This window comes from Ahaetulla prasina, chromosome 1 (assembly GCF_028640845.1).
Source record: "Ahaetulla prasina isolate Xishuangbanna chromosome 1, ASM2864084v1, whole genome shotgun sequence".
Taxonomy (NCBI): Eukaryota; Metazoa; Chordata; class Lepidosauria; order Squamata; family Colubridae; genus Ahaetulla; species Ahaetulla prasina.
In genome coordinates, this window is record NC_080539.1 from 340,062,858 (window position 1) to 340,134,946 (window position 72,089).

At 39.8% G+C, this 72,089-nt stretch overlaps 1 protein-coding gene across 2 annotated transcripts; it reads left to right on the top strand.

The window, feature by feature from the left end:
• Nucleotides 1-353: 353 nt before the first annotated feature.
• Nucleotides 354-54,424, top strand: TRMT61A (tRNA methyltransferase 61A). Of its 2 annotated transcripts, XM_058162809.1 has the most exons (5): nt 354-581; nt 3,421-3,573; nt 6,754-7,118; nt 28,001-28,267; nt 52,478-54,424. In XM_058162809.1, exons 3-5 carry the CDS (start codon nt 6,788-6,790, stop codon nt 52,804-52,806), a joined length of 927 nt encoding a protein of 308 aa, XP_058018792.1. In that variant the 5' UTR covers nt 354-581; nt 3,421-3,573; nt 6,754-6,787; the 3' UTR covers nt 52,807-54,424. The 2 variants fall into 2 exon arrangements, with proteins under 2 accessions (XP_058018792.1, XP_058018791.1); XM_058162808.1 differs by lacking the exon at nt 3,421-3,573 and having other exon boundaries at nt 356-581.
• Nucleotides 54,425-72,089: the final 17,665 nt, after the last annotated feature.

The following is a 72,089-nucleotide window of genomic DNA, read 5'->3' on the forward strand; positions in this document are numbered from 1 at the left end:
TTACCGGGAAGGTAAAGGAGAAATGAAGTGCCAGCTTTAATCAGTGCAAGCTTTCCTTGACAGAGCTGATCTTGCAGAAATAATACCGTGGCTCGCAGTGTATTCACGAAAGGAACCTATTTTATTAGCGCAATCCTACACGCTACTCAGAAGTCCTTTTCAATTCAAAGGGAAGTTTAGTCTCAGATACCGTAAGCGGGGATGGAGCCGTCGCCTGAACCCGACAAGGAGACGGTCGTGTAAGAGTGAATTTGCGACTCTGGTTATTTAAAACAGTAACAGCAAATACCACTCAGCGATGCACCGATTGCACCACACAACTAATGGGAAGCCAGGGACAGAGGAGACAAGATGCGGATTGCATCACCGCAAAAGGAAGGCAAAGCGTTCTCCGAAACGGGGAAGAACTTCCTCCCACTCAAGACCGGCTATGCCAGGGCGAGGGAGGGGAAGACCAACGTCACCGGCTGCGACGAGCAAAGCGAGAGGAAGTGCTGGGAACACGTGTCTGCACTGGCCAAGGCTGTGCTCTGGGCTCGATCTGATGCTGCTTGCCTGAATGCAAGTAGGGCGTCGGAAAGGTAAGAGTGAAGTGAGATGAAAGCAAACGGCTGTTTTAAGGAGCCAGGGCGGAGAAACGACACCAAGAGCTGCCCTTTGGTCGCCTCTTTTGCAAAGAGAAGCCACTCCATTCGCCACTCTTTTGAGTAGACGTGCTTTAAACTTTACAAAGGGGAAAGTTTACTAATCTCCAAAACTGTCCGAAGGAATGCAGGGCTCCTGCGATTTTATTAATTTTAAAGAACGGGAAGTCAGCAGGGGGTAAAATCGTGAGCGCAAACGATGGTCTGATACAACACAGAAGTAGTATCTTGTGCCTATTCTCCCCCCAGCCCCCTTCAGAAGCATCTCTTATAGAAAAGATAAATAGGGACAAGTCGTTTGTAGGTCACAAGTGCAAAACAGGGTGAAAAATAGAACATGAAACGTGAAAGTGCAGGATTAAAAAAAAAAGGTGGATAAAATATGAAAATCCCATGCTTTCTTTCAGACTGGGGTTTTAAAATGTGTCTTTAGTTTTTAAAACTTTTATATATTAATTGCATATTAAAAGTGCACATGTAGAATGTTGTACCTGATCTGTTGAAAATATTTACAGACCCCTCACATCCTGGACATAAACTGTTTCAACTCCTACCCTCAAAATGACGCTCTAGAGCACTGCACATCAGAACAACTAGACACCAGAACAGTTTCTTCCCGAACGCCATCACTCTGCTAAACAAATAATTCCCTCAACACTGTCAAACTAGTTACTATGTCTGCATTACTATTAATCCTCTCATTGTTCCTATCACCCATCTCTTCCCACTTATGATTGTATGACTGTAACCTTGCTGCTGGTATCCTTATATTGACTGTTTCCCTATGACTATCATTAAGTGTTGTATCTTATGATTCTTGACGAATGTACCTTTTCTTTTATGTACTCTGAGAGCGTATGCACCAAGACAAATTCCTTGTTGATTGTCCAATCACACTTGGCCAATAAAGGATTCTATTCTATTCTATTCTTTCTTGAAACTCACAACGTATGTTCTAGTTGCTTCTATCTAACACCTGGTTGTCCAAACTTTTGGCTTTCATGGGCCATACTGAGTGAAGAGGAATTGTCTTGGGCTGCATATAAATATATATAATATAATTAATGCATATAAATAGCATTTGTTTTTAGTTTTTAAAAAAATTATTATCTTGAGGGGCTGCCTGCGCGTTATGGGTTGTGGGCTGGACATACCTGATCTAACAGTTGCTCCTTAAAAAGCCCAGTTTATTGGTATCCCAAAATAAATCATGTTCCAATATAGCAATTGGTTTCAAACAAATACTCCTCAGAGTTCAGTCTGGAAAGTTAGCAAAGCAGTTTTTCCAGTTGTCTTAGAGACATTGAAAGAACTCTTATAATGGGGGGAAAAAGTTCTGATGACTTCAGGAATTATTACTGCACAATCATTGTGGACTGCCATCTGGTTCATCAGATGCACAGAGTATAGTGCTGAAATAGGACTATTATATATGGACACAGCAGAAGAAGACAAATGCCAGACAATTTTATGCATGGCTTAGCCACTGCTAATGCTATAAAGATGAGTCTAGCTATTTCATCTGCTATATATGGTATGTTCTCTCTTGGAGAACAAAAAGGAGAAAACGGCTCTTTAGCAAGGTTAATTGACTGATTGATTATGTACCATCAAGTTGGTGTTGACTCTTAGGGACAACATAAATAGATTTTCTCTATGACTATCTGTTCCTAACTTGGTCCTTCAAGTCTTTCAGCAGTGTAACTGATTCCGTCCACCTTCTCTTAGATGCCCTCTTTTCTTTCCTTCCACCTTTCCTAGCATTATTAACCTTTTCCATAGAGCTAGGCCTTTACATAATGTTTCTAAAGTAAGATCATTTGAGCCTGGTCATTTGGGCTTCAAGTGAGAACTGTGATTTATTTTTATGATCCATTGTTTGTTTTCGTAATTTTATTCTTAGGTGCTTTCTCCACCACAAAAGATCATAAGTGCAAATACTCTTTCTATCCTGTTTCTTCCAAGTCCAACTTTTTGTTCTATAATGTGTCATTATAGACACATTATAGACACCATTGCTTGCACAATTTTGGTCTTTGTACATACAGTATAGACACATCATGGCATTTAAATATATTTTGCAAAACCTTCAAAAACTGCTCTAGGAAGTACTGGTCTGTAGTATATTTCTTTGCTGCTTGTTCCTTTAGTGTAGAATAGGCTTGTCAAACTGGCAGTGGCCGGATACGTCAAACTGGCTGGATACATCAAGCGCAGGCCACACTCAACCTGGCTCCACAAAGGCAAAAAACATTGCGATACATCATGATCCGACCTGTGACGTGATCATGTTTGGCACCCGTTGTGTAGAAGGTTGATCCTAAAAGGCAGAAGCTGTGTACCACTTCAAAATCTTCACTGTCAAATCTAAAGCCTATTTTTATTAGGTTGGCCTTTTATATGTAATCTTAGTCCCATCAGCATAACATAGACCTGGTGTTTCTTCCTCCATTTTCAAAACTGTGTTTATCTTTTTCCAGTCCAGCTTCCCTTTATATATATTCAGCAAACTATTGTACAATGTCCTTAATTTCTAACAGTTTGGCTCCTTTACTTCTACAGTGATCAAGGGGAAAGTTGGATTGGTTGGTTGGTTGGTTGGTTGGTTGGTTTCTGCATTTTGCCTCATTCTAAGCTTCTAATTTTGTCTCTTGATGATAAAATGGTCTATAATTCCAAGGGTGTGCACCAGGAGAAATTTGAAAGAAATTGATGTCTTAAATTTTTTAAAACATTGTTTTATTTTATTAGACTAATGGAATTCTTTTTCTGACAGTTTTTTGTTTAGAATAATAGAGTTGGAAGGGACCTTGGAAGTCTTCTAGTCCAACCCCCTGCCTAGGCAGGAAACCCTACACTACTTCAGACAAATGGTTATCCAACATCTTCTTAAAAACTTCCAGTGTTGGAGCATTAACAACTTCTGCAGGCAAGTTGTTCCACTTATTGATTGTTCTGTCAGGAAATTTCTTCTTAGTTCTAAGTGACTTCTCTCCTTGATTAGTTTCCACCCATTGCTTCTTGTTCTATCCTCAGGTGCTTTGGAGAATAGTTTGACTCCCTCTTCTTTGTGGCAACCCCTGACATATTGGAACATTGTTATCATGTCTTCCCTAGTCCTTCTTTTCATTAAACTAGACATATCCAGTTCCTGCAACCATTCTTCACATGTTTTAGCCTCCAGTCCCCCAATCATCTTTTTTGCTCTTCTCTGCACTCTTTCTAGAGTCTCAGCATCTTTTTTACATCGTGGCGACCAAAACTGAATGCAATATTCCAAGTGTGGCCTTGCCAAGGCATTATAAGGTGATATTAACACTTCACGTGATCTTGATTCTAGCCCTCTGTTTATGCAGCCCAGTACTGTGTTGGCTTTTTTCGCAGCTGCTGCACACTGCTGGCTTATATCTAAATGGTTGTCCACTAGGACTCCAAGATCTCTCTCACAGTTACTACTATTGAGCAAAGTTCCACATATCCGGTACCGGTGCATTTTGTTTTTTTGGCCTAAATGTAGAACCTTACTTTTTTCACTGTTGAATTTCATTTTGTTAGATAGCGCCCAATGTTCAAGTCTGTCAAGATCCTTCTGTATCTTGAGCTATCTTCTGAGGTGTTGGCTCTTCCTGCCACCTTGGTGTCATCTGCAAATTTGATGAGTTCCCATCTGTCCCCTTGTCCAAGTCATTGATGAAGATGTTGAAGAGTACTGGGCCTAAAACAGAGCCTTGGGGTACTCCACTGCATACTTCCCTCCATGTAGATGCAGTTCCATTGAGGACTACATGTTGAGTGTGGTTGGTCAGCCAGTTACAAATCCATCTGGTGGTGATGCTGTCTAACCCACATTTTTCTACTTTATCTAGTAATAGGTTATGGTCTACTTTATCAAATGGTTTACTAAAGTCGCAAGTAAATTATATTGACAGTATTCCTCTTGTCCATTAATTTTGTCACTTTGTCAAAGAATGCAATAAGATTAGTCTGGCATGATCTGTTTTTGACAAACCCATGTTGGCTTTTGGTTATTACTTTGTTTGCTTCTAGGTGTTCGGTGATTCGTTGCTTGATTATCTTTTCCAGAATCTTCCCTGGTATTGAGGTCAGGCTGATAGAACTGTAGTTTCCTGGATCTGTTTTTTTTTCTCCTTTTTTGAAGATGGGAACTCCATCAGCTCTTTTCCAGTCCTCTGGCAGTTCCCCTGTGCTCCAGGACCTTTCTTTCTCGGCACTGTAGAACCTTTAGCAAGAGGAAATAATCCAGGAATCACTGTTATATTTATATTATTTTTTAAGATACTGCAAGGTACATTATATCCTAGTGTTGCCATTTTCTCTTTCTCTTTAAAAACAAAAAAATGTCCTTGTTCCTGTTGTTTAGTAGCTAGCAAATTACCTTTTTCCTCCCACTTGTTTCAATGCCAAGAAAAGCTTCCATTTACTTTATAGCTGTGGTCAAGAAGTTCTTAGTAGTATAACAACAAAGCTTTTTAAAAATTGGCAATCCTTTAATACTCTAGCAGAATCTCCTCATTCAAAGAATGCTTTCATGTTACCTATCAATTAGTCTTGTCTTATTGTTTACTTTTTTCTCATTTTCTAAAAATTTCCATTAGCATGTAAAATAAGAACATAAGCTTAATAAAGTCAGAATGCAGATTCATAGTCTTGCATTAGCTTTCCAACTCTAAACTGCATTTGGCTGTAATTCTGATTAGTCTTGTGTTAGAAATACAACTGTACATATGAGATTACTCCTGTCCCTATCTACAAAGATGAAATACATGGCGAGTGTTATTTAATGATTACTAGATAAAGCATAGGAGCCTCATGAAATTATGACTTAATTTTGGTGGTCAGCAGTTAGGTGCTGAGATAAAAGATCGAATGGTGATGCTTGCACAAGAGCTCAAAGGACTTTTTGTCAAGTAATTGCAATGCTCTAAACCCTTTGGAATAGACATGGTGATTTGCAAGGTACAATGTCCAGTCAGGCATAACACTCTTGCATTATTAATCCTTCTCCTCCTCCTCCTATTAAAATTATATAACAGTGTCATGTGGCCTTAGATATTTAACATGTAAATGATTAAATAAACACAAATAATTTTTTGCTATATCCCATTGTAAGCTTTTTAAAAAGCTTGTTAATATTCAGAATGTACTCTTCTCCAATTTTCACATGTATCTGAAGGAGCAGCTTCTCCTTATCTACCCAATCAGAGTAGGTAACTTGAGATAGTGTTCCCCCCTCCGCACCCTGCTTATGTGACTTTCTTAACCATTTTTTGCTACATTTGCAGCCACTTTCATTTGCAGCCATTGCAAATCGGTTGCATTCTAACCAACTGGAGGTGGGAAATATGCTTCAATGAAAAAAGAAAAAAAAAAGGGAAAATTACTTTCCCAGCAAAGTAAATTCAGATTCTGCCACATTATGTTTGGTATGGTCCCATTCGCTCTTGAGTACAGTTCTTGTCCCTCCTTCTCCCAAATGTTAAATCAGCTTCCTGTATAAATGTATGCTGGGTGTCAAGTATCTTGTTCAGACCTTGCAGATAGTTGAAAGCTTTCTGTTCAAGTCTCTTCCTAGGAATTTGCTATTTTAGGGAACCAGTTCATGAGGTGTTAAACTGGAGAATATGTGCTTTTGTAGGACAATTATCTAAAATTGCTATTTCATGGGAACCTGACTCACATGTGAAAAAGAACTGGGATTTAAATATGCAATCCACAGACTTTAGACTCCCTGAATATTATATAAGTATCAATATTAAATAGCCTGCTAGAGACTGCTGCATCCTGTGCCTAGTTCCTGCAGTGGAAAAGACTGCATTTTGGACTTCTTGATGCTATCGAACTAAACTTGAACTACTCCAGCTGTTAGTATACTGATTTCTCTTGTGAGCTGCTTGTGTTAAAAAGCCTATTTAGGATTGTAGGTCATCTTTAGATCATGACTTGGAACTCTGGAACGATGCTTTATTTGCATTGGTGATGGGGAACTTAAATGAGAAAGAGTAGTTGTGAAGAAGAAATAAGAATGATAAGCTAACATCAGGAGCAGCAAGGAGAGATTCTGAACTGTGTTTGTTTCCTTTTTCCTTAGCTGCAATTAACCTGCCAGTGGCAACATTGTCGTGATGAGTTTTATTGAATATGGAGATACGATAAAAGAAGGGGACACGGCAATTGTCTTCTTGGGACATGAATCAATGTTTCCAGTGAAGGTGCAACATGGTGGTAAAACTCAGACTAAGTATGGTGTTATTAGACACTCAACTGACCTCATTGGAAAGAAGTATGGTTCCAAGGTGACCTGCAGCAAAGGAGGCTGGGTGTACATCCTTTATCCGACCCCAGAGTTATGGACACTCAACTTACGCCACAGAACTCAAATCCTGTATTCAACGGATATCTCTTTAATCACCATGATGCTTGAGCTGAAACCAGGAAGTATAGTGTGTGAATCAGGTAATGGGACATGACTCGCTGCAATGTTGTTGCTTCTTTTTGTTCTTTTCTATCAGAGGTTTCTGCTCCAAATGACAATTGTTTATTTTTATGTATTCAATTTGGATTCTGTCCAACTACAAATGAGTTGTGGGGGGATGTCCCCCCCCAAATAAAGAGCAACATTAAAAAAATGACAACAAAGTAGATGGGAACAAAACACAAAAATAAGTACAAGAAAGCAACTCAGGCAATACTTCCAAAGGTGCTTTTCAAAAGGCAATAGGACTTTCTTGGGGTTTTTTTGCTTCAAAATATTTCACTTCTCATCTAAAAAGTTTCTTTAAGACACCAAGAAAAAGCCAAGAAACTCCAGTTGCCTTTTAAAAAGCACCCTTGGAACAACCACAATCTGGATGATTGAGAGTTTCCATAGACAAGCAACCCAGATAGCAAACCAAAACAAAAAACATAACATCACAGACAGAGAAGTCCCATGCAACCTACCTCAAAGCCTACAAAAATAGCCAGGTCTTCATGGCTTTTTGGAATGCTCTCGTGGGGGACCTCATTCCAGAGGGCAGCTCTACTACATGAAAAGTGGATCCCAAAAGAACGTGAGCAAGAGTATGCCCACTTTGTTAGATTGTCCTGGATGGGAAAGAAAGCACAAGAGATAGGCAGTCCCTCAGATAGTCAGGCCCAATCATATACAGAAACACATTGGCAACCAGTACAAATTAGAAATCGGGTGCAATATGGGCAAGCTGAGGCAAAGAGGAGTGGTAGCTACTGCCAAAAGGCTCTTTCATAGCTCCGTTTGGTGTACCAGTGTACCCTTTCCTATTATTGGTTAGCCCTCCTGTCAGTTACACCTCACTGCTCAGCTACTGTAATGTACTCCATAAAGTCCACATTCTGGATAGAGAGGACGATTGGTTTGGAAAAGGCCATTTATGTTAACACTGAGCAGCCCTCTCTGAACAGAGAGAGATAAGACACTATCTCTCTTCTGTTCTACAATGCAGTTCTTTCAGCAATTCCAAGAAGATTCTACCCCCATTTACACTTGTTACAAGTGATCCTGAGGGCACAGATTAAACCCTCCAAGTGCCCCCAAGAGCTCTCAGGGAGAATGCTAACAACTGGATGACTGCAAAGAAATATGTTTCTTTCCCAAAACCCTGCCCATCCTATCAGAACTAATATTTCCATTGCTCCCACCATCCTACCAGAACCGATGAAGCTTCTTGGATGAGAAGCAAAAAATTGTCTACTTCCTCAAGGAAAAAACAACCCAGTTGCCTTTTGAAAAAGCATCTTTTAAGATTGTGCTGGATTGATTCTGCTCTTTTTTTGAGTCCACTATGGAATGATCCACTATGGAATGATCCTCTCTATTTTAACTTTTACCTGAAACTTCTAGAAGAGATCAACCAGTGTAGGTTGCAGTATCACTAGGTTCAAGATATCCAGTTGTATTTCTGCACCTAGGGGAGGTGCAGGAGAAGTCTTGATCTAGTCTTTGAAAGATCCTGAGGTCGAGAAAAGAAGGTTGTGCTTAATCCCTGAAATAGAGAATAGCCAGCTGTTTAGAAGCTGACTGGATAAGTCCAAACTGAGCTGTGAACCTCTTGAAAAAGCAAGTTCAGAATCTGGGTTCTTCCTAGAATAATAACTGGGAACCATGACCTTGAGAGGTTTGGCTCAGCATTGGCTGCAGCAGCAGCTATAAACTCTCCCAGAATTTTGGGAGCACATAATAGCCTACATACTGTTGTCACCTCATGTCAGGACTATAATAAGTATCTCTAATCAGGCTTGAATGTCTTGAAGACCATTCAAAAGCTTCAAATGGTACAAAATGCAGCAGCTTCCTTGGATGAGCACTGTTATAGTCACATAACTACTTTTCTGGAGGAGATGCAATGATTATCAGTTTGTTTCTGGGTGCTATTCAAGATGCTAGATACAATTATAACAACCTAAATATCTTGGAATCTGGACAACTTGTAAGACACCTAGTAATTCCAGCAGAGAGACGCCCTAAGAATCCCCACGCTGGTAGATAACAATAGAAGAGACCCAGAAATGAACGTTCTTTGATAGGGTTCTTTGGATCACCTAGCTACATAAAATAGTCATAGACCTTTAAAGTTTTTTTTTTTTAAAGTAAAAATTAATTAAAACATTACTTTGTTGCAGATCTTTTGGGGGTTGAAGGATTTAATGTTTAAAGGAGGAGTTTCCCACAGGTTTTCAAGGGAGGAGAATGCTGTGTGGAATATAGCATTATTCAGCATTTATGGATGTTGCTAGTCATTATATATATATATTTACATACTTACATTCTATTAGTTTGTGTAAAGAGTTTAGATTTGTAAGACTAAAATGATTTAGAAGTCTCAGCAATAAATAAATAAAACACTGTATATAACAGTTCTTATATGAGGAAGTACTGTATATGAATGCATTTTCAAAAGATTTGAAATCATTACAAAAATTGAAAAAAATGGGATCATGCACATAGGCCTACAATACTAATATAGTCCTGGCCTGGATAAGTCAAACCAAATCCCCAAAAAAACCTCTTTCTATGATTTTGCTGTGTGCTGTAATGCCAGGGCCTACCCTAGCCAAGTCTGTACTACTGGAACTTTAATAGAAAGACACACATGAATTTTGGTTGAAAGTAATGCAATTGCATAATCTTGGCAGGCTTCTGATCTGATGGTATCTTTCTTGGACTGCGCCAGTGCCATCTGTAGCTGTGCTTCCTTATTTGGCAGGATGTTTCTTTTTCTCTCCCCCACTCTGTGGGAAACTTTATGACTGGTAAACAGTTTCTGGATTGAATACCCTCTGATATGCTAACTTTGAAACTAGGAAACCCTATGAAATTTTGCCATGCTTGTTTCATTAGTTTCTCTGCCCGAGGTTAGGGTTGAGAAATTCAAGATGGCAGATTTAATCTCATGTCTTGAAAGTAGCTACTTTATTAACACTGGAATAAATAAAGATTCCATTTAGAGAAGCAAACAGGAAGCATCTGTGAGTGGAAAGGGGAATTGTTTCTTTTGCCATGTGTCACAAGAACTTACTACATTAGGGCTCTACCGGCCCTCCTAAGTAAAGCACTTTTCTGTATCTACAGCAAAAGCAGTCTCAGCTTCTTCCCCTTTCCTGAGGTCTTCATAAGCATGCATATCTTTCTGTGGAGATAATTGTCCTGGTGGAAGGATTTGGAGGCATGCATATGAAACCTTATAAAATCTCAGCCTTGAAATAGATGCACTCAGCCTTGAAATGGCTGGTTCACCTTGGGAATCTAGGAAGGTGCTTTACTTATTCAAAGAATCTGCCACAGACTGAATAAGTTTCTATCTTTATATGTTTATATGTGTAGGCTAGTGCTTTTTTTTATAGACTCCATACATTTTACAGATTAATTTGCAGGCATGTTTTAGGAATTATTAACCAAAAAAAGATTTGATTTTGTTGGACCATTACTCAATTACAGACTAAAAGTATTTGGAATTGCCATCATTCTCTGGACTTTAAATAGTTCCATTCCAGCATCCTGTTGAATGATTGAAAATTGGACTCATTGCTCAATGTAGCATCTGAATGGAAATATTAATTCCAATTATGTGTTTAATATTTTCTCCTTTCCATCTCATTTTTTAAAATGATAAAAAGATTTAGAATCTTTAGCAGTCCTTGGCAACTGAATCAAAACCTTTAGTTAACTATATGAGACCCCAGGACTTCCTATTGGATTTCTCTACGCTAGGCAGTAATTGACAGGAGCTGCTTGTTGTAAAAAACGCTGGCTTTAAAATTGAAAATTAAATATCCAGGGATCACATTGAAAAATATGAATTGTATGTTGTTTCAGAATAACTATTACTAAGGTATGGAATGATATTAAACAAGATTTATTGAACAAATTTCAACTATCATTGGGTAGATTTTTAGTAATTAAGATGGATGTTTTATCTAGGATGCTGTTCTAAATTCTTAAGATGAATATACAGATGAAACCAGAGGTTTTCCATCTAGATTTGATGGATAAATAGATTGAAAAGGAATATGGGACTTTGTTTCTTTAACTGACAACATCAGTGAGATTCTTGAATCCACATAGATGGAAGGATTTACAAAGTCCCAGATTGGAAGAATAGACGCTAAAGCTAGTGGAATTGGCTAAGATGACAAAACTGATTATTCTGATTAAAGAAAAGTCTTTTGTCTATCTTGGTTTCTACTTGAAAACCACTATTGCTAGAAAATAGCAATAGCACTTAGACTTATATACCCCTCTAAGCCTTCTTTAAGCGGTTTACAGAGTTAGCATATTGCCCCCAACAATTTGGGTCCTCATTTTACCTACCTCGGAAGGATGGAAGGCTGAGTCAACCTTGAGCCTGGTGAGATTTGAATTGCCAAATTGCAGGCAGCCGGCAATCAGCAGAAGTAGCCTGCAGTACTACACTCTAACTACTGCGCCATCATTTCTATGAAGGAAATGAAAATGTAATTTTGGGGTTTGACTATTAGAACTGTTGATAATTATAGAAATACTGTACATTATTGCTGGCTTTAGAGTAAGAGGTTAAAGTATTTTACTGTATATCTGTACAGAAAAGAAGTTGGAAGTTATTTTTCTTTCCCCCCTTTTTTTCTTTCCTTTTGAACCCTTGATTTTGTTTTTTCCCCTTAATCTCTTTTCCCTAACCCCCTTTTTGCCTTTTTTTGTACTTTATCCTTTGCTGAGCCTTATTATTATTATTATTTTAAAAAAAGAGATGCTTGATGTAATTTTGTAGACTTTAGTTCAGCATTCAATACCATCATTCCAGACATTCTTCTAACTAAGCTAAACCAGCTACAGGTACCGGAACAGACTTGTAAGTGGATCACAAGCTTCCTAACAAACAGGAAGCAGCAGGTGAAGCTAAGCAAGATCACATCAAATACCTGTACAATTAGCACAGGGGCCCCCCAAGGCTGTGTGCTCTCCCCACTTCTCTTCTCTCTGTATACCAATGACTGCATCTCCAATGATCCATTTGTTAAGCTACTGAAGTTCGCAGATGACACAACAGTGATTGGTCTCATTCGAGACAATGACGAATCCGCATATAGACGAGAGGTCGAAGGACTAGCCTTGTGGTGCAACCAAAACAATCTGGAACTGAACACACTCAAAACCGTAGAAATGGTGGTAGATTTTAGGAAAAACCCTTCCATACTTCCACCTCTCACAATACTTGACAACACAGTATCAACAGTAGAAACCTTCAAATTTCTGGGTTCTATCATATCGCAAGATCTCAAATGGACAGCTAACATCAAAACATCATTAAAAAGGACAACAAAGAATGTTCTTTCTGCCAACTCAGTAAGCTCAAACTGCCCAAGGAGCTGCTGATCCAATTCTACAGAGGAATTATTGAGTCTGTCATTTGCACCTCTATAACTGTCTGGTTCGGTTCTGCAACCCAACAAGAAAACACAGACTTCAGAGGATAATTAGAACTGCAGAAAAATAATTGCTACCAACTTGCCTTCCATTGAGGACCTGTATACTGCACGAATCAAGAAGAGCCGTGAAAATATTTGCAGATCCCTCGCATCCTGGACATAAACTGTTTCAACTCCTACCCTCAAACGACGCTATAGAGCACTGCACACCAGAACAACTAGACACAAGACAGTTTTTCCGAAGGCCATCACTCTGCTAAACAAATAATTCCCTCAACACTGTCAGACTATTTACTGAATCTGCACTACTATTAATCGTTTCATAGTTCCCATCACCAATCTCTTTCCACTTATGACTGTATGACTATAACTTGTTGCTGGCAATCCTTATGATTTATATTGATATATTGATCATCAATTGTGTTGTAAATGTTGTACCTTGATGAACGTATCTTTTCTTTTATGTACACTGAGAGCATATGCACCAAGACAAATTCCTTGTGTGGCCAATCACATTTGGCCAATAAAATTCTATTCTATTCTATTCTATTCTAATTCCATTTGGAATAACTCACTATTGCAAGTATGCGTTTCTATGTTTCTGCCAAGAATTTGGGAGGTTGATTCTGACTTGAAACTACTGAGCTTAATTGACAGCTTGATGGGCAGGATTTATAATCGTATGTTATTAAGGCTTGCAGATTTTATGTTTGTTTTTGAACAGATTATGAGCAGATGAGAAAATGTGGTGTTCCAGCTGGTTGGAAGTTGGATGCTTTTTTGATTTAAAACATTCAAATCGTATCGGCTGTGAAACGGAGGCAGACAATTTGCTTGATAAAATACATCCATGTTTGGGATATGAGGAGTAACCCATTTACCGTTATTTCAGTAGGATGTAATATTTACAGTTTTGTGTGATTGGTAAATGATAATGTACAGATAAAAAGTTCTACCATTGTGTATTTTATTTTGTTATTGGTGAATTTTCAATCTTAAAAAGATTGAAGTCATCTTGAGATGGAAGTCATGGGCTAATTCCCAAGATATTTTAATAACAATGCTGTTCTGTGATACATTACTGGGAAATACTCTTGAGAGCCTGTGCTAGCCTGTGTCTTGAGGCCTTATGTAAAAGGTTGTGCAATATCTTGCACAAATGGAAATACCCCTAACTTTGTTTTCTTATGAGGCATCTTGTAGTAAGAAATGTGGGCGAACATTTCTGGATTGAACATGTAGGATTTTAACCTTGACCCTATTTCACATGAGAGAATAACTATAATCTCATGCATACATTCTAACGAGAAAATCCCACAATGTTTACAGATTTTTATTTCTTTATTGTTGTAGTTACTGACACAGCCAGCCAGATGTTTAGACTGGATTTGGCATTTATGTCTTCTTAAGGACCAGGAATAGGCAGATCTTGTTAATAATATTAAAGGTATAGTTGCTTTCTTTTGCCACATGATGTAGAATTGTATACAAATGATGGTTGTATTTGTACTAAGTACAGACTTTTATTGAAAATGAAAACAGAGGATGAGTTAAAATTGTATGATAAAATGGACAAAAGAAATTGGTTACAATATACAGTTAGACCAATGGGAGAATATCTATCTATCTATCTATCTATCTATCTATCTATCTATCTATCTATCTATCTATCATCTATCTATCTATTTGTCAACAAGTACAAGAAAACAAGTAACAGAATAGACATGGACATGGACACATGAAAAAAATCGGCACAAAAAAGGATATAAATTGGCAAAACATAGTCATAAACAAATAGAATGATTACGTATAATTGGGAACTGTAGGACGGGGACGCTAGGCATGCTGGTGCACTTATGCATACCTCCTTAGGGACCTCTTAAGAAACATGAAAGGTCCACAGTAGACAGTTTACAGTGAAAGGTATGGGGATTAGAAAGACTAACAACAGGATCAGGTAGAGTGTTCCAGACATTTACTACTCTATTGCAGATGTCATATATGTAAATACATAAATGTATTTGTAAGAAAGAGTTGAAATTGAATTATAATCTTAAAGATAATTTTTATAAAATAATGTATCACTGATATATGATACTGGATAAAGTAAAAATGCATGAGGAAATTTCAAATATTTGTTGGAAATGTAACCAAACAGAAGATTTTTTTTTCCATCTCTGGTTTGCCTCTACTGTCTGAACTACTTCTGGCAAGGTTTCAATTTCTTTGCACTGGGTAGGCCTTCGCAGTTCTTCCAATTCTACTTTTGTGAATGCTTTTATTTCATATTATAAATTGATGTCGATCTGCTAGTCTGTATTCTGAGTCCAGAATTTCTGATTCTGGATATTGTTCTTTCCAGAACCAGTGCATTTTTCCCAGATATCTCTTCTCATTGAAATTGATTTATAATAGCAAATCATTGTTTTCGTTGTTGTTGTTACATACACAACAATGTGAAATCACAGCTGCCAGTTTTTTAGCTGATGTTGGCCTTCATATCTTCTTTTTCCAAGAATCTAGGATTTTGTAATGTATCAGCGTAGTATATGTGTGGTCCCAGCAGTGTAGCCTTTTTAATTGAAAATGAAAATTTTGTCAATATGTATATTTTCTAAATGCCCAGATCTTGGGAGCTGTCCAGAAATGGTTAAAAGATAGGAAGCTGTATAAATGATTTAAATACATAAAACAAATCTTCTCAGTGTTGTCCAATATTTTTTGGTATGGCACCCAGTTTGTGGTTAACCTCTGGGATCACCACGACTGGTTTATGCCACAATCTTTCAAGTTTGATTTTCAGATCTTGTTATGTTGAGATCTTCTCCAGTTCTTTGACTTCTATTCCGGTATTTCCTGCTATTGCTATATCAGTTGTCCACACTATCCTGTTTCTCCGAAAATAAGACATCCCCTGATAATAAGCCCAATCTAAAATAAGACACCCCCCAAAAAAATAAGCCCTCCCCAAAAATATTTAATTGCATCGCAGTCGGTCCCTGCCATTTCTTTTGGTTGGGGTTAGACAGAGCTGGAAATCAGGTAAGAGGGCAAGAGGAGCCCTGTCTTGCTCCATGTGTCCCAAAAGAATAAGACCTCCCTGAAAACAAGGCCAAGTGCTTTTTTTTTTTATTTACATTTATATCCCGCCCTTCTCCGAAGACTCAGGACGGCTTACAGTGTATAAGGCAATAGTCTCATTCTATTTGTATATTTACAAAGTCAACTTATTGCCCCCCCAACAATCTGGGTCCTCATTTTACCTACCTTATAAAGGATGGAAGGCTGAGTCAACCTTGGGCCGGGCTTGAACCTGCAGTAATTGCAGGCTGCTGTGTTCAAATAACAGGCTTCTTACCAGCCCCTTATTTTGGGGTTCAAAAAAATATAAGACAGGATCTTATTTTCGAGGAAACACGGTATTTCTTTTCAACCACAGTTAAATTTGGTGTTATTTTATCAATTTGTATTAGGAAATCCTGCAATATTTTAACCTGCTCATTTTTGACTATTCAACTCTTCTCCCCAATTTTTCATTACTGGTACGTGATAATTTTAAAGATGTTCCAGTGAATCATTTTGGCAACTGTGTTATGTCGTTGTTTGTAATAAGTTTGTGCAACCTTCTTGCAAGAGCTGATTATGTGATCTATTTTTTTCTACTTCTTTGCGCAATCTGCAGTTTGAATCATAAGGTTATTTTTTTTTCCCAATTCTGGTTTTGATTGAATAGCTTGTTCTTGAGTAGTCAACATCTAGCCTTCAATTTCTATTTTGAATGTTTCAGTTTAAACAATTGTCAGGTTTTATCTTTAACCACTTTCTGCTTGATCTGCTGTAGACAGTAACCATGTAATGCTTTTCCTTACCAATATTCTATACAGGTTTTTCTTTTATTATTTCAATAATCATGTTTTTTTCCCTGTACATTCCCTGTAAATTAAAAAGTTCGACTTTTTAATTTACATCAGTGCTTCTCATGGTTGTCTTTTACATAATCAGCCAACGTATGCTTTTCTTCTTTGACAGTCAGTTTGACCAGAAATAAATCTCTGTCTCCATTTCTGCAGGGCAAGTATATAATCTATCAGTATCATTACACGGATGTAATACATCGTGAATAGTCATTAGTTCTCTTGTTTTTCAGTCCAAATTGTCCAGTTGAGCTTTTGTCTGGTTAATAATTCCAATAATAATTATAATTCCAATAGATATGACCCAGGTATGGATAGTTTTGATGATGTTTCTACAATTCAGTTGTCTTTAGCACTTTTTGCACTCTTTGGATGCATTCTTTGATAATCACATTTTTAGCTCGATCCTGCTTGATGTTATCCAATTGTAAAATGCTCAGATACTGATAGCTTTCGTCTTAATGGCTTCCAATGGTTTTGGCCATTTGGCATTTCAATTCCATAACTGTTTGTGATTTTACCCTACTTTATTGCTACTCCAGCACATTTGCCTAGGCTAAATTCAATTGCTATATCTGTGCTAAAAAATCTTATAGTGTATAAATGAAACAAACAAAATGTTAAAAAGCTATGATATTTATGTTCTTACTTACCAAGCATGTCTAAATTATAGAATAGAATAGAATTCTTTATTGGCCAAGTGTGATTGGACACACAAGGAATTTGTCTTTGGTGCATAAGCTCTTGTGTACATAAAAGCTAGGGTGATAAATCATGATCATAATCATCATAAAAATACATCCATCAATAAGCAATCAGCATAAATCATGCTAGGAAACTAAATAAAGCAATATAAATCATAAAGATGCATTAAAGTAACCAAAATTTCTTTACCATTCCCAAGGCTTGCTACAACTTTTGAGCATCCCTTCCCCAAGACATGCCACAACTTTTGAAATGTCCCTAATGTTTGCAAATTGAAAGTTGAAAAAATTGACAAGCCTAGACCCATGATGGCGAACATATGGCATGCGTGCCTGAAGTGGCACGCAGAGCCATGTCACCTGGCACACGCAGCATCGCCCATTCCTTTTCCAGGTTTCTGGCACGCATGCGCATAAGACAGTCAGCTGGCCTTTTTGCATGTGGCACTGCCAGACACTAGAAGAGCTGGTCTTCCATTTTCTTGCATGAGCATGCGCGCCAGAAACCCAGAAGAGTAGCTGATGGAAACCAGAAGTTCAGTAGCTGAAACTGAAAGTTCATTTTTGGGCGCGTGCATGCGCCCTGGGCAGCTCCTCTTCTGGGTTGCAGCCCAGACGTGCGCACACTCCCTTTTTGGCACTTGGTGCTGAAGAGATTCACCATCACTGCACTAGACTATGTCAATGACTGGATTTTGATTTCTGATTTTCCATAAAGCTTCAGATGATTCCATATGAAGCCAAAGTGAGATTTATTAGCACACTTTGCTGTTCGATAGTTAAGATTTCTTCAAAATCACTGAAGATCATGGCAATGACAAATAATAAAAATGATTATCAGTCACCTGGAAGATACCACTCCTAATGTTGACAATCTCATTTTTTTCATTTCCAATCCCCATTTCTGCTAGGTCTTCATTATTTTTTCTATAAACATTCTAATGTTTTTATTAACACCAATTGTTTCCAATCATTTAATAAACCAACTGTGGTAATGAATCAAGCACTTTTTTATAATTCCTGAAGAAAATGGGCGATTTAGAAACACAAAATAAGAATAAAATAAATAAATAATCTTGATTTTATGTAAATTGGTTTTCTGGCTTTTGCCATTCTCCAAAATATTTTATAATCAGAAGTTGATCGTTTGTATCTCTGCTTTACTTTTATTTCCTTTCTGTTCTACTGGAAGGTTATTGTTTTCTTCTAAATATTCTTGGATTTTGCCCAGTATTATGCCTATAAGTAAAAATAATAGATTTTTACTTATAAAAATCTGATTATATGCAGTTAATATAATTGCTCCCCCATGATATATTTGATTTATCTTTCAGCTGCATTAAAAACTAAAATGTGCAGCTTCTACAGCTTTTGGATGTCTCAGCTAAGGGTGTGGTAAGTCACATGTGGTCTTGGTATTGAACGTATTCAGTATTTTGATGGTCAGGCTTATTAAAAGTGCCAGGATATGCAGATTAACAATGAAAAGAAAAGAAAGAGGAGAAGGAAAGATATGAACATGTAAAGATTTTTAAAATGATCAAGAATCTGATGATGGAACGGTAGAAATAAATGGAAAATTAAAAAAGGGGGAGATATGGTAAAATATAACCAAAAGAATCTACTGGTATGCAAGGCCACAAGTTTTAGGATTTCAATAATAGGAATTAAATTGCCCACTGGTAAAAAAATGCAATAGAAGAGAAATAAACTTTATATTTCATATTTATTTTGTATAGCTCAAGCCAGTATAATATTCCTCCTCCTCTTCCTCCTCCTCTCCCCACAACAACAGCCCTGTGAAGTGGATTGGGCTAAGAGAGAGACGGTCTGGCCTGAAGACACCCGTTGCCTAAGGCAGGACTACAGGATTACAATCCCCTGGTTTCTAGTTCAGTATCTTAACTCTTGCATCAGCCTAGTGTTTATGGTCCACATAGAAAAGGAGTGAGCAGAAAGGGGAAAAGGTCGTCAGCTGAAAGTCATAAATAGAAAGTGGGGAAAAGATGTAAAAAGTGAACAACCAAAAGCCATTTTAAAAAATGCAAGAAAGGCAGGTGGAAACCAGTTGACCAGTTCAAGATTGTTCAACAGAAAGAAAAGGAACATAGATGCAAAACATAATTATGTTTATATAGGAAGACAAAGAGGTGGGGGGGGGACACCCAGAAGCAGTTGTAAAATTTCAGATAGACGTTTCTGAGTAGGTGGAATTGCTCTTCCCTGTATGGGAATGATGAATCATTCCTCACAGTTCCTGGAAAATGCAGCCAAGCCTCTGCTTTGGACATAGGCCTCAAGAGGCACAAAGCATTTCATGTAGTGCAGGTGGAATTCCTCCCGCCCTGCTGGACGATGAATCATGAATCTAAGATACAGCAATTTAATTTCCATGAGCACCACATTATAAGATTATTAAATATTTAATCTGCTGTGCTGTAGCAGAGCAGCTTATGGATATGGATGGGTCTAAAGTGTGTGTGGTCTGCAGATGGCATTTGTATGCAGTGCGGACTCCTGAAATAGGGAGGAGGCAGCTGAGGACAATCCTTAAGGACAACAGTGTGAAGCAACCTAGAATTTTGCTCCCGTTTGTACCCCAGTCACATCCATGATTAGAGTGTTCTGGTTAAGCTAAAGAATGGACAGCTGTACTTTTTAAAGAGATTGTAATCAGGGCAACTTAGCAAAGGGCTGGATTTCCTTGCCATTTTAGGAAGTGCATCTGGCACAGTGACACTAAGACTAAGAGAATCAGTGTTAGGATTTGCACTTTGCTCGCACTGAATCATGGACATCTGCTCTGTATGGTGCACCTTCTGTTTTGGATGTTGACAGTTACACTGGCCTATGTGAATAGCAAGGGACCAGGTGCATCAAGGGAAATTTTGGGACTACAAAATCTGATAAAGGCTCCTTTTTTCTGTTTGGCACAGTTCTTGCATTCTTTTTATTGATCGGGAATTACTTCTAGGTTCCCCCCCCAAAAAATATTGATTAATGCATGCAGTTGCTTAGCAATTAAAAAAAATTCTTAGATCAGCTATGCAGAGATACCGTATATACTCGAGTATAAGCCGAGTTTTTCAGCACGTTTTTTGTGCTGAAAAACGTCCCCTCGGCTTATACTCGGGTCTATACGGCTTATACTCGAGTTTTTTTTTTTTAAGCCCCTCGGCTTATACTCGAGTATATACGGCTTATACTCGAGTTTTTTTTCTTTTTCTTTTTTTCACATTTTACCGGACGGCGCGGGGAAGCCCTGCCGGTGCAGTGAGAGGGCGGGGCGGGGGAGCCGCCAGCCTTCTCAGCTGAGGGAGGGAGGGTTTCCCCAACCGGTAGGTGCCTCATTTCCCACCCGGCTTATACTCGAGTCCCCAGTTTACCCCAGTTTTTGGGGTAAAATTGGGGACCTCGGCTTATACTCGGATCGGCTTATATTCGAGTATATACGGTATATATATTAACAAGGTGCTTAAGGAACAGAAGTAGCTATATTGGAAGATTTCTTTCTGTGAAGAAAACAGATTGCTCTCCACCAAAACGAACAGGAAGCTGTCCTATTTCAAATCTTACTTTAGGTTCAGCTAGCCCAGTTACTAGTGGTCTTTTAAAAACCTGCATGGTTCAGGAGGTACTTTTCATATCGCTGGATTTTGCTGATGTTGTTTTAAAGGAAGTGCCAAGGACTGCAACGAGAGTCTTCTGCATGTAAAGCACGTGTTCTGTGAGCAAAGCTGATGCCTGCAGAGCAATCTTGCAGCATTGAGGCCTAACCTGCAGCGTAGGAGGTACATGAAGCTTGTCAAGGAACTCCCAAGTGTCTCCTCCCAAGTGTATTAACCAAGCCCACAACCTCTGTGCTTAGGAAGGTCATAAGTATATTTGTAAAACAGAACATTTGTTTTCTTTTGAGTTTTGTTTTGATAAATACATTGGATATGAAGGCATGTCCAATGTATTTGCAGTCATTCTAACTGCAAATAGAATGTAGCGTTAATTAATATAATTAAACTTACTCAGAGTAAATTTTTGTTGGATTTAATTTTCACTATCCAGAATTTCAAAGCCATTTTATATGGGCCTATTCTTTCTGTATTCTTCTGAATTTTGACAGATTCGAAGGCTGTGACAGCCTTCAGCCCAGGGAAAAATTGCACATTCCTTTCTACAGTGAGCTACAACCTTGAATAGTTTGCATGTTGTCTCCTGTCCCAATAGGATGACATATATAGTGGGAACCACCTAAGTCACCATTTGCCAAGAAACAATATACCTCTCCTCAAGCAAAAATCCCTCTTCAGGGATTCTTCACCAAACTCTTAACTTGTTGGGGGAAACGGATGCTCTTCCTGGATGATTTGTCTATTTGTTTTTATGTCTTCATTTTTGCTCTTGATTTGCTTTCTTCCAGATGTGTGAGACTTAGACAAGGCAATAGAAGAGGACACAAAGCTGGGGTGGGGGGAGAGGGTTACAGGCTCAAGATTCAAAAGGATTTTGATAAAGTTGAATGTTCGGCCCTACCAAAAGTCCTGTTTGGTCATAATAAACATACGGATTTACATTTAGGTAGGATAAATCAGATACAAAAGTTTAAGATAAGTGGTTCCTGGCTTGGCAGTACTTCTTGTTTGAATGACCTGGGAATATGGAAGATCACAGATTAAGCACACAGATCACAGATTAAGTGTAATGTGACTGCCAAATGGAGTACTGCAACCTTGGGTTGCATCAGCAGAGGTATAATATTGAGATCAGAGGAAATGATAGTTCTGCTAAGCACAGTTGCAGTTGCTAATCCCAGTTGTGGTTGTGAAATAGATCTACCTGTATATAAAATATATAAGTATGTCATTGTTAGTGAAGGTTCTCAGTCATCCAGGTAGAGTTGTCTGGAATTTGAGTGATGACAACTGGACTTCTTTTCTTGTTGGTTTGAAACTTTCACTGCTTATCCAGGTAGCTTCTTCAACCTCAGCAAATCGGTTAGGGGGACCCCATATTTGTCCTCCAGAGGGGTTTTGTTTCACACTTAATCTATTGATTTGATTGGTTGAGGGAAGAGTGGAGGAATGCATTTATGCCAAAGTGGAAAATCCTTCCCTCAATAGAAGTGGAGGCCTCAGAAACAACCTGTCTCCCATTTTTTATGCTTCTCTTTCATCAGTTCCCAGGAAGATTGAGACCATTTCATAGGTTCACCAGGGAGATCTACCTGGGATAAAGGATTTAGGAGTTGAAACATTTACATCCCAACAACTCTGCCTACTCATACATTTTGCCATGACTCAACTTCCAGGAAGCATGCCATTGTATTTATTTTGGAGATGCAAAATTGTCCATCTTTCACAGGAGGACCTTCAATTCTGAATCAACTGAATCCTGCAGAGACCAAGATGGAAGATATATTGGTCAAAGAGTATTTACATTTTCAAAGCTCATATGGCATCTGTGCATAAATAAATTGGAGTCTGGAGCTATTTTAACTGTGGAGAAAGAGGATGACATAAAGCTAACTGGTGATGCACAACAGCAACCCATCTGGCACTCTGTAGCACTTCTAAGTTTCAGTATGTCAGATGTTGTTCAGAGAATAGTGATTCGTAAAATTTGGCACACAGACTTCAGGTATTTTGTTCTCACAACAACTGTCACACTAGCAAAAATAATCCCACAGCCTGGTGACTGAGCTATTTGAAGATGTCTCCCCAAAATAAATTCTATACATTGTAATAGCACATTGTTTTCAGACTTGGCAACTTGAAGATATATGGACTTCAACTTCTAGATTTCCCCAGCCAGCATGCTGAAAAAACTTAGTTTGACTTGCTTTTATTTTACAGGGCTTTTATCAGGTATGTCACACATAAAAAACCCCAAGGGGCTCTTTGTCTTTACTGTCATGTCACACCATCTTGACTTTTTTAGAACATAGAATAATAGAGTTGGAAGGGACCTTGGAGGTCATTAGTCCAACCCTCTGCTCGAGCAAGAGACCCTATACCCATGATGGCGAACCTATGGCACGCATGCCACAGATGGCACATGGAGCCATTTTTGCGGGCACGTGAGCCATCTCCCTGAATCAACTCCACCACGCATGCACGCACGCCTCCCGCCGGCCATCTGATTTTCGGGTCTCTGGAGCACATGCAGGAGACACACATGCATACCCATGCCACCCCTCCCTTCCGAGGAGTCTCCACGCGGCCCGTTTTGATGTCAGGTAAGTATAGGGCTCACACGAAGGCTCTGGGACGGCAAAAAATGGGCCTACCGGAAGTCCGGAAATGGGCTGTTTCTGGCCTCCGGGGACTGTTTTTGCCCTCCTGGAAGCTCCAGGAAAGTTTCCGGAGCCTCCAGAGCCTGTGGAGGGCAAAAAACGGGCCTACTGGAAATCTGGAAATGGGCTGTTTCCGGCCTCTGGAGGCTTCAGGGAAGCCTCCTAGACTCAAAATGGGGCGTGGGGGGGGTCACACGCACATGCGCAGGGAGGCAGGGCAGCACCGGGGGGATTGTGTGCGCATGCACAGGGGTGGGGCATGCATGGGGGCATTGCATTAGGGGTGTGGGCATGCGTGTGTGCGCTATCACCACACACACAAATGCTTTTGCTATCCAAGGAAAAAAAGGTTAGCCATCACTCCCTATACCATTTCAGAAAAACGATTGTCCAGTCTCTTTTTGAAAGCCTCCAGTGATGCAGCACCCTTTGGAAATTTCTCCTTAGTTCTAGGTTGCTTCTCTCCTTGGTTAGTTTCTATCCATTGTTTTTTCTCTTGCCTTTTGGCGCTTTGGAAAATAGTTTGACCCCCTCTCTTGTAAGGGGTTACTGGAACATTGCTAACATGTCTCCCTTAGTCCTTCTTTTCATTAGACTAGACAAATCCAATTCCTGAAACTGTTCTTCGCCTGTTTTAGCATTCACCCCCGATCATTCTTATTGCTCTTCTCTGCACTTTGCACTCCTCCCAGAGTCTCATCACTTTTATATTGTGACCAGAACTGGATGCAGTATTCCAAGTATGGTCTTAGAATAGATTAGAATGAGTTGGAAGGGACCTTGGAGGTCTTCTACTCCAGCCCCCTGCTCAAGCAGGAGAACCTATACCATTTCAGGTAAGTGACTGTCTAACTTTGTAAAGTGGTACTAGGACTTCATGTGATCTTGATTCTATCCCTCTATTAATGCAGCCTAGGATTGCATTGGCTATTTTGGCTGCTGCAGCACACGGTTGGCTCCTATTTAAGTGATTACCAATAGGACTCCAAGATCCCACTCACAGTCACTGGCATTAAGCCAAGTTTCACCTAGTTTGTACTTTCACATTTGATTTTTCTTGCCTAAGTGTATAAAACCTTACTTTTGAGTTTTGACTATACTCTTTGGATAACCCTGGTTGTTACTGCTCCAAGCCTTGGGAAATCAAGAATGACTAATATGCTTGAACCTTTTTTTCTTTGAAATTAATTCTCTGTTCTTTTGCTACCGTCAAACTCACATGCGCACAATGATGTCCTCTCTTATTAGCTGTCTGTCGGCCATATTATTTACTAGTGTAATCAAAGAACGATTCCCAGAAACTTTGTGCTATACTCCCAAGCATTCAATATGATGTTTTGCTTTACTTCTATTTAATCTCTACATTTAGTATGCAGCAAAGTTGTAAACATACTTTTTTTTTTTAATCCTTATGAACCTGTTTCAGAGTTGCCCTCTTTTCAGGCTTCTGTTTTATTTTTCCAAGAAAATATGGTCATTGTATCTATAATGTGGCTGGATAGGGAGCAATTAAGGCAGAGAGGGTGTTTCAGCAAAAGGCAGAGTCTGTCTCCAGAGAGATCTCCAGCATGGTTGCTTGGATTTACCTCAGGGTGGTTTTGTGGGTTTTTGTTTTGCTTGGGTGAGGTTTCTGAAAAGGTTTTAAAAATTGGCAGGACCATTACCTTTCAGCAAATGTGTTCATTACTTGGCATTCATTCGAGCAGCATTTCTCAACCTTGGCAACATTAAACCGAATGGAGAATTCTGGGATTTGAAGTCCACAAATTTTAACATTGCTAAAGTTGAAAAATGCTGGATTAGTTGTCGCCTTTGTCTCTCTTGACAAAAATGGAATTTGATTTGGCAAGATGTGCCAGACTGTTCAAGTGAATCCTTCGTCCCTCCTACTTACATATTTTGAGGGATAGGGTCCTCGATTTATGACCGCAATTGAGCCCAAAGTGTCTTTGGCTAAGCTAGACAGTTGTTAAATGGGTTTTGCACCATTTTACAACCTTTCTTGCCACAGTTGTTAAGTCAAATGGTGCAGCGGTTAAGTGAGTAAATACGGTTGTTGAGTGAATCTGCCTTCCAGATCGACTTTGCTTGTCGAAAGGTTGCAAAAAGTCATCATATGACTCTGGGACAGTGCACCCATCATAAATACAAATCAGTTGCCAAGCATCTGAATTTTGATCATGTGACCATGGGGATGCTGCAATGGTCGTTAGTGTGGGAAGTGATCATGTCACTTTTTCAGTGCCGTTGTACTTTGAATGGTCACTAAATGAACTGTTGTAAGTCAAGAACTATCTGTAGAGTTAAACATGTCTGTGGAAGCCTGCTGCATGGGATAAATAAAAGGGCTCTCTAGGGCAACCATGAATAACTTTGGACTTTATAGAATTTTGTTTTTGAAAAAAAAGCTGGTTGTTTCTTAGGGTCTAAGCTAGGGTCTGCAATCTTGACTCCTTTAAGACTTGTGGACTTAACTCCCAGTTTTGCTGGCTGAGGAACTCTGGGAGTTGAAGTCTACAAGTCTTAAAGGAGCCAAGTTTGCAGACCCCTGGTCTAAACTACAATACCTTCTTCTGCTCCACCCCCTGTCCCCCACACTGTTATGTATTTCCAAGGCAGATTTTTAATGATAATTTAGCAGATTGCTACCACAGGGGATTGTTCTATTGGCAAGAACCACAAGTGCTTGGCAAAAAAATAAAATGAACCAGAAAGTACCATCAGATTCCGGATTTGGCATAAACCGGAGGTTTGATTAATCTCAAGAGCCAGGCAATCAGCCAATTTTACTGTGTGTTCTAGAAAGGAAAGGAGGACAGTATCTTCTGTGGCTCAACAGCTGATGGTAAAAGGCAGTTGATTAAAAATGTAAAAGACTGCAGTGTGGAAAACTGAGACCGGTAAACCAAGCAGCTGCCCTTTCGGCTTTCTATCCCTGCTGCTACTTCTAGGGATAAATGCAAAGAGATCCAAAGAGAGGGCAAAGGTAATTCAAGGTGGGGGCGGGGGGAATCATTACATCAGTGGGATTCACAGCTCCCTCCCAGTACAGTTGTGCCCTCTGGCAAGAGACTCAACAAAGCAGTGTTGGCCTCATGAGTTCTTGGTGCAGTATCTTTATCTGCAAAAGTAAAGTAGGATTTATGATAAAATGACAAAGAACCTGTGAACACACTGCTACAGCAAATGTGCTGAAGGCAAGAGCTTGCATTTTAGGTATGACAAGATGCTATGAGATGTTGGAAAAAGTTACCGGATAAGAAGATTTGGGCAAGGTCTTTGACAGAGTGGATAGGCCGGTATGTTTCAAACTTGGCCAGTTTAAGATGCATGGACTTCAACTTCTAGAATTTCTCAGTCAGTATTGTCTTACGCGTGATCTTAAAGTTGCCAAGTTTGAAAACACTAAAATAGACAATATGCTATTCTAAAATATATCAGAGGTGAGATGCATTCTTACAATGCTGCATATCTTGTTTTCTTTGCTAGGGAACATAGCGTGTATAAGCCAGAGCACTGAAGCTTTTGTTTCAAATATTTTATTTTATTTTTTTTGTAGAAACTTTATTCCTTTTTAGAAATTTGTGGGCACTGCCAATAGGGACGATCAAGCATGTTTTTATTTCAGTAAAAGTTAGAAACTTGATTGGGTATTTGCCATCTGAAGATCAAGAGTTGGGTTGCTCTTTTGCATATAAAAAAGTATGAAAGAATAGAGAAAAGTTTGATAGAAAGGTTAGTAAGATTTTATCAGCAGCTGATTGTGGAGAGGAAGAGGTTTAGAAGATGGTGGTGACCCAGCCTTTTCCCATTTGTATTTTTCTCAGTTCTATGGATGGCAGCTAGCATCAGCTGTAGCCAACATGCTACTAATTCAGGATGAAGGCAGTTCAGAACATGGGGAAGGCATAATTTAGAGAAAAAAATGAGATCTTCCAACCACTGGAAGGTTGGAGGATCTACTTTTGGACATAGTCTTTTCTCACTTAATCAGATAATTTTATTTTCCACATAAGAACTTGAACCTTGGAGGGAAAAAGAGAGAGAATGCCTTAAGGATTTTTTTAACCAAACAACCAATTCCATATCTGACAATTTAGTTATTGTCAAGATGCAAATAGACGTTAATTATTTGCAAATTATGTTTAGTTTCAGCATAATTATGAATGCCCAAGTGAATACTTTCCATATGTTGTGGGACTGAATTTTTGTGATTATGTGGTTGCCTGTCTAATTCAGTATCTGGCTACAGACTTTCCTTTTATACCTGATTCATGTGTGACAAGTAGTTGTTGCAACCAAAAGCTTGGTTAGCTAACTCTTTAGCAAAATGTGGCGTCTCGCTAATCATATGAGACAAACAACATCTAGAATCCTTCTCTTTCCATCTTAGCAAATTAACTAAGTTAATTTTCTCCAAATTGCATCCATGCAGTTCTGCCTTTGACTCTCTCAATAGTGGCTTGATTTTGCTTTTGTTTTAATTAATTTATTTGTTTTTCGTCTTCCCAGGAACTGGAAGTGGTTCTCTCTCTCATGCCATCATCAGGACAATTGCCCCAACAGGGCATCTGTATACAGTGGAGTTCCACCAACAGAGAGCTGAAAAAGCCATAGAGGAGTTCGAAGAGCACAAAGTGGGGCATTTGGTGACAGTCAAGACCCAGGATGTCTGCAAAAATGGCTTTGGTGTCATCAACATTGCAGATGCAGTGTTTCTGGACATTCCATCCCCATGGGAAGCTGTAGGCCATGCCAAGCTCGCATTAAAACATGAAGGTATGCATCTTTTTGAAAGCTACTTGCTGGGTAGTTATGTTACTTTCCAGATGTGTTGGATTATAACTTCTATCATGCAACTAAGCATGGCTTTCTTGCTGGATAGCTGTGACAGGAATTGCATTCCAATACATTTGGAGGACAATAGGTTGGGGAAAGACAGTCTAGGAAGGGTATCACTATGATTTGATACATGTTTTGCAATATTTGGAGTCTAGGTGATTTCAGAATTTTCCAAACTTGGCTTACCTTCAGTCAGAGGATATTCTTCCTAACCGGGGTGAAATCTACTTACCTTCCTTACCGGTTCAGAAGTGTGTGGGTGCGCAGATCTTCTGTGCATGCGCAGAAGGTAAAAAGCACATTACTTCCTGTAAGCCAGGCGTGTGGGCAGAGCTTTGCTCTGCCATTGCTACCGGATCGCCAAACTATCGGCCACAATCGCTACCGGATCGCACGATCCAGTCCGATCTAGGAGCATTTCACCCCTGTTCCTAACCCCTTCTCCAGCAGCCCCAATTGGCTGAAATTTTGTAGACAAAACGAAGGAGGGAGAAAGATTTTTCTTAGGTCACGTATTACCTTGGAAAAGAAAACTGGATCTCCATACTGTGTGCCATTTTAGGCATCTATGAGCATGAATGCTTATTTGAGTACGTAAGTGAACAAGCCCATGCTCCCTGATGTGAAAGGCAGCTTATAGACTTGCATTTTAGATATGATCCCTCCAATTTATAGTCATTTGAGGCATGCATTTCTATGTTATAGGTAAGATAAAACTGTCATAGCACTAACTTACACCTTGCTTGCAGATAGTAATGGAGAGGAAACATTTTTTTCCAAGTTGCAAATAATATCTGAATCCAGCATATGAAAGATCAAAGGATGATTTATGTTCCTGGCTTCATTTCCTGATCTGAAATGTTTTCAGAGAAGATAAATGTACTGTTATCCTTATAAAATCCAGACTGTATTTTTCTTACTCTTGTTTTGCTAATATTTTTGTACACTGGAGTAAGACCTTTTAAAATTTATATTATGGTGGTCATTGGTCATACACAGTAAAGTCTTATCAAATGTGCAGCTGCCAATTTTCAATACATAGTATATTCCCGTGATGGCAAACCTATGGCACACGTGCCAGAGGTGGCACACAGCGCTCTCTCTGGTGGCACATGAGCCGTTGCTCCAGTTCAGCTCTGCCACGCATACGTGGGGTGTATTGCATGTTCGAGGGCACCCATCGTCATGGAGAGTGTGGCGGAGTTGAACTGGAGCAATGGCTCGTGTGCCACCAGAGAGCATGGGGGCATGGCATGTGCGGGGGGCGTGTGCGAATATGCGGGGGTGGGATGCATGCAGGGGGCGGGGCGTGTGCACGGGGGCTGCGCACACATTGCATTTCGGGGGTTTGGGCGTGCACGCATGCATTCACATGCATGCGCATGTGCTTTGGGCACTTGGTCCGGAAAAGGTTAGCCATCACTGGTATATTCCATCTATTCCAGAGAGCAGAAAAAGTATCTCAAGCCTGCTTTCTCTAGCATTTCTCTTGAGTCAGCTATGAATGCTAACCATTTGTTTAATGATAAGGCTGCAATGGCATGTATAACTAAGTCTTATGAACTACAGAAGATATATCTGGCCAGACATTCATAGGATTATGCCATAGGACAGGGGTCTCCAACTTTGGTCCCTTTAAGACTTGTGGACTTCAACTCCCAGAGTCCCTCAACCAGCAAAGCTGGCTGAGGAACTCTGGGAGTTGAAGTCCACAAGTCTTAAAGGGACCAAGGTTGGAGACGCCTGCCATAGGAGACAGTGAAACCAGAAAATCATCAGCTTGTTGTGTTGGAATGATTGGTACCTGTCTGTGAGAGATCAGTTAATTTCACAAATTGGATGCCTTACTTCAGAGACTGTTAATTAATTTAAATAACCATAATAAAAATGCTTCGGGCTTTTCAACAAGCAGCAAGAGGAAGAAAACAACTTTCTCCCACTGGTTTGTCTTTGATTACCAATTGTAGCTGGCTTATGCATAATAGAAAACGCTCTTGAACTTCTGTCAAGCGTATTCTAGTTGAACTACAAGTGTGTGGGAAGAAATAGTAGCATAATTCGCTGAATGTAAATGTTCTGTGACATTTTGTTAATAGCGTTCGTATGTGTGACTTACATACATACACACACACACACAATTCCTTTCTGCTAATAATTCTGAGATTCAATGGCACTTTTGTTTCTATTTCTTATGAACCTTTATCTTTAGTCCAGATCAGGATCCAGAGCAATTTATTTATTTATTCAATTTCTGTAGCCGCCCATCTCTGTCAATGGCTCTGAGTGGCTTACAATTCATAAAATTCATTACAATTAAAAATACTAAATAAATATTTCAAAACAATAAAATGAGTAAATCACTAAAAATGTCCAGATTAAATATACATGGGAGCAAGATTATTGGCCAGTTAGCAATACAACCGGGAAACAGGATCCTTAACACATTCAGCCCACAGGCACAGGAACATAGCCAGATTTTTAGGGTTTATGAAAGGCTAACAGGGTTGGGGCCATTCTAACTTCCAAAGCGTTCTGAGGAAAAAACTTGTCATCTGGTTACTGCCAGCTGACATTCTTTGATTGATGGATCTGCAGTATGTCCGTTCTGCTCAATCTGGTTGGACAGGTAGAGACTGTTGGAAAAAGGCAATCCCTCAGCTACCCCAGTCCCAAGTGAAGTAGGGCTTTAGCACACTGGTAATCAGCGCAGCTCACACAAAAGTGGTGTTACACGTGCTGTATTTCTGGCATCGTTTACTACCTGCACAGCTGCATTCTGCATCAGTTGAAGTTTCTGAATGGCAGTCCCATGTATAGACTATATGTAGTCTAACCTAGAGATTACAAGGTCATGAGCAGGGCCTCCTGATCATGGTATGGGCACAATTGGTGCACCACCTGAAAGTCTGCAAGGATCCTCCTAGCCATCTGCTGTCATCTGCTCTTTAAGCAGAGGCTGTGAGTCCGGGAGGACTCTCAGATCTGTCTGGGGCAGCGCAACCAATCCAGAACCAAAGGTGAAAGAAGCTTGTCTCTGGGGTGTCCAAATACCCACAGCTTGCTAAAGTTGCGTCAGAGCCCATTTTACTTCATCCAATCCCCAATAGTCTCCATACGCAGTATTTAAGGGGCCTAAGCTAGATATAAAAGCTGGGTGTCATATATTGATGATATCTCATTCCAAACCGATGGATCACCTCACCCAGCAGTGTCATATATATGTTAAATAGGAGAAAGAACAGAACTATGAGGCATCCCGTAAAATAGGATTCACAGGCTGGATATCTCTCCTTTTATTAGCATTGACTGGAACTGGCCCCAGAGAAAGGGGAATCACCAGAGTACACTGCTGCCTACCCCTAGTGATCAGAAGAATACCATGATCGAAAGTATTGAATACCACTGAAAAGTCAAGAAGAGCCAGGATGTAAGAACTACCTGTATTCTACTAGAGGTCATCCATGAGGGGGATCTATGCCAACTCAGTCCCAAACCCTGGCCTGCCCCACTGAAAGGAATCTAGATAATCTGCCTCATCTAGGGTTCTCTGAAGCTGCCTTGTCACCACTTTCTCCATAACCTTCCCTAGAAAGGAGAGATTGGAAACCAAACAAAAGCTGCCGAGACTAGCTGGGTTGAGCAATGGTCCTTTGAGGAGGGGACATACCACTGGCTCTTTAAGAGCCAGGAGATGGTGGAAATAATTCCCTCTCTCAAGGAGGAGTTAACTGTTGCCCAAACCCACTCATTCATCCCCTCCCATGAAGCCTTAAATAGCCAGGAGAACCATGGATCTAAGATGCAAGTGGCCGACTTCCTCCACTTCCTCAGGTTCCATGGCCTCAAACTCTTTCCAGATCACCTTGCAAGATGTAGCCACCGCCACCTCCATTGACTGCTATAAGGCTGAAGTCCGACATAGAATGAATGTGACCAATTTAGTTTGCAGATGCTCAGCATATTCTTCATAGTGACCCTTTAGGTGGCCTTTAGCATTGTCTTCTCTGAGGATGGACTGAATGCCCAAAACAGGACCACTGGGCAATTATCAGCAGACACAATTAGGAGCGGAGAAGTAGTTATATTTCACCATGCTTATTGCCAAAAGAACCGCCTTAATAGCGGTTCTCGCTCATTGCTGATCATTTTTGTTCCTTGTCTTTTGCCAGCAACATCTCTTAGCCAATTATTATATGCACTTTATATGATCTGTTCATGGATAGTCATCTCTCCATGATAATGATCTTAAATAGCGCATGATCTACAAGCTTGAATGGATCACTAGATAAATTTTCATGCGTTGGAGCCAAAGAACTGTAAATGGAAGGAAACAGAGCCACTTGCGCTAACCTGCAAAACAATTGCATAGTTGCTTTAGAATATAAATTCTATAGTAAATTTATGTTGGCTTTCTGAATAGGTTGTACAAAGTGCACAGTAGATTATACAAAAGATTTTGCAATGTTGTTTTGTTTAGCACAATTATCAAATAGCTATCTTGTGATAGCTATTTTTACATTAAAAATGGCAGAATATTTCTTTTCTATTATTGTTCCCACATTTAGCTACCTTAAATACAAGAGAAACTAACTGATGGCTCATGCCAAATGGAGACTAAAGATTTATTATTCTCTTCTCTACCCAGTTCTCCTGATTTGAAATATTTATAAACCAGTCAGGGATAAGTGACTTTTGGGGAATTCTATAATCTTATACCTGGATATAAGTCCCTCTGTGCAGAATAAATACTGCTAATGTATTTTAAATCCTGTGTTGTTTCATAGCAGATGTCTTGGAATGCCTCCATTAGCTCTTTTTCTTTTTTCTAGAAACCACCTGATTTCCTGTGTTTACATTGTGTTGATCTTTTATTTGGAATAATTTGAGCAGAGAGTAATGTAACAAGATTTTGGAGCAATAGAAGGATGCTCCCATCATCCCATAAAGGCTAGGACATTGGATCTGTTAAAGGTCATCCATGTTTTAATTTCAAGCAAAATGCTTGAAGGTTGAATAAAATGTTCATAGCATGCTAATTAATTAATTTCTCAGTCCAAGGTTGAATAAAATGTTCATAGCATGCTAATTAATTAATTTCTCAGATCCGGCTGAATTGAATCACTTTGTTGCTTTGGGCCTGATGAGGATACTTGAGAGCTTCCACTTATACTGGATTTGTGATTTGGACATAATGTTGTTGTTTCCCTGTCCACAACATTGCATGTCCTATTCTCTGGATAGAATGTTGATTGATTGCCCCTGTTGAAGTAAATCCAGGCAGATTTTGTAATGGGAGGAGACCTATGTTAATGGTGGTATTGTAGAGGAGAAGGCTCTTTTTCCTTTCAATTCAACTTTACAGTGGAGAGTAAAGCGGCTCTAGTTCACAGATGTCAAACTTGCTGCGTCACATTGCCATCACGTGACATATCATGACGGTTTTTCCCTTCATGGAGCTGGGGAGGGTGTGGCCTGTGAGTGACGCATCTGGCCTGCAGGCCACTAATTTGACACCTCTGCTCTAGTCTTGTGGCATCAGGTCATGTCAATGTCCATGGGATCACATCATTGAGATTGCTGGGAGTTTATTTTAAGTAGATTATGTTGGCAGCTGAACATATAACCCCATTCCTATTGCCTCTTGGGTAAATAATCAATTTACACAGATTAGATCATCAAAATAAAATCCTATATCCTAATGTTTCATGCTAATGGCCTTAAGATGCAACTGCTTTCTTAGATGAGCAAATTGTACTGTGCTGAAGTATTATAGGCTGAATAATTCAGCAAATCTTGCCAACAATTTCCAAATTTAGATGCCTTTTGTTAGTTCTCAGGGGGAACAACACGAATGAGTATTTTGTACTTATTCATCAGAATTCTTAGGACCAAACTGTATGAGAAGAAGCCTTTCATGTCATTAGCAATTGTGTGGATGGATTTTAGAAAGTAAATACCAAGTCATGCTCTTATCCGTCCACCACTAATCTAGAGAGGAACAAATTGGAGAATGCTACTCTAAGCTAAATGTTAACTGTGATCTATACATAATGCCATTCTATTTGACAGAGGATGTTAATTTTTATTTTACACATTCCACAAATCCCTAATAAGGAGGTAAGGAGGAAGAATGCATTTTCCTCCACTGCTATGATTCAGTCCTGAACTCTGAAAAGCTTTGCTCATTATTTTAATAGGCTGAGAGTTAATGGTCTGTTAAGCTTACATCTTTTGCTTCTATTCCCGTCCTCAGAATGCTTTGACCTCCCTCCCAACCTATTATATTGCAAAGAGCTGGAAGAATTAGAAATAACGCTTGCCGTGCCTTTTTGCAGGTCCTTATTTTCTGCCAAGGGTGCTCTTCATTTTTGGAATTTTGGAGGAACTCAAAGATGTTGCATTGTAGATTTTGCTTCCTTGCTGAACTTGCATAGTCTTTCTGTTCCCTTCATCCCCTTTTTAGCATTTGCTGATAAATATTTTTTTCATTACATTCATTACAGAACCTTGATTTTGGTTTCAACTCAATGTTAAAAAACTTCTTTAGGCTATCAATATACAGTAGAGCAGGGGTATCAAACTCAAGGCCGTGGGCTGGATCTAGCCTGCGGGGTGCTTAGATCTGGCCCACGGAAATAGCAAAGGACCAGCCTGCAACTATATGTAGAAGATATAGACACAATGTTTGACTGAATTGTCATGGAGATTTGTTGCTATGTGTTTCATCAATGACAACCTTAGATCCATTTCTGTTCCTGATTCATTCATGTTTCCAACAAATAGATGGGATGTTGAACTGAAGTCCATGATCATTGCTTATCCCAGGCGAGATCAAGGGCCGTTTTGTTCGGAAAAACAATAGTGAGTTTTGCTGTATCTAGTAGGTGGAGCTTAAGAGTCTAATTCTGAATTTGCATTAAATACAGGATTACTCTAAATCATTGGGGAGGGGGGATGCATGCATCTGAGGTTATACCATTTTAATAATATTTAGTGATTTTTTATTGATAAGATTTCACATTATCTATTATGGTAAGAGGATTTATCAGAACTTTGTATAGTAGACCAATATTGTTATTACCTTAGAAACATACTGCTAGTAACAGTTAATACAGCAGGACAAATTGCACTTCAGTGATAGAATGTGTATTTTGCATAACTCCATATGCATTAAATAAATAACTCAGAACATTTCTAGTACAGAGATAGATTTTGATACTCAATGATCTGTTAACTGATACAGGTAGTCCTGGACTTATTGGAACTGGAAGCGATTTGATCATTAATGGAGTTGCACCCAGTTTTATGTCATTGTTGTTAAGCAAATTTGGCTTTCCTCGTTGTCAGAAGCCTCCTGAGAAATCATGATCATGTGACCCTGGAACACCAATTCTCATAAATACATGCTGGTTCCTAAGCTCCTGAATTTTGATTGTATGACTGCCGGTATGCTGTAACATTCATCACAGGGATGTCAAGGACAAGCCCGAACCCACCTTTTTCAACACTGTCATAACTTGAATGGTTATTAAAAAAATGGTTGTAAGTTGAGGACTACCTGTATAATAAGCTGGATGTACCACTGGTTTTATTTTATCCATGACAGTATCCTATAGCTGTCATCTGTCAGAATTCTATATTAGCCAGGCTCTAACTTCCTTTTGTAGAACAACACAAAAAGATCGAAAGATCAATTCTCTCAGCTGCAGTCTGAAGAAGAAGAGGACTATAGCACATGGTTTTTCTGAATAGGTCTCAGTCATTTCTAATAGATGTTTCGGGGAAGAACAGGAACAAATATATGTTGGAAAGAATTTGTGTCTTTTGGAACTAAAACAAATTCCTGAGAAGCTCAGAGACAGCTTCAGTAGTTGCCTTCCTTAGCTATATCTTGCACTTGGTTTCTCAGTAAAGCAGTAAAACACCCAAGAAAATTCCACAAGCTTGCAAAAAAATAATAATAATGCTAATAATAATAGCAAGAGTAAACCATTGCCCATCATGATTCTCTCTATAGCAGTGACGGCTAACCTTTTTGGCACCAAGTGCTGAAATTGGAGCGCGCCTGCGCCCGCTCGTGCCGGAGCACTAGAACCTGAAAGAGAGCAGCTGGCCAGGTTCCGTCGCACGCATGTGCACCAGATAACTGGTCTGCGCGAAGACCAACTGGCCAGCATGCATGTGCTTGATGGAACCTGGAAGAGAGCAGCTGGCCGGTGCACATGCGCATGACAGAACCCGGAAGAGCTGGCGATGGCGCACGTGCCCACAGAGAGGGCTCTGCATGCCACCTCTGGCATGTGTGCCATAGGATCACTATCACGGCTCTATAGCATTCTATAGAAAGATAATTGGCTTTCTGTGGTGAACCATCCTGCATGCTAGCCTTCCAGACCCGATGCCCTCCAATGTGTTGGACTTCAATTTCCATACACTCTTCCCCCTTCCAGTGAGTTCAAAATCCAGTTGGGTGGGTTAACAGAATGGAAATCTTAAAGATCACACAATTGGGGCATTGTAACTTGCTCTGGAAATATGGAATAAAATCCTGTTCAGTTTTACTCTCAATGTATCACATTCCTAGAGGGAACTTTGAGCTAAGCATCTAGGATGCCTTGCTCTATAGCAGTGCTTTTCAAGTTTGGCATCTTTAAGATGCTGGCTCAGGAACTCTGGAGTTGCAGTCTACACATCTTAACATTGCCAGGTTTGAAAAACACTGCTAAAGAGCATGCCAGATATCACTTTCATAGGACAGCATAATGAGAAATGTGATGAGAAATGTTAGATGTGCACATTTTACACACATACATATGCACGTACATCTGTCTTTCACAGTTGGTAGCTTGATAGTTTCTACATTTGAGGACAAGTGTACCCTCTTTCTCTCTCTCATAATAAGTCTGTCTAACAAATGGGAAGCGATTGGGCGGTTTTTATGATAAATAAATACTGGTAACCAGGTCAGGTTTTTTCTGTACTAAAATATCTAGGTGTTGTGTTAGAATAAGCTATGCACATTTTAATCTGTACAGTGTTCTGACTGCAGCATTAAAAGTCTTGAATAATTAACAATTGCTTTGCACTGAGAAAGAAGGCAGAGGATAAAGCAGAAGAAGAGACAAACAGCCAGGAAGGAACAGCATTAGAAAGTAAATTAAACAAATGTGAGGATGTACATCTCCCATCAGATGAATATATGTGAAAAACTTCATAAATCTTTTCTCTCTCTCTCCCAAAAACTGCATAGAACAGTGCTTCTTGACAAAGAACAGGAATTTTAAGATAAGAATTATTGGCACCTTCTCAATGTAATGGATGTATACCTATGGAAATACTGTCCATATTTGTACAACAATGAATACCAGAAGCTCATTTTATTTTGTTAAAGGACGAATGATTTTAAAAGCAATGCAATACCATTCACCGTTGACTTAAATGCTACCTTGCATCCTATTGCTTGGGCAAAAGGAAGGGTGATCTACTGTTTGTTTCCCCCAGAAAAGCTAACCTGTCCATCGTATTTAATATTGGCAATATTAATCATAATAACCTTGTTGATAATGAATGCAGATAATGAATCAAGAGCAAGTACAGTCACCTGCGTGTGAATGCACACACACACACACACACACACACACACACACACATCCAACACACAGAGTTTCCTCTGCGAGCTAAATCCTGCACTTTTCCTTGTCAGCAAAATGTCAGTTTGCCCACATACTTTCTCACTTAAAGGACATTCTGTCCCCTCTTTGCCAAGGCAGTATTTTTAGTGCTCTAAACATTGAGCAAATGTGGATAGGATGTTGTCGGATACTGCTGCCTCACTCCCACAAACCATCAGTGCTTCCCACCCCCACCCCCACGTTGAGATCCTAGTAATTTACTGTTGTGGTTGTGATGTTGCAATGACATTTTGAAGCATACTGAATTCCCTGAAGGAAAATCCAGAGGGTTGCCCACTCTTAATATTTCGGAAAATTAATATGAAAGTAAAATATAAAAAACACAAGAAATTGCCATATGCTGCATTGTATGTATTCCAGCTGACTTATAACTCAGTTTTGCCTACTCACAAAGGGCAGGCAACTTTCCATGTGTTTTGCTCCCACAATTTCTTACTTTGCTAGCTGGACCTGATGGGAACTGAATTCATCCCAGTTGAAAAATGTCAAATCTTTATCCTTGCTCCATATCAATAGACATTGGTTCCCCAGAGTGGATAGTTCCCAGCACAACTCAGAAATAAGAATTAAAATTTAGAAGTTATCTCATGTAGCTCTTCTAGAAAATTTACTTGGAATGGGAAAATTTATTTGTCCGCTGAAGACAATATCCAGTTATATCTGTTGAGATAGTCTTGTTAGCATGAAATCCTTAACAAAAGATCTTAACTTTCTTTGGGAATGAAAGCACTTCATGCTTTCAAACTCCTGAATCTGATGATTTTCTGTGAGTTCCATAAACCAATTATAAAAGCCCTCCTTGGTAGCAAAGGTCTAGAGCAGTGGTTCTCAACCTTTATAGTGCTGCGACCCCTTTAATACAATTCCCCATGATGTGGCGACCCCAACCGTAAAATTATTTTCGCAGCGATCTCAGTGCGCCTCAGCAGCCGCAGAAGGGGGAAAAAAGTGGCAAACTGTTTTTTTGAATTTATCACACCTGAAGCCATATTGGCTAGCGATCTGAACTGCTTGCAATTGCCTTGAGGACGGAGGCATTAAAGCGGAGACTCCTCCCATATTAAGTCGACTCGCAAGTATACTTCCCATATTTCCGATGGTCTTAGGCGACCCCTGGAAAATTGTCATTCGACCCACAAAGGGGTCGCGACCCACAGGGTGAGAACCGCTGGTCTAGAGTCTAAACAATGGATGACAACCACACAAAACAAACATGCGAGGTGCTGAAGGCCACTCTTGAAAATAGGGTGAGATGATCTCCTGGAGCATTGCCCATGAGGTTCATATTCTTGAAATAGGATCCTAGGCCTTGTATAAGGTATATGGTGATACTTTTGTTGTTAGTTGCGAAGTCGTGTCCGACCCATCGCGACCCCATGGACAACATTCCTCCAGGCCTTCCTGTCCTCTACCATCCTCTGGAGTCCATTTAAACTCATGCCTACTGCTTCAGTGACTCCATCCAGCCACCTCCTTCTTCTTTTGCCCTCAATCTTTCCCAGCATTAGGCTCTTCTCCAGTGAGTCCTTCTTTCTCATTAGGTGACCAAAGTATTTCAGTTTCATCTTCAGGATCTGGCCTTCTAAAGAGCAGTCAAGGTTGATTTCCTCTAGAACTGACTTGTTTGTTCGCCTTGCAGTCCAAGGGTCTCACAGGAGTCTTCTCCAGCACCAGAGTTCAAAGGCCTCAATTCTTTGGCGCTCAGCCTTTCTTATGGTCCAACCTTCACAGCCATACAGTGCAACTGGGAAAACCATAGCTTTGACTATACACACTTTTGGTGATCCTAGATATGTGTTTATTGTTCCTCCTGAAATCTTTGTACAATTTCAAGAAAAAGTGACATTTCTGTCTGAACATATCCAAAAGCCAAATATATTGTACAAGCAGTCCTTGACTTACAACAGTTCATTTAGTGAACATTCAAAGTTACAACGACACTGAAGAAAAGTGACTTACGACCATTTTTCGCACTTATGACTATTGTAGCATTTCTATGGTCAAGTGATCAAAATTTGGATACTTGGCAACTGGTATGTAGTTATGAAGCTTGCAGTGTCCAGGATCATGTAATCACCTTCTATGACCTTTTTACAAGCACAGTCCATGGGGAAACCAAATTCACTTAACGACCATGTTACTAATTTAACAACTGAAATGATTCACATAACAATTGTGGAAAGAAAGATAATAAATGGGGCAAAACTCACTTAACAACTGTCTTGCTTAGCAACAGAAATTTTGGGCTCAATTGTGATCATAAGTCAAGACTCCCTATATATGTTCCTTTCTTTCAACCTCACCAGGTAAATATTTAACCATGTTTCATTCCAAGTTGTGAGTTTTTGAAAAACTGGAAAGCAAACCCCCAGACTCACAAAAATGAAGAGGAAAAGAGTTTTTTAAAACTATATTCAGTAAATACTTACTAAATATAAAATGATAAATATTTTCAGAAGTCCAGTTGGTTTTTTCTTCTCGTGATAGAAGTGTTGAAGTCAGACTTCAATAGTACAATAGCGCAACCATAGCAATTTCAATTTCAATTGTTATTGAATTTCGACTGGCGACACCCAGGGGAAGGGCCTTTTCTGTGGGGGCTCCCACCCTCTGGAACGAGCTTTCCCCAGGACTTCGCCAACTTCCTGACCTTCGAACCTTCTGCTGCGAGCTTAAGACACATCTATTTATTTGCGCAGGACTGGACTAGAATTTTTAATTTTAAATTTGGTTTTAATGGGGTTTTATTATTTATATTTCTATTTTAAATATTCGGCCTATTGAATAAGTTTTTTAAATTAATGTTTTATTCTGTATATACTTATGTTTTTATGTGGTTGTAAACCGCCCTGAGTCCCTAGGGAGATAGGGCGGTATAAAAGTATGAACAAATAAATAAATAAATAAATAAATAAATAAAACTTCTATCCCGAGAAGGAAAAAAAAACCTGGACTTCTGAAAAGATTTATCATTTTATGTTTAATAAGTATTTATTGAATATAGTTTTAAAAACAGCATTCTCTTTGCTTTGTGAAAGAAACAATGAGCGTATGGGAATTCATGAATTACCAAGAGACTGATACAGTTTTTATATATAGCAAACTATCCAAACGGATAATCTTTTTCTTGTGCCGCTTCCTCTTTCTTCACCTTCTTGGTTCTCTGCTTTGATCTGCGTAAACTCAAAATCAAAATGTCTGCTGGCCTCCTGCCTAAGCTCTTTCTCCAGCCTAAGGAATAGGAAGCTTGACAGTTTAGTCATTTCCATCAAAACAATTTGCCCCCTGCATTGAATGGATGTGGGACGGAAGAATTTCTTCAGACTGTCTTATTGTTCTTCCTGTCTTTCCATCACAACAGTTCTAGATGGAGCATTTATTCTTAAAGGCAGCTCCCTCAGATCAAAAGGCTCACGCAGCTTCCAATGTGAGCAGGACTAATCTGCGATAATTACTATATCAACTTGGGCTGACATACAGATCTCATTAAACAAATTGCGTGGTGGTAGCTTTTAGGGAAGGGAGGGAAAAACACTCAAAGGAGCCACTTGAGGAAAAGGTAGGTTGGCATTCACACAGCACACAGAGCTCTCCTTAGGCATTTGTTCCCATGATAGGATTCCCTAGGGAATCTCTCTTGTGGAAATTAGTCCTGCAGGAACTGTACACCAACATTCTCAAGGACAGAAATTTTCCTTGACCGAAAATGTTAGTGGAATTTTTTTTTCTTTTAAGCAGAAAGTAGATTTATGCTCCATATTTTTTGTTGATTTTGCTTATAGCCCTCCTATTCAAATAACTTAAGGGCTTACCCATAATATAGACTAAGCATTTGTTTTTGTTTCTGTTCCAGAGCTCAAATTTTAAGACTTAGAGGGAGATAAATATCGATAGAGCTTTAGGAGATACTTCTTGTTGATTAGAACAGTTTAGGATTTAAATTAATTAATTAGAAGGAGGATGGATTTTTCCCCTGTTTGGAAACTGAAATAAAAGGTTGGCTAGATATTTGTTGGGTATTTTGAATTCTTAATTTTTGGCAAGAAATAGTGTTGTTGTAGATGTTTCATTCTCACTATTCATTATTTTAGAACCTTTTATGATTATATTAGCGCCCTGTTAAATATAGATATGTAATGTAATGTTGAAAATTATTGGGAAATATCATCGAAGAACAAGTAGTTGTTATTATTAATAATACATAATGATAAAAGTTTAAATTCACAAATCCTTAAGCATATTTTATATTAATATTAAATATTAATATTAACAATATTAAAATATCCATTTATTTCTATTTTAATAACAATACATATGCAAACTAAATTCCTCTGATTTTTTTACTTGAGAACTCTGTGGCATGTGATTCAGAAATGAAAGCTACAGGTCTTTTTCAGAGATTGCTTAGTACTGTTAACAAATCAGTTCCCAGCTGGGAAATCCGTTAGCTATAGTGACATACAAGGTTTTGTAGATTCACCAAATATTTCTTTTTAAAAAACAACCCTATGGTGATACAGATGATTCCTGCAGCCTAGCCTAGGAAGAGCATCTCAACAACTAACGGATGTTTTTCTTTCTTTTGAAAGATTAGAAATGTCTTATGTTTTCCTTATCTAGAGTGTGGCATATATCACCAGACACCATTTTATGTTCATCAGTGCATTGCATTCTAGGATAAACCATTGAACACAAAACGCTTTAAAAGCCTGTTGGAAACAATTGTCAGTTGCTCTCATGTCTCCCTAGCTCTTTCTCTGAGCACAAAGCCTTTATTGTGAGGTGACATTTCACAATGCTTCCCCCCCCTTCCATAAATGCCAAGAATTGGAGCATCTCCTTCTCCCCGCCCCTTGCTTTTTACAGCTTCTGCTTTAAAAGCAACCACCACCATTAGTTTGTGAGCAAATCTCCTGAATATATTATCTGTTAGCTGTGGTTTGTTAATTAGATCCCTGACCTTCTGTGTTCATTTAAAATGCACCGGGCATCATAGAAACACAAACAGTTTGGGTTGGCAAGAAATATCTGTTCCAGATGTTCAGTGATTTTAATGACTGTAGTCAATGACATGCATCCTATTTTCAGGATATAAAAATTTAACCAACGGCTCTACAGTGAATTTAGGGCAAAGGATGAAGGAGGTGGGAAACAGATTTAGCATTTAAAGGGGAAGGGGGGGCATCATTGGATATAAAAATACATGATAAATGATAAGTAGGTATTCTATGTTGCTGTCTGTTTTAATTCCTAAGTAGCTCTAAGCATTGCATATGTGGTACCGTTTATAACCAAGTGAGCAGTAATGGAATTAATTATTCAGTGACAGCTCTGTACAGGGCTGAATTCCATAATGTTTCCAATTGTCTTCTACCGATAATCTCCATTTAACAATCTCTTTTCTAGTACCTTTTCCTGATAGAACCAAGAAGTGTTTGTCTTCCTAGAATGCCTTTCTTCAGATTTAAGTGCATTTTCGTTGCATTTTTGAGTAGACATTCCTAGATATTACATAATCTGCCACATTTTATGCCATAGAATTAGGCAGTCTTCTGGGGAGGAGCATAGTTGACATTTTGCTGGTGTGATTTTTAAAAAATGGGTGCTATGTTGGGCCTGATAGGTTAAAAAAACAGTTATACCACATAGTGAGCCAGCCTTTTTGGATGTTCCTTGGTTAATTCAGTGGAATATTTAGGCAGCTCAGAGCCTTTCCCATAAACAAAATGTAATATAGAAACTGATACATTTGCATTTCCCCTTCCTATTTAATTATTTTTATTAAAAGAATACATTTTTTAAAAAAATGTCAGAAGTATCTTTGTGAGTTACAGCTCTGTTGGTAAGTTCTGCTAATATTTATAAAATTTAATCTCAAATACAAAATTTAAAGTAGCCATTTTTTAAAATTTATGTAGGTTGAATACTAGACTACCACTGGAGCCTAGAGTCAAATCCCCCGTTAGCTAAGAAGTTGTGAAGACAATGGAAGAGAAAGTACACTGTCCTCTACTTCTTAGAGAAGGGAAGGGTTAAAATTAATTAATTGTTTCATTAATTTTAACAATAATGCAGTCTCAGGAAATGTAAATGTATAATCCTTGATTTGAGGACCAAGATATAAAAGTACTATTTAGCCACACTTTTCAATAAGGCATGTTTGGTATTCTCAGAAGAATGAGTTATTGCAGTATTGATACAGAGAAATGAATTAAATGTGTTGCTTCTACATTATGGATGTCAGGTTTTTTTTAAAAAAGCAGATATTTCTATGTATATAAACACATAAACACGGGCTACATCAACACATTTTTCCTGCCTTTTATTTAATGGGCTTCCTCACATTGGCAGAACTGCATCTAATGGACTGCCTAGGAATTTTGCAAATTAAACTGTGATTCCAATGCATCTGAAGTGCAGTAGATTATAGAAAACCAAACTATTAGCCAGAATTGTTTCAGCTTGTACTCTCATTTTGTCATGCACTTTTTTTTTTTTGGTAGGGAGGATTAAAAATTCTGGGTCCCAAAATGTGCTTCTTTATGCTGCCTAATTTGTGAATCATTCTGCTTTTTCCATGGCATTTTTAGATGCAGAGCTTATCTTTCTCTTCCTGTTTCAAAGAAGGAATTAGATATAAACCAATATAGTGCCCCTATTATACTTTATTTTTAGCAGGCAGGTTGTATTATTATCTTGGATTACATAAGTCTTTTGTAAGGGATTTTGCTCCATTAGAAGCTTCAGAAGCAAGGCAGACAGTTGGGAAGGAATTCAGGGAAGCGCAGCAAAACAATGTACACCACATCCACTGTTATTTTTCTTTTAGTTTTGGGTCCCCCACCCCCATTAAAACCCATTGTGTCAAAAGGCCTGTATTGCAGAGATGTTACATCATAACCATGATCACGCCATCCTGTCTTTCTGGCAGGACAGCATCTCCTTTAATTCCGTCATGTGATTTGGCCACATGCCTTTTCTGAGTAAATCTACAGCACGCTATTCCGTACTGCAGAGGTGACGTTGGGATAAACTGAAGAGAGAATTTCAGAGAAAGCTGAATTATTTACAAGCAAGCTTCCTTCTGCTTAAAAGATCTTGACCATTACAATGATAAATAAAATAAACTCTCTGTAAATAGGTGTGGCTCAACAAGGTTTGCGCCAAACTTCTGTTTTATCTGCTCAATCTGTTAACCTTGGGAGGGATTTTCTGTTGCTGTCTCTTGTCAGTTTATATGTTCAGAAAAATGTGAGGACTCTTGGCTAGAAAGCTAAAGTCTCCTGAATTCTTCATCTAAGCACACGAGATTATTCTGTATAATGTAGACATACCATTCTGGTCTTTTTGTTTCCTTCTTAGCTGTTCCCCTCCACCAGCCAACCGCATCCAGTTTCTTTGTTTATTACATTTAGATCCTGCCTTACTATTCCTTCTTCCATTTTAATGAGGTTATATCTAGTGATGTAAAATGTGGTCCACAACAGTTTATGTCAGAATAGTCTTTTAGATGTCACTGATGTTATTTTCCTTATTGATTAGATTATATTTCCTGCTTCTTTTGGAGGAAAGCACCAACACCTGCTAAGATAATTCAAATTCTGAAGTAAAGATATATTGTCTATTCAGTTATTTCCCATAAATATATTTTGCCTACGTGACTTATGTTATTTTCATTTTTCTTTAGTTAAAAAAAATATTAGCAAGTGATATCCTAAGGTATGGATTCAGAGAAAGAATTTCAAGAGCACGTGAAAGAACTGAAGTTCTATAATTTTGTTATTTGAGAATAAATAAAACATTTGGGGAAAAATAGTGCTCTTATGCTGGATAGCTGACATGATGCATATTTTTAAAAAACATTAAGAAAAGCTTGTGCATTTTCTGTTATAATTTATGAATTTTCAGCAGAGATTGGGACACCTCCAACTCAGTGGCTAGTTGAATCTGGACCCTGTCCTGCTGTTTTGTTTCCACACTTGGTGTGCAAATTAAGTATAAGAAAATTGTCATATTTTGCAAATGGCATCTCTTTTCAAGGTCTTAGTATGATAGGGATATTTTGTGATTCATGGATTTTTGGATATATACTTTGTACCATATAGTATATCAGGATGTCAAACTCAAGGCCCACGGGCCGGATCTGGCCCGCTGGGTTCTTAAATCTGGCCCTTGGGGCCAGCTGGAAATAGCAAAGGACTGGCCTGTGGTGCCTCTGCCGGCCAAAATGGGGCCGCATGTTTTCAGCCTGTACAGCTTCCTGCAGCACACTGCCAGCCAAAATGGGCCATGGAGGGCCAAGTGTGGTCCTCCCGCCCCCCATTTTGGCCAGTATGGTGCGATAGGAGGTGTCCATCCCATCTCCCGCCCCCAAGAAATACAATTTGACACCCCAGTAGTAGATTAAATAAAATGAATTACAGATTATAATAGAACATGTATGAACAGGCATTATTATTAATTTCAATAAAATGGATGTTGACATTTTTATAATGACACAATTCTCCAAAGCGAATGGAAAGTTTAGAATGGACTATAGCCATATTCTGAAGAAGGGGATGAAAACTTTTAGTGTGAAATCACATTCTTTTTTATGGAATTTTCCAGAAATCTCACACGCACATACACACACACACACACACACACACACACAGAGAGAGAGAGAGAGAGAGAGAGAGAGAGAGAGCGCTCTTTATTACTACCAATAGGTATTTTTTTTAAAAAAAATCTAAAGTCAAAGTATATATCATCTTGCATGAGATAATGAAAAGTGAGGAAATGAAAATTTGAAGATAGGAGAACATTCTGGAATAGATTAAGAGCATGGGTCAAAGTTTCCATTTGTTTGAGCAAAGTTGAGGTTCCTTTCCTTCACATGCTGCTTACGGTCCACCCAGGGCTACCAATTGTCTGAGACACAAAGTAAAGAATTAGATCAATCCTTTGAAGTCCCATAATTAATCTTTTGATATTTCTTATGTCTTTGTGTCTTAATATTTTTAGTCATTTTGTTTACTCTTGGATGAAAAGATGATATCCATATCTGAGTGCATTTGTCTGTGGACCAATCAGTTTTAAATTTAATTTGATAAGGCAAAATTTAAATTGTGAAACCATAAACCAGACTAAATCTATTCTATGTTGTGGCTCCTTAAATGTTAGAAATATATCCTCTTCCATAAAGTACATTATCTTTATTTGCTTCTCGTATACTTTGGCCTTTCTGCTCTATTGCTTGTCATACTTGAAATATCCTGTCTCCAGCCAAGTCATAAAATTATAGAATCCTGGAGTACTATATTGGTCTAATCTGATTTAGACTGGGGGTTGGGAGGAACAGATCTTTAAATGCTGTGCTGTCTCAAAGAAAATAAAACTAATATACCATAATAGCTCAATCCAGTTCTGGCTGCCTATTTTCTCTTTGAAAATGAACTTGAATCTAAAATATTGTATTTTGTATTATTTATATTAAAAGATCCCTTAACTGCATTCTAGGGTGACATAATACTTTCTTCTACACATCTGTGTTAAGCAGAATGCAGTTACATCTAGCCTGTCATCAAAAGGGATGGGAAGTTACCATTTTAATGTGAATGTAATTTGCATTTTGAAATTACTGTTTAGTCTGAAATGAAGTTATGCTTTAAAACTGACATCTTTCTGAATTTAACATAACATGTACATGTTCCTTTTAGGAGAAATATAAATATGATTTAAGCAGGTTCTTTTTTCAAATTGGTGCAGAAATAGACAACATAAACTTAAGTTTGCAAAAATAAGAATGTGAACAAAATTAAACTTAATATCTTCCCCCCCCTCCAAAAACAGTTTCTTAAACGAGGACTTTCTTCATTTCTTCTCCTGTTCTTCTATTTCTGTTCTACTGCACAATGTAAACCTTCTGGTCAAGACTTTATTAACTGTTTATTTTTGTATCTCCTGTCTTTTTTTTTTTTTTTGGCATTAAATACCAGATGAATGAGTAGACCTAGGAACACTAATAATGAACTATCTGTCTTGCTTTCATAGGCCTTTGGCATTCAAATTAACATTAATGAACTTATAAAAGTAATAATTTCCCTGGGATACCTCTTACATTTTGTTTATTAAACACATTTTTTTAATTATCTTAGTCAACCAACTCTGGGTGTTGTATTAAGTCATCAATAAAAGTCATCTACAGAGACTAATAACCCTACTCTCACCTTCTTTAAAAGACTAGTCATATTAGTCAATAAAACTGAACAGTTGCTAATTGTTCATCATTACGAGCTGATAGTCTGTTGAAAAAGCATGTTTTAATGGTTTCCAAAATTACAGAAGAAGAGGACAGGTATATCTTGGAGATCATTCATACAGTATATAGAATAGAATAGAATTCTTCATTGGCCAAGTGTGATTGGACACACAAAGAATTTGTCTTTGGTGCATAGGCTCTCAGTGTACATAAAAAGACAAGATACACTCATCAAGAATCACAAGGCACAACACCCAATGACAGTCATACGGTACAATAAGTAATTAAATCATACTAGGAAACAATCAATATCCATATAAATCGCAAGGATATAAGTAACAAGTTATAGTCATGCAGCCACAAGTGGCAGCAGCACAGCAGTCATTCTAAAAATAAAAGTAGTATACTTCATTATATGGGTGCCACCACAGGGAAAGCCTGTCTCCCAGCCTCTCTTACTTCTGATAGGAGTGGGATCTTGAGAAAATCCATTTAACAATGTCTAAAAAGACAATTTTTACCAACCTGCCTTCCATTGAGGACCTGTATACTGCATGAGTCAAAAAGAGGGCTGTGAAAATATTTACAGACCCCTCACATCCTGGACATAAACTGTTTCAACTCCTACCCTCAAAATGACGCTACAAATCACTGCACACCAGAACAACTAGAGCAGTTTCTTCCCAAACGCCATCACTCTGCTAAACAAATAATTCCCTCAACATTGTCAAAGTATTTACTAAATCCGCACTACTATTAATCTTCTCATCGTTCCCATCACCCATCTCCTTCCACTCATGACTGTATGACTGTAACTTTGTTGCTTGTATCCTTACGATTTATATGGATATTGTTTCCTGATTGCTTATTTGTACCCTATGACTATCATTAAGCGTTGTATCTTATGAATCTTGATGAACGTCTTTTCTTTTATGTACACTGAGAGCATATGCACCAAGACAAATTCCTTGTGTGTCCAATCACACTTGGCCAATAAAAAATTCTATTCTATTCTATTCTAGTTGAGACAAGCAGAATCATGCTGAGTAGGAGTACCCGTTGGGTCCAGAAGCCTACTGAAAGACGTTGCAATAGATGTCACTCTGCAGCCTCCAATTTTGTAATTGAGGAATTAAAGGGAACAGATGCTGCCTAGGAAACAATCAAACAAGAGAGGCAGGAACCCCCAGTGGCTTAACAATCAGAGAGAGAAACTTAGGGAGCCCCCGCCCCAATGGATCAAGTATTAAAAGTGGTGGCAGGAAGCTTGTAGTTTCAGACATATAAGATGGATGGCAGTCCTCTCAAATAAGCCAAACAGGAAATATGACTAGATGAACTGATTCTATTTTATTGTAAGGCTACTTTAACAGAATCATGCAAACATGAAAGTATAAGCTTCCCTTGCCATTTTTATTGCTTGATTCATTAGAGAGGGTCCTTCCTAAATTTCCTTCTCTGTTAAGCCACTGGGGGCTCCTGTGTCTCTTGCCCAGTTGTTTCCTAGAGAGCATTTCTTCCCTTCTTATCCCAAGGTCATCCACACATTCCATTTCAGGTTTGTCATGCTTGCGGTCTGGCTGAACAGCCCACCAATGACAGCCAGCCAGTGGTGAAATCCATTTTTTTTATTCTGTGGGTGTGGCTTGGTGGGCATGGTGTAGCTTGGTGGGCATGGCAGGGGAAGGAAGCAAAATCTCCATTCCCATCCAACTCCAGGGGAAGGATATTGCGAAATCTCCATTCCCATCCCACTCTGGGGCCAGCCAGAGGTGGTATTTGCAGATTCTCCGAACTACTCAAAATTTCTGCTACCGGGTCTTCAGAACCTGCTGATTTCACCCCTGAAGTCAGCCATAGATCATGTTGCATTGTTCTGGGCACAAATTACCATCACCAAGGCATTCTGATCTAAATAAGTTTGCAACTATTGTGCTACCCAAAACTAAGCAGAGGTCCAGCAACCATTATGTTCTGCTGCCGTTCAGCCAGGAGATATGAGTCCCTGTTCTCTAGCTGAGCCTGGGTTGGCAATGTATAATTGAGTATCATCTCCCTCTCCCGGTAGTCTCATATAGAAGTTGCATAATATTGAAGAAAACACTAAGCCCTGGAATTCTCGATTTTGAAACAATCACAGATGTTTAATGTTCTCCCAGTAGATCAGCTCACCAAGGTAGAGCAGATTTATAACCAAAGACATGCAAGCTAATACCACTTTTATTACAAAACTACAGTGACAGTATCTTGTAAGTCTGAATGTGCTTTCCCCCTTCTTCCCTTTATTTTCATGAGAACTGGGGAGGATCATGTCTGAGATGCTTTCTCGAATTGCATTTCTGCCAAGAATTCAGATTTCTTTTATTTAACTATTGTCTTGGTTGCAACTCTTCCTCCTGTTCCTCAAAGTTATTCCTTCTTTCCATTACACAATATAACAGCTGGCCATTCTGATAGGAGCAAAATATGATGGGTTCACCACCACAGTGACCCTAATCCATGCAGGTGGTTGGAAGGATACCTTGATCAAAATATTGAACTCTGCTAATGGGACCAGGAGGGACACACCCTTTCTATCCAGGTCCTGACAGAAGATTAATATTATTTCAATCATGTGTCCAAGCCTGAAACTTCTGTGATTAGCAGCTTCAGCAGTTTCCAGGGCAGAAGTTATCCAATAAAGCTGGTTCTTCAAAGCATCGGAGGGCAGGACAAGAAACTAATCAAAGAGAGAAGCAACCTGGAATTAAGGAGAAACTTCCAAACAGTGAGAACAATTAACCAGTGGAACATCTTGCCTCCAAAAATCGTGGGTGCTCCATCACTGGATATTTTAAGAAGAGTCTAGACAGTCATTTATCTGAAATATTATAGGTTCTCCTGCTTGAGCAGGGGGCTGGACTGGAAGACATCCAAGGTCCCTTCCAGCTTTTTCCTATTCTATTCTATTCTATTCTATTCTATTCTATTCTATTCTATTCTATTCTATTCTATTCTAGTTAGTGTCCTCAACCACCTCTTTTAAGAAAAGTGGGGGCAACACGCTCCTCCTCTAAGAGATAGAAACCACTTCTTGAATCCAGCCATGCTCATATAAACACTTGTCAATTTTAAATCATTTTTAGTTCCAGAAAATAATTTTGTACATATCTTATATAAATGTGCTTTCTACTGATTATAAGCTGACATGATTGATTGAACATCCAGTTTCATGAAAGTATAGAGTTATCTCAGAAAATGACCAGGTCCAGTCTATGAAGTTAGTAGGAGTCACCCTTGACTTAAAGGAGATTTTCTTATTTAATACAAAATATATGCACTGATAATAAAACAGGCAGCTTTGGAAAATCCATAAAAGTGTCAGATTTGCACAAAGGCAAAGAAAGTTATGCAGTGCTGTTCTTCCTGCCAAGGAAAAACAAAAAAGCCGTATTAGATTGATGGAAACTCATTTGAACATTTTGTTTAGTTGGAGAGGATAGTTGAAGAGATGCTATTGTCAATAAGCACTGTGAACAGAAAGCGAAATTTAACATCTTCCTCTGGCTCCAAATAATTTACCCAGCAGAAAAGAGCTTTACAATATCATCACTTTTTTTCCAAACCTGATATTAGGAGCTTCTCAGAAAAACACAACAGGGCATTGTGAGAAAGTCACTGCCTCTAATGAGCTGCTAACATCTGTGTGAAGAGTTTAAGAATTGGAGCAGAAATCAAGGACAAGGCATAAGGTACAGACTGTTCCAGTTTTGTGACAGTCAGGTACACAAGACATAGAGTTGATGCAGAAATCTATTGATGGTTCAATACTGTACATACAGTATCTATTCAACAGCAAGCACCATTAAGTTCTGTGGAGCCTTTAACCAGGTCAATGGTATAGGCTTGCAGTCTAAAATAAATATTTAAATTCTGCTTATTCCTGTTTCTGTTGAAGTTTTTCCATGCATAAAATTGTACATTTCACATAACTATTCCTACAACCATCTGCATGGTATAAGATTCAAGGTTCCCTCTCCTTTTATATATAAACCAGCAACTACAGTCATTATATAATTTACTTCAGAAGAGTTATCCCACTGGCTTTAATGAATCTCCTTTGGAAATATATGGTTTGCAGAAATGTGCTTTAAATAGCATTATAGGAACTCAGATTGAGATGAAATTCTTAAAATTGCTGGCTTTCCATTCACAATCTTCCTTTTTCTGTTGTAGGTGGACGCATATGTTCCTTCTCCCCTTGCATCGAGCAAGTTCAAAGGACCTGCTTAGCTTTGGAGGAACACGGCTTTACGGAAATCACTACTTCAGAGATCCTGCTCAGAGTGTACAACGTTCGAACAATTAGTTTGCAGATCCCTGATCTTGGAAAAACAGCAGATGGTGATTCCAGCACTGGAGTTGATGGAGGCAGCCCATCAAATGAAGATGCCTTGTGTCCAAATCTTCAGCAGGAAACTATACAATTTAAGAGCGGTGTGCCACTTAAGGAAATGGTGGGTCACACTGGTTATTTGACCTTTGCTACTAAAAACCTATTTTAAATACAGGCTCGAGGGTTTTTCTGCTGTATGCTCTCTGAATGTAACTTTCCCAGCTCTCTGCTTCCAGAGCAATTCCATATATAGTCAGATTGATATTCTGTTTAAATAGCTAGGCAGGAGCACTAACCGGATCAGTCTTGGCAATGTGCTGTTGTAGTAAACAATGCTTGCCTAGTTGTCAGGTACAGAAGATGGACTAATAGCTAATAGGTGCAGTTTGGGATTTACAGAGTAAAAGTCACAGGAGTGTGTGTGCGTGTGTGTGTGTGTGTCTTGACATTTTTCTCCCTCAAAGAAGGTTCGCCTTAAAGATTTTTTTTTTCATGCCTGAATATTTGCTTTAGAAATTTATTGTATTTTTTTAAAAAAAAAGAAGAATACGAAACACATTTAGTGTGGCTTTCAATTAAGTCCATTAAAAACTACATCATATAGAGTAAACATGTTTTTATTCATACCCAAAAACAGCTTCAGGGTGCAGAGATGTATGTACCAAGCTCTTGTCAGCAGTTCCTTAAACCGAATGCATCTTTCTCTTGGAATGTACAACTGCTTTCTGCTTTGGAGCCCAACTCTGTGATAGGACAAAACTGCTTTCAGTGAGTTGTTAATTGAAGGGGCTATAACATGGCACACCTTGCACTCCAAAGTACCTGTTGATCTTTGAACAGTGTAGTGCAGCCCTGATACACGAAGGTGTTGGCTTTGGCTCTCACTAGTAAAGAACAGGAGCATTGAATAAAGCTTGGATTCAATAGAGTCTTTTTGTATAGAAATACGCTGACATTGCTTAAAGGTACAATTTATCAGACAACAGGTATTACATGTAATTTCAATGAATGGGGACGTTCTCTAGATTCGGAGTATAACACCTACATTTGCACACACATCTTATAAGTACAGTCAGTTTCCTCATTTACTTCACTGGGTGGATATCATTGGGCACGCTGTTTAGCATTTGTAAATCTGTGTCTTTTCACTGGAATGAATGGAGAAGTCCTTTAGAATGAAGCTACAGTGTGGCTCAATCCATTCATAGTTTGTCTTATTTTTGATTTAACACAATATATGAGCCTATCCAAGCCATCATGACTTGTTCAAGAAGCTATGTTCTGGGCTTATCATAGCTCTGTGAATGCAGAATGGAATACAATCATGCCAAAGTCATGCTGAAGAATCCTCTGGATGCCCATGGTGATTTTGGAGTGCTGTTTTTTGTTGTTGTTGTCATCCTTACACTTTATAATCTGGAACAAGCCAGTATAAATCATTGGGTCTTGGAATAAGTCACTTAAGGCTTATCTTCAGACATATTTTCCATAAGAGAAAGTTTTATCGAATCAGTGGAATTCAACACATTTGCTGCAAACAAGGGTTCTCCATCATTTAGAAAGCACAAGTGTAGGGTTTCATGATGGGACTTGGATGCAACTTTCTTCCTGCAACAGTTACTCAGGAACAATTGCACCTCTTCATCTACTCATTGTATGAATAAATTCTAAGCACAGTTGTGTGTAGTCATAAATAAAAGGCTATGTTTGCAATAGTCTCATCTCTTACTCTCCATCATCAAATGCTGTCTTTGTTTGATCATTCTTACATATAAGATTAAACTTTATCACCACAAATGTTTTAAGATTAAATTATTCTTGGTGCCTTCTTGCATTGAAGAGTTTTATCTCTGCAGATAGTTAAAACAATGAACTGTACAAGATATATCCGCTCCAGGTACAGGCTGTTTAATATATCTGCCTGAAATATGAAATTGATTTTGCCCTTTTCCTGACAAGAAAAAAACAATGAATCCTGGAACAGGGAGGTTACAGCTCTGGTGTTAATCTGTAACAGTTTAACCACTGTGGGTAGCAAAGATAAGGCTTAAAGGACGGCTGAGCTGATTAAAAATCAGGAAAGCAAATTGTCAAATAAGAGGCTGTTACATAATTGGCCTTATGATTGCTTTTCCCCTCGGAAGAGGTGAAAATCTTTATGGCATGCTCTAACACTAAATACTTTTGTGAGAAAGTAGAACAAAAGCTCTTGCATCATTAATGGGGTAGTGCAAGCAGAGGTGGGTTTCAGCAGGTTCTGACCGGTTGTGGAGAACCGGTAGCAGAAATTTTGAATAGTTTGGAGAACCGGTAGTAAAAATTCTGACTGGCCTGCCCCCATCTATTCTCTGCCTCCCAAGTCCCAGCTGATTGGGAGGAAATGGGGATTTTGCAATAATCTTCCCCTGGATTGGGGAGGGAATGGAGATTTTACAGTATCCTTCCCCTGGAGTGGGGTGGGAATGGAGATTTTACAGTATCCTTCCCCAGCCACGCCCACCTAGCCACACACCCAAAATTGGTAGTAAAAATTTTTGAAACCCACCACTGAGTGCAAGGGTTTCCCTGCAAAGAAAGGGAAGGCTCACATTCATTTAATGGCTAAGCCAGCTGAATTAGAAGTGGAAGGAAGACCCCGCTCAACTTGGATTAATGTTACATGTTCTTTCTTGGAATGCCTTGCTCCCCAGGGTGGAATCTGATCACTGAGGCATCCATTGTATTAGTGAAGAATAAGGATACTGAATGTATTGTCTTTTAGCACTTAATACAATTTTTACTTTAAGTACCGTATTTTATTTGGGGGAAAAATAACTAAGGGCACATAGGACAATGGAAGTTTGAATGGAGCATGCTTCATACTTCATGATTTCTGCTTTGTGTTTGTTTAGAACTCTTAAGCTATCTTTCCAAAGTCAAAGTACCTTTCGGCTAATGGAAAGTTTGCCAAATATTTGAGTTCTCGAGCCCATTTCAAAATTTGAGAAAGCCTCATGAGCAGCATGACAACTTGATTGACATGGGGTGACTAAAAAAAGTCTCCATTGAACTGAGCTTAGCTCCAAGAAACTACATTTTGGCAGCAAGACAAATTATTTGTGTTTTCTATGTTCTGAGATTCTTTTACTTCCTGGTCTAGCAAAAACTTAGATTTCAGGTTGTTCCACATCCAAGTATTAACCAAGGGAACTCTTCATAGCTTCCAAGACCAGGCAAGGTTCACTTAAATTCTGCCAAGTTACACATTGAAAATAACTGCAAAATATCTTTTTTCAAGGAAGGAAGAGGTATGCCTCAAAAACAAAACAAACTAGGCAATATCCATTCCTAAACACATACATAAAATGGGGGGGATTCAACACAATAAATTAGGCAATATGATATAATCATCCTGCTTTTCAACTAAGAATAACATAAATGCCATTTTTAGGGGATCTTCCATCTTGGCAACCTGCTTGGTTTCCTGTAAGAAGTTTATTACATAGTTTTAGGTCATTCATTCAACTGGAACACAAACTGGTTTTATCCACCTGCTGTGGTTTAGCCAAATCTTTATGTAATGTCTTTGAAAAATCCAGGAGAGTGTATAAATTAAGATAAGTGGGTAAAATAATCCAGAAGAGTGGAAGAAGACAAAATTCTTTTATCTTCAAAAAGAGATTTTTTTTAGGAAACTACAGACCAATCATTCTGACACTGACACCTGGGAATGTTAGTGCATATCATAAAGAGATCAATTTGTAAGCAATAGACTATGAATTTGTGAAGTTTTAATGATGAATCTTATCTCTTAATTTATTTATTTATTTATTTATTTATTTATTTGATCATATTTATATACCGCCCTATCTCCCGAAGGACTCAGGGCGGTTTACAGGCACTTAAAAAACACATAAATACAATATAAAAACAATTAAAAAACTTATTCTAAAAGCCCAATAATTAAAAATATAGGAATAAAACCCAATTTAAAACCCATAAATTTAAAATCTAACTCAGTCCTGCGCAATTAAATAAGTATGTTTTAAGCTCGCAGCGGAAGGTCCGAAGGTCCGGAAGCTGACGAAGTCCGGGGGGTAGTTTGTTCCAGAGGGTGGGAGCCCCCACAGAGAAGGCCCTTCCCCTGGGCGTCGCCAGACGACATTGCCTCGCTGACGGCACCCTGAGGAGTCCTTCTCTATGAGAGCGCACGGGTCGGTGAGAGGTATTCGGTAGCAGTAGGCGGTCCCGTAAATAACCCGGCCCTATGCCATGGAGCGCTTTAAAGGTGGTCACCAAAACCTTGAAGCGCACCCGGAAGGTCACAGGTAGCCAGTGCAGTCTGCGCAGGATGGGTGTTATGCGGGAGCCACGAGGGGCTCCATCTATCACCTGCGCAGTCGCATTCTGGACTAACTGTAGCCTCCGGATGCCCTTCAAGGGGAGCCCCATGTAGAGAGCATTGCAGTAATCCAGGCAAGACGTCACGAGTGCGTGAGTGACCGTGCATAGGGCATCCCGGTCCAGAAAGGGGCGCAACTGGCGCACCAGGCGAACCTGGTAGAACGCTCTCCTGGAGACGGCCGTCAAATGATCTTCTAGAGACAGCTGTTCATCCAGGAGGACGCCTAAGTTGCGCACCCTCTCCATCGGGGCCAATGACTCGCCACCGATGGTCAGCCGCGGATTTAGCTGACTGTACCGGGATGCCGGCATCCACAGCCACTCTGTCTTGGAGGGATTGAGCTTGAGCCTGTTTCTCCCCATCCAGACCCGTACGGCCTCCAGACACCGGGACAGCACTTGATAACCGTTGGGGTGGTCCGGTGTGGAAAAGTACAGCTGGGTGTCATCCGCATACAGCTGGTACCTCACACGAAACCACTGATGATCTCACCCAGCGGCTTCATGTAGATGTTAAACAGAAGGCGAGAGGATCGACCCTGCGGCACCCCACAAGTGAGGCGCCCGGGCCGACCTCTGCCCCCTGTCAACACCGACTGCGACCGGTCGGAGAGATAGGAGGAGAACCACCGATAAACGGTGCCTCCCACTCCCAATCCCTCCAACCGCGCAGCAGGATACCATGGTCGATGGTATCGAAAGCCGCTGAGAGGTCTAATAGGACCAGGGCAGAGGAACAACCTCATCCCTGGCCCTCCAGAGATCATCCACCAACGCGACCAAAGCCGCCTCCGTGCTGTAACCGGGCCGGAAACCGGACTGGAACAGGTCTAGATAGACAGTTTCATCCAGGTGTAAGGAAACTGATATGCCACCATATTTCTACAACCTTCGCCGCGAAGGTTGGAGACCGGACGATAATTACCTAAAACAGCCGGGTCCAGGGAAGGCTTCTTAAGGAGGGGCCTCACCACCGCCTCTTTCAAGGCGGCCGGAAAGACACCCTCCACCAAAGAAGCGGTCGTAATCGCCTGGAGCCAGCCTCGTGTCACCTCCTGAGTGGCCAGCACCAGCCAGGAGGGGCACGGGTCCAGTAAACACGTGGTGGCATTCAACCTACCCAACAACCTGTCCATGTCCTCGGGAGCCACAGGGTCAAACTCATCCCAAACAATGTCACCAAGACCACCCTCGGGCGTCTCACCTGAGTCACCGCAATTTTGGTCCAACCCGTCCCGAAGCTGAACGATTTTATCGTATAGATAACCGTTAAACTCCTCAGCACGTCCCTGCAGCGGGTCATCCCGCTCCCCCTGGTGAAGGAGGGAACGAGTCACCCGAAACAGGGTGGCTGGGCGGTTATCTGCCGACGCAATGAGGGAGGAGGCGTAGCAACGCCTCGCTTCCCTCAATGCCACTAGGTAAGTCCTAGTATAGGACTTCACTAGTGTCCGATCAGCCTCTGAACGGCTAGACCTCCAGGAGCTCTCTAGGCGTCTTCTCCGGCGCTTCATCCCCCTCAGCTCCTCGGAGAACCAAGGAGCCGGTTGGGACCTGCGCCGGGTCAGAGGCTGCAGAGGCACGACACGATCTAAGGCCCCCGCCGCGGCCCGTTCCCAGGCCGCAACAAGTTCCTCAGACGTGCCGTGAGCCAGACCCTCAGGAAATGGCCCAAGCTCCGTCCGGAACCTCTCCGGGTCCATCAGGCGCCTGGGACGGAACCAACGCATCGGCTCCGTCTCCCTGCGGTGTTGGATGGCGGTCAGAAAGTCCAGGCGAAGGAGAGAGTGATCTGACCATGACAAAGGTTCAATGACTATTTCCTTTAAGTCCAGATCTCTCAACCACTGACCAGAGACAAAATCAAATCAGTGTACCACCCCAATGTGGGTAGGGCCATCAACTACTTGAGTCAGGTCCAAGGCCGTCATGGAAGCCGTGAACTCCCGAGCTGCTGTCGATGACGAGCCGGAAGATGGCAAGTTAAAGTCCCCCATGACTAAAAGTCTGGGGGTCTCAACTGCCACCCCAGCAAGCACCTCCAGGAGCTCGGGCAGGGCAGCTGTCACGCAGCAAGGAGCCAGGTACGTGACCAGCAAGCCCATCTGACATCTATGGCCCCACTTCACAAAGAGGGATTCACACCCGGCAATCTGAGGTACAGTGGTCTCCCTCGGCTCCAGACTCTCTCTAATCACAACCGCCACCCCCCCACCCCTACCCTGGGCTCTCGGCTGATGGAATGCACGGAAACCTGGCGGGCACATCTGCACCAGGGGCACGCCCCCTTCTGCGCCCAACCAGGTCTCCGTAATGCCTATAAAGTCCGCGGCACCCCCCTGAATAAGATCCTGAATTAGGGGGGCCTTATTGGCCATGGACCGTGCATTACACAACATCAGCCGAAGGCCCAGGCTCTGAGGGTCTTGATAACTATATCTTAAATAATTAGATAACTATCTTAAAATGTTACAATGCGGTAACAATATGTTACACAAAGTTTTTTTAAAAAAACGCTTCATAATATTTTGATTAGTAAACTAGTTAAATATCATCCTTCCATCCTTCCGAGGTCAATAAAATGAGGACCCAGATTGTTGGAGACAATATACTGGCTCTGTAAACTGCTTAGAGAGGGATGTAAAGTATATAGGTGCTATTGCTATCAGCCAGTTAGTAAAAACTGATAAAAAGCTGTCCTGAAAATCATAATCAGTGACTGCTTATCAATAATTTAGTATTAAACTGTATTATTTAATACAAAGGAAAGGTAATGAAATGTCTACAAGAATAAAATCAAGCAAGCCCTAAGAACAAACAGTTCAACTTTGAGCAATATGTTCTCTTCTGTTGAACATATATTTTCCAAATCACAGAAAGCAATTATTCAATTTTACTTTGCATCTACCAGATCCTTGAGTACTGTATCCAGTTCTAGCTACCACATTTTAAGAACAATTCCGACAAGATGGAATATATTCAGAACAAGGCAATGGGGACATATAAGGGACTGGAAAGTACATTCTATGAAGGGAGATTTTAAAAACTAGGAATGTTTAACCTCAAGAGTAAAAGACTGAGGGGGTATCTGATAGCCCTGACAGCTGAAAAGATGTCACATAGAACAAGGTCAAGATCTAATCTCTAGCATTTCAGTGTGCATGACATGTTACAATGGATTTAAGTTACAGGAAGGCAGACTCCATTGAACGTGGAGGGCAGGAGGGAATTTCCAAGCAACACAGTTTGACTGTGGAATCAATTATTCAGAGAAGGAGCCAGGGTCCCTTTAGTGTATGTTTTCTTATAGAGGTTAAAAAAGCATCTGTCACAGGCAAGTTTGAAGCTGAATTCTTGCACTGAACAAGGACAGGGCTCATTGGCCTAAATGACCCCTTAGCAAGTTTATAGCTTTGAGTCAGATGCAAGAAATGGAACTCCCAATCACTGAATTAGTAAAAGGAAAGTTAAAAAGTTGCAAGAAGGAGTAATGGAGTCAGGGTTAATTTATTGTAACACAGATGTAGCTATTTTTTTTTGAGTATTTTTATTTTATTTTATACACAAACAAACATTTAATACATCAGTCATTTTTTCCATGTGACATCTTGGTTTTCTCCTTGACTTCATTTTTTTGCTGTTTCTTCTATCTTCATTTACATTTAATCTGTTGCAATTTTTCCACAAGAACAATATCCTAATTATACCATTTTCTTACATAACTATTAGATGCTTATTTATATCTTTTTTCTAACCAATTGTAAAATTGATCCCATATCTTAAAAGTATTCTGAATCCTCTTTTCTTTAATCATCAAAGTTAATCTATTCATTTCTGCACAGTCTAATTTTTTTTTAAATAACTTCCCCTTCCAAAGGTATTTTCTCTGCTTTCCAATTTTGTGCAAAAACAATCCTTGCCGCTGTTATTACGTGTATAATCAGTTAGATATTTTCTTTACTAATTTTCTCTGGGAGGATGCCCAATAGGAACAGCTCCGGTTTTAAAGATGTAGCTATTGGAAGAATTTCGTGCCAAGAAGCGTAAGCTAAATTCCGCCTTATACATGTGTCCCTATTTACCTCTTATATTCAGGGCATTACACTTAATTGACACATATGCCAATTGGAGCTAGTATTTGGGATTTTTTCTTATTTTCAACCACAAATGAAAGATTAAAAACTTTGTTTTTTAAAAAATCATTTTTTAAAAAGAAACATCTAAAACAGGGGTCTCCAAACTTGGTCCCTTTAAGACTTGTGGACTTCAACTCCCAGAGTCCCTCAGCCAGTAAAGATACAGTAAAGATACATTCTATACAGTCTTCTGGAGGGGGAGAAATAATTCATTTCATTCTGGATGTACCCTTATTTCTCAGTCAGATAGTTCGTTGCCTATGCACTTCCTGCCAGTGAGGGAAAAAAGCATAGCTGTTTTCTAAAGTGTGCCTTTGATTCAATCGACTCCAGTATTCAGGAATCTATTTGGCATAGATTTGTGATGAAATTACCTTCAAAGAAATATCTTTAAAAATCTTTCAAGCTAAGATTTCTGGGAAGGACCTAGACTAGAGGTGTCAAACTCAAGGCCCGTGGGCCGGATCTAGCCCGTGGGGTGCTTAAATCTGGCCTGCAAGGCCGTCCTGGAAATATCAAATGACCTGTCCGTGGTGTCTCTGCTGGACATGGGCAGCCCTCTGCGGCCTGTTTTCATCCTGCCCGGCCTCCTGCAGCACTCTGCTGGCCAAAAACCTGTTTTCAGCCAGCAGAGAGCTGCAGGAGGCCATGGAGGGCAAAAATGAGATATGGGGGGCCCCTGCACCCCATTTTGGCCGGTAAAGTACTGCAGGAAGCCTTTCAGGCCTAAAACAGGGCAAAGGGGGGTGCATGTGGGCCCCCACAGCCCGTTTTGGCTGGCAGGGTGTTGCAGGAGGCGTCCATCCCATCTCCCCACTTCTCCCCCCTCTCTCCCTCCCGCTGGCCTGCAGGGAGAACTACAATGCTGATCCAGGCCTCAAAGAAATCCAGTCTGACAAGCAAAGTCAATGGGGAAGTCAAATTCAACTTAACAATCATGTTACTAATTTAACAACTGCAGTGATTCACTTAACAACTGTGTCAAGAAAGGTCATAAAATGGGGCAAAATTCTCTTAACAGCTGTCTGACTTAACAACAGAAATTTGGGGCTCAGTTGTGGTCATAAGTCAAGGCCTACATGTATAAATAGCACTCAAAGCAATAATATCAGGTATCATACAAACTAAAAGGAGTTTGTAAGAAAAGAAAAGAAAAACATTAAGTAACACTAACCAGTTAAATTCTCTTTCAGTATCTGAATGAGCTGAGAACAGGAAAGGATGGGAGGGAATTCCTCATTCAGAAAAGGAGATTAGATCCAGCCACAGAGATTAAGAATCTTGTTGGCTACAAATCTGATTATTTCTACATCTAAGGTAATGGGTGTCTTAACATCACCTGTAGATTACTATTGTTATTAGTACCTAATTACACTAGTCATGGTAACACAGAAATATTATCTAAGTGAATGTTTATAGAGTTTTGCACTTTATATATAACCATCCTGCTAAATATTAAGAACTTCCCAACAATAAGAAGCACGGCATCTTGAAGGAAGTATAATTAGTGTAAGAAATGGTGGGACACTCAGAATAAAAACAAAAAAGAAGTGGAAGGAATTCTGATAGATTAGTACAAAAGGTCATGTCTCATTGTCACAACAACAGCCAAAAGAATTGTCTTCAGTCAGCCAATTCTTCAAATCTTTGCATCTCCTCAGGAGAACCTTCTCTCTTCCAAGTTTGGGATGTCACATATTCACATTGGTCTAATTCTGATACCTATCATTTACAATACCACTTAACAATTCTGAAAGTATGGTTTCCTAGCTTTACAGCATTACCAATAATGCCTACAGCAATTTTATAGTTTTACTGTTAATTTCGCCAAATATTTTGGGTCAAGAACTCCAATTTCTTTTTAACAAATGATTTCTCATTTCTTGAGAAAATGCCCTAAAAGGTCATTTGAACCTAGCATATGCTTGCAAAATAATAAGACCTTTCTGGAGCAAATTTCTTCCTAAACAAGCTGGAATCTGCTCAGACCAGTCAGCCAAGCCTAAAAGGTGATCTTCCACTAGTGCTTCAGGAAAGAAAGAAGAATTTGCCTCATCCGTTGCTGTCTGTTGAAGACATCCCCGAATTATATGCCTGAGGCTAATGCAAGCTATGGCAGTAATGAGGGTCACTCTGGGAAACATAAGTTGCAACTGCCCAGCAACTGTCCTGCTGTTGAATTTCTAATTTGTCACTCTGAAAGAACAAAATGTTAGACTAGCAGTTTCCCGGCCGAAAGAATTCTGCCTGGTGTGGGTGGTTAAGCTGACAACTTCTGTTCTTGCATGGGAGAATTTTCCCTCTCTTTATTTGGAGTCTGGATAGAGCAAAATAGAAGCAGGAGTGGACTGCTTTTTCAAAAGCTACCCCGATTTTCAGACTTCCTGTAAATAATGGTCACTTTAAATTTTTTTAAAAAACACTGGACATTGCTGCTTTAAGGGGCTGTCTCTTTAATATAGCCACATCTTTTTTTTAAGACCATATAAAAACCTTTTCTTTAAAAGGGGTTATTTGCACTTTTGCATGCTCCAAATAGCCTCTTCTGAATCATTTCAAAGGCTATCTAATGAACATTAGATTTTTTTATCTTCCTGAAAACTAAAGCTTTTGCAAAGGAAAATGAAATTGTTAAAGGTTTCCATTTTTGCTCTGACAAACTGTAGTGTTTGTTTGATCTGAAGAACACTAAACAGCATCATCTGCTCAATAGTAGCTGCTCTTTGATTATAAATTGTGGTTGGCTATGTTAGGGTTAGCTTTAAAATCCCAGGTAAGTTTCAGCTGGGCAGGTAAAGTCATATGTGTATAATTTATAATAGATTTTCAGGTGAACTGCAGCTGGGTTGCTTGACTTTACAGTACTTCCCAATGTCCCTACCCAGACACAATACATATTGATTGGGGAAGGAGCAGTGGATAGGAGCAGTGTTTTTTCAAATCAACTTTATCAATTTTAAGATGTGTGGACTTCAGTTCCCAGAATTCTCCAGACGTCTTAAAGTTGCTAGGTTTGAAAAACACTATTTCTAGGACCGTTCTTCCATTGATTCTTTCCTTTCCACTACATTGAGGGAACCAAACAGAAGTGGTATTCAGCCAGTTCGTACTGGTTCGTGTGAACCAGTAGCAGAGATCGCGGGTGGGTGAGAGAATGGAGCAGAGAACGTTTTCGAGGCCAGCCGCAGGCATGGAAGGCACACGAGAGAGCAAAGCGCATGCGCGGAAGGCCAGGCACATGCATGGAGGGCACACACACAACAAACAAGTGGTAAGAATATTGGAAACCCATCACTGGTACCAAATGTTTGCCCTTGAAAGAGTTAAAAGCAAGAGCCCAATTACTGAATTCCACAGGAAAGCAATTTGGGATTCACGGTGTTTGGCTGGGTTGCCTTCTTTCTTTAATATGGTCTGAAGGTAGTGGGGTGGCAAAATGCCATTCCTCACACAAGCCCCAGCATGTCTCCTTTAGCGCAAAGTGTCTCTTTTGTCCTTCCTGACTGCAAGGAATTTCTCCAGCCTCCAAGCAGGTGCCTGGCAGGTAACCAAGGCTGCAATGACCTCTTTCTGCAACTTGGTCTGAAAGGCACATGACAAGACTGCTGAAACGAGACTTGTTTGAACTTGAGAATTACTAGGAGAAGGGCTTTCAGAAGAACTGTAGCTAATAATCAGAAATGGCCTTTTAGCTCAAAACTGAATATGTGGAGTCCAGCTAAACTTCTTTTTATTTCCCCTCGCTTTCCCCCCAGAATGCTAATGCGCCGGTTGGAGGGATTGGGAGTGGGAGGCACCGTTTATCGGTGGTTCTCCTCCTATCTCCCTGACCGGTCGCAGACGATGTTGACAGGGGGGCAGAGGTCATCCGCGAGGCGCCTCACTTGTGGGGTGCCTCAGGGGTCGATTCTCTCGCCTCTCCTGTTCAACATCTATATGAAGCTGCTGGGGGAGGTCATCAGTGGTTTCGGGGTGAGTTATCATCTGTATGCTGACGATACTCAGCTGTACTTCTCCACCCCGGACCACCCCAACGAAGCTATCGAAGTACTGTCCCGTGCCTGGAAGCCGTACGGGTCTGGATGGGGAGAAACAGACTCAAGCTCAATCCCTCCAAGACGGAGTGGCTGTGGATGCCGGCACCCCGGTAGAGTCAGCTGCACCCACAGCTGACTGTTGGGAGCGAGTTATTGGCCCCAAAGGAGGTGGTACGCAACTTGGGCGTCCTCCTGGATGGACGGCTGTCCTTTGATGAACACCTGGCGGCCGTCTCCAGGAGGGCCTTTTACCAAGTTCGCTTGGTTGGCCAGTTGCGTCCCTTCCTTGACCGGGATGCCTTATGCATGGTCACTCACGCTCTGGTTACGTCTCGGTTGGATTATTGCAATGCTCTCTACATGGGGCTGCCCTTGAGGTGCACCCGGAGGCTGCAGTTAGTCCAGAATGCGGCTGCGCGAGTAGTAACGGGAGCCACTCGTGGCTCCCACGTAACATCACTGCTGCGCAGTCTGCACTGGCTTCCTGTGGTCTTTCGGGTGCGCTTCAAGATTTTGGTTACCACCTTTAAAGCGCTCCATGGCTTAGGACCCGGGTACTTACGAGACCGCCTGCTGTTACCTTATGCCTCCCACCGACCTGTACGCTCTCACAGAGAGGGTCTCCTCAGGGTGCCGTCCGCCAAACAGTGTCGGCTGGCGGCCCCCAGGAGCAGAGCCTTCTCTGTTGGAGCACCGACGCTCTGGAACGAACTTCCCCCTGGCTTACGCCAAGTGCCTGATCTTCGGACCTTTCGCCGTGAGCTAAAAACACACTTATTTATTCAAGCGGGACTGGCATAATAGTTTTACTATTTTAACTGGGTTTTTATTGTTTTAGGGTTTTAAATTTTTAAATTTTAATTTTAATGTCGGCCTTTTTTTGTAATTTGCTTTGTTTTAAATTCTGGTTTTTAATTGTATATATATTGAGTTTTATCCTTGGCTGAGTCCTTCGGGAGAAGGGCGGTATAAAAATTTAATAAATAATAATAATAATAATAATAAATGCAGCCAGAGATCCAAACTGAGTATCATTTTAGATTATGCTGGCTGGAAAAATCTAGAAGTGGAAATCCACTCATGCTGAAGTTTTGCCAAATTTGAAAAACACTGGTTCAACAGCTTCTGATAATGAGAATAGCCCTTTGAAACTCTTTCCCTCAGAAAAATAACATGGCTGTCTCGGTGTCAATTTTAGAAAGTATTTTTTTTTTTTGGCTACTATTATTATTATGCTGTGTGGTTTAAATTGATTTTAAAGCAGTTTTTGAAGACCTGAATTGTCAGGGCAATGTGCCTTCAAAAATATTTTTTTTAAATTGTTCATATTTTAATCAGGAGAAAAGAAGAAAGGGAAAGGAAATTGAGACCTCTGCAAACTAAGTATGTATTTACATATACATTGCCAGTATATATCCCAAAACAAAACCCAGCATTCCTGTTTTGTCAGAGAGAGCATAACTTGGTGATGGAGCACATAGTTTGTATGCAAAATGCTCTGTGTTCAATCCTTAGGATCTCTAGTGAAAAGAATCAGATATAAATTGAGGGGGAAAGACTCACTGGAAACCCCGCAGAGTTTAATTTTTAAGACATCTATAAGAAGTTATTATACTGCTTAGGCTTATGCAATGGTTCCCAAACAAGACCGCCAATGCAGAAATAATACATTTGGAACAAAGATCTCTATGAGTTGCCTTGTTTTGTGAATTAGTTTTTCAGAATATTTATTGCTTGCTTTTCGTAGCTATATAATTTTCTTTAATCTTTCCATGGCTTCTTGGCAGTCAAGTTAAGTAGTTAAATGACTATGAGTACTGGGATTTGGGGAGAATAATTTCAATTTTCTGCTTGCTGCCCAGGACAAAAGAATACAAAAGATAGCATCCCTTTCCTGAAAATGGGCAAAGCAAAGGTGGAGAATGAATTTATGGCAACAAAAATGTTAAAAGAAATGCTCTTTTAGGAGTATTGCAGAGGATGAATGGTTGGTGAAAATATCGGAAGGGAAATATTTAACCAGCTCTAGCATTAGCAACTCCCCCCCTCCTGAAACTCAGTACCATTTCTGGAGCATCAAGAGTAGAACATCTCCATGCTTGTAATAAAATCCATGTCTTCTATTTGCACAATTGAATAGGTTGCTCTACAAAATCCTACAGCATCCCACAGGCCTTGGGATTATGGCCTGTGATCTATAAGCTCTAGTAATGAAAATCAAGGAACATGGTGAAAAAAATAGGGCTAAAATGTAGTAATGACAACAGCTACAGGCCATTTAATTATATGATAAATAGAAATTCAAAATAGATTATTATTTTTCTTCATATATTTCAAGATTTGGAGGTAAAGGCTGGGAATAGATATTTACTAGGGAACTTTTTTCCCAGAATTCCCCATCCAGAATAGAGGCTGTAGACAATTCTAGGATTGTGATTCAGATGTAAGGAGGGCACAAGTCAGTGGGCAAACCGGTAGTGGTGGCGGTGGGAGGCTCCACCCACCCGCCCAGACATCATCACGGACGCTCTGCGCATGTGCAGAAGGTTCTGTGCATGTGCAGAAGTGCCATGCGCGAGCAAAGCGAGTGCGCACACGTGCACGCTCACAGTTCCGAACCAGTAGCAAAGGTAAGTGAAAACCACTACTGGCACAAGTATTGGAGAAGGCTGCTCTTTCTTAATGGACAATGTTTCTCCAGGGTGTCAGAGACGTATCTTTCCTGATGATACTAAAGCTTGACATTGAACCTATAGCCATTTTAATGAAAAAACAGATGATTTAACACTGAGCTACAGCAGTAGCTATACTGTGCCTTGCCAGAATGCTTGGGAGGACAATATAATAATTACCCACTTGACGATGGATATATTTGCATATGTCAGCTGTCCTATGGTAATCTTATTAAATGGACATTGTTTCTGAGGACCATGCTGTTCTTGGCATTGAAAGAGTCCAGTCCTTTGAAATTGAGCTGTTCCTCTGTATTTGACAATCCCTGACCTTGTGTAGAACATACCCGTGAGCTAGCTTAACTGGTGATCAAAGAGTAATCTCTTCCCCCTCCTCCCTTCTCCAGCCACTGCTTCCACTCCCACTTAGCAGCTGCTCTCCAGATTTCTAGATTTGGAAAGTGATACAAGAAAAGTGGTGGTTGAGGACAGTTATGAGAAATGCTGATTCTCATGACACCCCTTGCAGTGCTGGTAACCTCAGAATCAGCTCTCAGAACAAATAGAGGTGGAAAAGAATGGGTTGGGAAGCTCACTCTTTAGCCATCGGTTCTCCAGTTGCAGGGTGCTGATACATATATTTGGAGGCTTAGTAGCTAAATAGTGTTGGAAGAAATAGCCTTCTGGGTTCAGTTCTAAGTGGGGAGAAAGACACTGGAAACATGGTGGCTGTTTGGAAAGATGGTTTTAATAGTGGACAGGATCACATGCCTTGATGATGTTGGGTGAAGAAGAAGAAAAAGGGCAGAGATGTTGAGAATGCCTCGGTTTTATGCCCTCTCTGGGCTTTTGAATTTGAGCTTGTATTCTGATTGTTTGTCAGACTCCCATGGGGCCATGTAGGGGCAACACTGTAGGCTGTCCTGATTCCCAGGCTTGGTTGAGCCTTGCTGAGTGATGCAATCTCCCTAGGTGCCATGTGGTGAGTTCTGTTGCTAGATGGATAGAGGGCTAATCCTATCATGTCCTGAGGGCCATGTCTTAATCCCATCACCCTGGAACTGAGGTGGGGGGCAGGGAGCTGCAGGAAGCTGCTTTGTCTTTAAAAACATGTTTCTCCTTTTCTCATCCAGGGAAACATAATATTCTGCCTTTTTAATATTTTCCTAAAATATTTCATTCTTCTAGGAGAGGGATGGGTACTAACTTCCTTCAATAGATAAGATATCTCTCCCATGTCTTTTCCAGTTTTTTCAGCAAGGACTCTGCACACTCAAAGCTTCTTTTTAGAAGATGCATGAAATCACACAGCAATGACAGTTTTTGTATTTCAGGGATTCACAATGTCAATATTATTGCTCTGGCTCAACATATTTTAAAGTTTGTCTGAAGTGAAACTTGTTTGGCCTGGATAGTGAACTACTACTAGTTTTATTTTATGTAATAATTTAATATATAACTTAGAAGAGTGAGCTGGGCAGAATCATAAAATGTATCAAACAAGGAAAATAGGTGAACTTATTTAATGAACTATATTGAAATATGCTTATTCTTTGATTCTAAATGGTATGAAACTATCTTAAAAATATAGGACAAAAGGGACAAATTTGGGAAAGCGTTTATGTACTAATAATAAATATACAGTACTTAGGGGAGGGATGCATGGTATGAATTACAAATGAATGGATTCTTTTTTTGTAAATGCTTTTTAAATATTTCCATATTTTCTGAAAGCACCACAAATTATTTTTATGACAATCTGTCTTGTACAAAAATACCCAGAATTAGCTGAGAACCTTAAAACTATGGTGATTTAAACTGAAATTATTCTAGGCGTAGTGTCATGAGAAAGTACTACTAGATGATTAATCAGTATTTTTGAAAAGGTTATTAATAACCTGCAGAAAAAATAATTGCTACCAACTTGCCTTCCATTGAGGACCTGTATACTGCACGAATCAAGAAGAGAGCCGTGAAAATATTTGCAGATCCCTCGCATCCTGGACATAAACTGTTTCAACTCCTACCCTCAAAACGACGCTATAGAGCACTGCACACCAGAACAACTAGACACAAGAACAGTTTTTTCCCGAAGGCCATCACTCTGCTAAACAAATAATTCCCTCAACACTGTCAGACTATTTACTGAATCTGCACTACTATTAATCGTTTCATAGTTCCCATCACCAATCTCTTTCCACTTATGACTGTATGACTATAACTTGTTGCTGGCAATCCTTATGATTTATATTGATATATTGATCATCAATTGTGTTGTAAATGTTGTACCTTGATGAACGTATCTTTTCTTTTATGTACACTGAGAGCATATGCACCAAGACAAATTCCTTGTGTGTCCAATCACACTTGGCCAATAAAATTCTATTCTATTCTATTCTATTCTAAAATTCTATTCTATTCTATAAGAGGTAGGTGACCAAGAAAAAAAAACCTTTAGGAATAATATTTGAAGGTTAAAGCATCAAAGTAGCTATAGACTTAAGGCAAGAACAATAAGAGCAAGACATTTGCTTAGCTTTGGCTTGGCTAAGTTTAAAAGAACTCTGAAGCTTAGTCATTTGCTTTGTGATGTGCAAAGGGTTATGTGCAAATTAAAAAAAATGTACCTGGGTAGCTTAGAGGCAAAGTTCACTTTAATTCAGGTGACAGATTGGCAAATATCTTATCTGTATACAACGTAATGGCTTTGTTTGATCTTTGCATATTGTTTGTAGGCTGGGTACAAAGGGGAAACAGAAATATTTCGTGAAAAGAAAGATTGATTAGCTTGACTGATTATGTATCATCAAATTAGTGTTAATTCTTAGTGACCACATAGTTGGATTTTCTGCAGGACAACCTGTCCCCAACTTGCTTCTTCTGACCTTCCAATCGTTCACCTTTCGGTGCTGACAGTCCTCTTTTTCTCCTTCCTTTTCTCTTTCTCTGCATCATGGACCTCTCTAGAGACCTTGGTTTTCAAATAATGGGTCGAAACTATGATAATTTGAGCCTGTTTATTAGTGCCTCAAGATAATTTTGGGCTGAGTGATTTTCTGCATTATAGTCTATCCCTAACTTGATTCTTCAATTATTTCAACGGATATTAGTTGAATCCATCCATCTTGCTTGCTACTGGTTGTCATAACATAACATAACATAACATAACATAACATCAGAGTTGGAAGGGACCTTGGAGGCCTTCTAGTCCAACCCCCTGCCCAGGCAGGAAACCCTACACCATCTCAGTCAGATGGTTATCCAACATTTTCTTAAAAATTTCCAGTGTTGGAGCATTCACAACTTCTGAAGGCAAGTCGTTCCACTTATTAATTGTTCTAACTGTCAGGAAATTTCTCCTTAGTTCTAAGTTGCTTCTTTCCTTGATCAGTTTCCACCCATTGCTTCTTGTTCTACCCTCAGGTGCTCTGGAGAACAGCCCGACTCCCACTTCTCTGTGGCAGCCCCTGAGATATTGGAACACTGCTATCATGTCTCCCCTAGTCCTTCTTTTTGTTAAACTAGACATACCCAGTTCCTGCAACCGTTCTTCATATGTTTTATCCTCCAGTCCCCTAATCATCTTTGTTGCTCTTCTCTGCACTCTTTCTAGAGTCTCAACATCTTTTTTACATCGTGGCGACCAAAACTGGATGCAATATTCCAAGTGTGGCCTTACCAAGGCATTATAAAGTGGTACTAGCACTTCACGTGATCTTGATTCTATCCTCTGTTTATGCAGCCCAGAACTGTGTTGGCTTTTTTAACAGCTGCTGCACACTGCTGGCTCATATCTAGATGGTTATCCACTAGGACTCCAAGATCCCTCTCACAGGTACTACTATTGAGCAAGGTACCACATATACGGTACTGGTGCATTTTGTTTTTGGCCTAAATGTAGAACCTTACTTTTTCACTGTTGAATTTCATTTTGTTAGATAGCGCCCAATGTTCAAGTCTGTCAAGATCTTTCTGTAACTTGAGCCTATCTTCTGGAGTGTTGGCTATTCCTGCCAGCTTGGTGTCATCTGCAAATTTGATGAGTTCCCCATCTATCCCTCGTCCAAGTCATTGATGAAGATGTTGAAGAGTACTGGGCGTAAAACAGAGCCTTGGGGTACTCCACTGCATACTTCCCTCCATGTGGATGTAGTTCCGTTGAGGACTACACGTTGAGTGCGGTTGGTCAGCCAGTTACGAATCCATCTGGTGGTGGTGCTGTCT

Coding starts and splice junctions, on each gene's coding strand:
- TRMT61A (XM_058162809.1), top strand. CDS start 6,788: ATGAGTTTTATTGAATATGGAGATACGATAAAAGAAGGGGACACGGCA. Junction 7,119..28,000: donor AAGTATAGTGTGTGAATCAG/GTAATGGGACAT, acceptor TCGTCTTCCCAG/GAACTGGAAGTGGTTCTCTC. Junction 28,268..52,477: donor GCTCGCATTAAAACATGAAG/GTATGCATCTTT, acceptor TTTCTGTTGTAG/GTGGACGCATATGTTCCTTC.